This window comes from Glycine soja, chromosome 7, assembly GCF_004193775.1.
Source record: "Glycine soja cultivar W05 chromosome 7, ASM419377v2, whole genome shotgun sequence".
In the NCBI taxonomy this organism is placed as follows: domain Eukaryota; kingdom Viridiplantae; phylum Streptophyta; class Magnoliopsida; order Fabales; family Fabaceae; genus Glycine; species Glycine soja.
Genome location: NC_041008.1, coordinates 11,685,696 through 11,746,427, shown reverse-complemented (window position 1 = coordinate 11,746,427; position 60,732 = coordinate 11,685,696). Strand labels below are relative to the sequence as shown.

The 60,732-nt window shown below is 33.2% G+C and overlaps 3 protein-coding genes, 2 long non-coding RNA genes and 1 pseudogene across 8 annotated transcripts; 3 read left to right on the top strand and 3 right to left on the bottom strand.

Annotated features, from left to right (window-relative positions):
• Positions 1-5,802: 5,802 nt before the first annotated feature.
• On the bottom strand, positions 5,803-13,376 carry LOC114418756 (peptidyl-prolyl cis-trans isomerase FKBP20-2, chloroplastic-like). Of its 3 annotated transcripts, XM_028384251.1 has the most exons (8): positions 13,235-13,376; positions 13,047-13,122; positions 12,259-12,349; positions 11,951-12,168; positions 11,374-11,483; positions 10,221-10,329; positions 9,986-10,062; positions 5,868-6,386 (listed from the first exon to the last, which is right to left on the bottom strand). In XM_028384251.1, the coding sequence occupies exons 2-8, from the start codon at positions 13,066-13,068 to the stop codon at positions 6,267-6,269; spliced, it is 747 nt and encodes a 248-aa protein (XP_028240052.1). In that variant the 5' UTR covers positions 13,069-13,122; positions 13,235-13,376; the 3' UTR covers positions 5,868-6,266. The 3 variants fall into 3 exon arrangements, with proteins under 3 accessions (XP_028240054.1, XP_028240053.1, XP_028240052.1); XM_028384253.1 differs by lacking the exon at positions 13,235-13,376 and having other exon boundaries at positions 5,803-6,386; positions 12,259-12,378; positions 13,047-13,105; XM_028384252.1 differs by lacking the exon at positions 13,235-13,376 and having other exon boundaries at positions 5,803-6,386; positions 12,259-12,387; positions 13,047-13,067.
• On the top strand, positions 13,258-18,209 carry LOC114418757 (actin-related protein 2/3 complex subunit 5A-like). Its single transcript, XM_028384254.1, has 4 exons — positions 13,258-13,417; positions 13,573-13,645; positions 14,265-14,365; positions 17,880-18,209. The coding sequence occupies exons 1-4, from the start codon at positions 13,320-13,322 to the stop codon at positions 18,013-18,015; spliced, it is 408 nt and encodes a 135-aa protein (XP_028240055.1). The 5' UTR covers positions 13,258-13,319; the 3' UTR covers positions 18,016-18,209.
• A 2,222-nt stretch (positions 18,210-20,431) lies between these two features.
• Positions 20,432-24,240, bottom strand: LOC114418755 (homeobox-leucine zipper protein HAT3-like). Of its 2 annotated transcripts, XM_028384248.1 has the most exons (5): positions 23,771-24,240; positions 23,408-23,434; positions 22,943-23,283; positions 21,886-21,965; positions 20,432-21,318 (listed from the first exon to the last, which is right to left on the bottom strand). In XM_028384248.1, the coding sequence occupies exons 1-5, from the start codon at positions 23,940-23,942 to the stop codon at positions 20,982-20,984; spliced, it is 957 nt and encodes a 318-aa protein (XP_028240049.1). In that variant the 5' UTR covers positions 23,943-24,240; the 3' UTR covers positions 20,432-20,981. The 2 variants fall into 2 exon arrangements, with proteins under 2 accessions (XP_028240049.1, XP_028240050.1); XM_028384249.1 differs by lacking the exon at positions 23,408-23,434 and having other exon boundaries at positions 23,771-24,231.
• An 8,581-nt stretch (positions 24,241-32,821) lies between these two features.
• Positions 32,822-35,861, top strand: LOC114420313. Its single transcript, XR_003668380.1, has 5 exons — positions 32,822-33,036; positions 33,572-33,638; positions 33,729-33,795; positions 33,988-35,126; positions 35,339-35,861. It is a non-coding gene; the product is annotated as an uncharacterized LOC114420313 (long non-coding RNA).
• A 2,128-nt stretch (positions 35,862-37,989) lies between these two features.
• Positions 37,990-39,050, top strand: LOC114417753. Its single transcript, XR_003667905.1, has 3 exons — positions 37,990-38,107; positions 38,200-38,287; positions 38,849-39,050. It is a non-coding gene; the product is annotated as an uncharacterized LOC114417753 (long non-coding RNA).
• An 11,066-nt stretch (positions 39,051-50,116) lies between these two features.
• LOC114420362 lies at positions 50,117-54,818 on the bottom strand (annotated as a pseudogene).
• Between the last annotated feature and the right edge of the window lie 5,914 nt (positions 54,819-60,732).

Sequence of the window (60,732 nt, the reverse complement as noted above, 5' to 3'; positions counted from 1 at the left end):
ACATTTCATACACTAAGTGAAGATTAGAAGCATCGGTGTCACATATTCTAATCATGCTATATATAGGATCCATGAAAGAAAGGATGTAATCAACTTTATCCCACCATATATCATTCAAAATCAACACTTTTACATGTGCAGCTTTTCTGACATCATCTTCTCTATAACTATTCCATTGATCACTAATGACCATATTTTGCAAACAACGTTTCAAAAATTTTAATCTTTTTAACATGACTATCATAGAGGCAAAACGAGTTTCAGCAATTGAAAGCAATTTAAGAGAAGAAAACTCATTAAAAATGGCTAATCTTATTGAATGAGTCATGATGAAAACCTTGATAAAAGAAGCATCGCCAATTACTTCAGCAATCCACCCACATTCATTGAATACATTCTTCATTACCATCAACATTCTTTGCAGCACAAATGTTTTTCACTCCAAGATTCAAAGTATGAACCACACAAGGGGTCCAAAAAATATGATGAAATTCAGCTTCTATCAATAACCCAGCTGCCTTACAAACAAGAGCATTATCATTTATGACTTGGACTACATTTTGTGGCCCTACCTCCTTGATTACATCCTTTAATAAGTCAAACATGTAATGTTTGTCCTTGTACTCCTTGGACCCATCAATGGCCTTTAAAAACATAGGTCCTTCTTCAGATATAGCCATAAAGTTTATCAAAGGTCTTCTTTGAGCATCTGTCCAACCATCCGCAACCAATGTAACTCCTTTTAAACTCCACAAAGATTTGATAGGTTGAAGCAACCTTTCAATATGAGACCTCTCTTGCTGTAAAAGACTAGTTCTCAATGCATTATAACTAGGAGGAAGAAACCCACTTAGATTACAGTTAGCAGCAAATGAATAAGAACTAACAAAATATGGATTTCTAGCAAGATGGAATGGCAAGCCAGCATAATAAAGCATCCTTGTTATCTCTGCTCTAAGATGATTCTTATCCTCAATATTAAATGCACTCTCTATATTGCTTGATTTTCTTCTTTTTGGTGGTAATGTTGGTGGTGTTGGAGTCCTTTTGTCAGTAGGTAAAGGAACATTCTTAGACTTTAATCTGTTTTCAGCCTCTTCACAAACCCTCCTCAAATCAACCAAATATGCATCAGTAACTTTCGGACAAGTAGCAATTCCACTACCACAAATTATGAGCAAATGTGCTTTAACCCTAGAGTATGAACTTTTGACAACTTTTTCACAAAAATTACAACTCCACAGCCTATTACCACCCCCATCTCCTATCTTTTCCTTTATTGTAACAAATGACCACAGTGGAGCATGGTCATCTTGATATTTCGAAGATGCAAACATTTATGTTATATGAGACATCTTTCACAACACAGCAAACACACCCACAAACAAGAAACAACAATGATGGGAACCAATGATGACGAGAATCGACGGCAACAAGAGTGCTTACAAAACTACCAATGAAGAGAGCTGTTGAAGAAGAACCCATCGTCGAGAAGAAGGCGGCGTTGAAGATGGCTTGCAAAACCATCAACGAGGAAGAAGAACCATGTTGACGCGGAACGGAATCACTTTGCAGCTTTGTTTTCAGTTGTCACGTAGTGTGGAGAAGAAAAGAAAATTGGTTTGAGCTTTGTAAGCATGGAGAATAAGAGAAGCAAATGGGTTTTGTGAAATAATAAAGCTTCTGCGTTTAAAAATCATAAAAAAATGGGTTAAACGTTGTAGCCGTGTCTAAGCCGTATTGGAGTCGTATTGAAGCCGTGTCTAGCCTTAGGAAGCCGTATCTAAGCCGTATCCCAGCCGTATCTTGTATTTTAAAAAATAAAAATAAAAAAATTTGGATACTCCTAGGATACATATCTGGCCGTATCCGTGGAGTATCGATGTCGGATACAGGTGCGACACTGACACTTTTCCTTCTTTCACGTATCCGGGCTTCACAAGTTGGAACAAATAACTTTGTTGTTGCTATAATTTCTTGTATGAGCAATTGCTATTATCTTTATAATGACTTTAGGCTTAATTACTAATTACTAATTTGGTCACTAAATTATTTAAAATATTTAGAATGACTCAATTTGGTCCCTAACCTTGTGTTTGGATAAGGAATTTCAAAATTTCAAGGAATTTGAAATGCCTTGAATTTGAATTGTTTTGATTTTAGTTTTCTTTATTTTTTAAATTCTTTGTTTGGATAAATCAATTCAAATTTTTTTCATTTTAAATTCTTTATTTGGATAGGGCAATTCAATTTCCTCCATATGCAAAATTTTAAGTTTACATTTTAAATAGATGAAATTTTAATATTAAACTTTATAGAAAATAAACACAATCTAATTTTGAAATATTAATTAAAAAATATTTTCAATTTTTAATAATTTATAAATACAAAATATTGATAATCTTAAATAGGGTTGTTTTGTCTAACCACAACCAGTGATATTTTTAAATCGACATCAACCAAGGCTATTTTTTGGTCGACATCAAATAGGGTTTTTTTTGTCAAAGTATGTCGGGAATATTGTCAGCTGACGTCAGTCGGGGCTATTTTTTAGCTAACGTTGATTGAGCTTATTTTTAAGCTGATTTTGGCTAGATTTTTTTATCAACGTCGGCTAGGGTTTGTTTGGCTGACATCGGCTAGGGTCTTTTTGAATGACATTGACCAAGGCTATTTTTAGCCAAAGTCAGCCTAAAAAATCCTAGCAGGCATTGACAAAAAAATCTACCCAATATCTGCTAAAAAATAGCTTGGTTAATGCCGGCTAATAGAACTTACCCGATGTCGACTGAAAAATAGCTCTGACCAATGTCAGACAAAAAAACATACCCAACATCGACTATAAAATAGTCTTGGTTGATGTTGGCTAAAAAATAGCTCTGACGATGTTGACCGAAAAAACTTTGGTGGATGTCGACTATAAGAACCTAGTCAATGTCGACTAAAAATAGTCATGCTCGATGTCAATCAAAAATACCTAGTTGGTGTTAGCAGAAAAAACCCTAGCCAACATCAACCAAAAAACCTAGTTAATGTGGTTAAGAAATAGCTCTGGCTTATGTCAGCTAGAAAACCCTAGTCGATGTCACCAAAAAAATCCTAACCGACGTCGGCTAAGAAAATCTAGTTGACATCAGCCAAAACACCCTAGCTAACATCAGCTAAAAAATAACCCTAGCCGATATTGGCTAAAAAATAACTTTGGTTGATGTTGGCTGAAAAAACCTAACTGATGTCAGTTGAAAAATCCTAACAGGTGTCTATTCAAAAGTTAGTCACGACCAATGTCAATAGAAAAAATGTAGCCAACGTTGGCCAAAAAAATCATTGGTCAACATCAACTGAAAAAACCTGGATGACAACGACAAAAAAAATCTTTGGCTGACGTTAGCAAAAATTTCCCATGACTGACGTGAGTGAGAAAATAACCCTAACCAACATCATCTAAAAAAAATCTTAGCCGATATCGACAAAAAAATAGTTTTGGTTGACATCCTACAAAAAAATTCTGACCGAAAAAACCTCGGCCAACGTCAGTGAAAAATAATTTATGTCGATATCGGCCGTAAAAACTTTGGTCACCCGTAGTTGTGAGTGCTGAGCGAGAAAGAGTCGCGAGCAAGAACGTGAGTTAGAGTGAACATCTCCGGAAAAAGAATTTCAAATTCTATATTTTTTAAGAGAATTTGAAATCCCTCTGTTTTAGTCAATCAAAATGATTCATAAAAAATACCAAAAATTAAATCTCCTTTCAAATACTCTATCCAAACAAGTTATTTTATCATGAATCATTTTAAATTCCTTGAAAAAATAAATTCCCCTATTAAATTGTTCTATTCAAACACACTATAAATTTCTAAATGCTTCAATCAGATCATTTCTGTAAAATTGAAATTGACACCGGTAATGAAAACCGTGAATGTTCGTAAGTGAAAACCGTCCATATGTAACTGAAAGGACTTGATTAAAGCATTTTTTTAAATTAGAGGACCTGATTGCGTTTGAAAATTTAGGAATCATATTAAGTTATTTTTAATAATTTAGGGACCAAATTAATAATTAAGCCTTACTTTTAGGTCTCCGTGAGGGAGAAAGAAAAACTCATCATTTTCCTGATTTTGTTTTTGGCAAATTATAAGGTACTACTGCTTCTTGGTGCCATTGACTCTCCCTATAATTGTGGTTGCTGTGTACTTTCATTGGCACGGCATGAAGCTGTTCAAGCATGCTTAGCTTAACCTTGCCAGATTTTGAAGGCAGAAAGAAATACATATTTGCTGTTGGAGCAACAACTACCTATGACAATTGCTGCACTCCAATCTCTAATCACCTCAAAAGGATTCAAGGATTGGTGTTTGTGCAAATCATCTAGTAGTTCCATGCCTTATGATGTTAAATGTGATTGCATACTTGTCAAAGACTATTCATATTTTTTGGTACCTTTGAAGGTACCCGAGGCCTATGGAAAGTTATGTAACATCATTCAGCCCTTCTAGCAGCATAACTTGTTTTGGAGGGTCATTTTTGCCATATTAATCTTTCTTCATATCAATGATACCTATGTGATTAGGTTTATCGGTTTGCATATTTTTAATGTGGTTCACCTTGATGGGTCAATTTCCATCCTTTAGTACAAAGTTCATTCTCTTAATTTTTAAGTTAAGGTTTTTTATTTTTTAAAATTTTTGGAACTCTATACCTTGTTAAAAAATCTTAAAGCAGTTGAACTATAAAAAGCTTCTTTTGAATGACAGTAAAGAAAACTTTACAATTCAATCAAGAAAATGGCTCCAATATTTATAAGCAATGATATTATTACCATGAAAGCAACGCATTCTGTTAACTGAAGATATCCAAGTGTGAGTATGAAATTGAAGCAACAAGCAATGATGTCACTGAAGTTTATTCTCATTCAATATTAATATGATAAGCATCATTTGCCCATTAACTATTTTCTGTGGTGGCCTAGTGGACCAAGTTAATTTGACAAACTTTACGAAGCAATTTGGGTGTTGGTGGTACTGCCAATTGCTTTAACTAAAATTTAATTGACTAAATGTTGATCTATTTAAACTAGTTATTTAACTGACCAAATTAATTGATAACTTATTAGTACAAACAGTGCATGATAATTTAAAATAATAATCATTTTATTAAGCGACTTACTATTCTTATGTGGTATGATACAACAACTTATGCGTAAAAAAATTTAGTCGTTAATAATTTCTTGATTTATCATCAGTTAACTTTCACAAAACAGTTTATGTTGGGTCTAGTGGGACTAGATTTTGAATAAACATGAAAATCCATCAATATTTTATTTTATTTTATTTTGAAAGACAAAAAAGAATTATATAAAAGAGGTTGAGTACAAGAGATACTCAACAAGTAGACGGTTTGATACAAGGTACAGAAATCACCATAAGCAGCCATCAAAAAGGCAAAAACCAAGTCCCCATTCAGCACCTATTTAAATACAATCAGTAGCTATAAAAACACTACCTTATTATTACACAGTACTAAACAAATATCACGTCAATTATGAATGAAGTGCAGGTGTTTACAATAAAGAATTGAATATTTAAATATATCTAGTATAAATCATATAAAGGGTCCTTATTATATATTGTCAAGGTAAAGCTAATTTATATACTTTCTGGCTTTGTATCCGTAACCATAAACAAATTGAGTGCAGTGTTATTAATGGCGGATGATGGAACTTGGTGAAAGGTGAGAATTCCGTCATATAAACACAACATTGCGCCTTATGGTGGGCTTCCCTTCATAAATTGCCTATGGCAGTTGACAAAAAATCCACCATGCCATTCCGCCATGGCACGGTCATGACATCTATTTAATAACACTGATTAAGTGTATGGTACCCTTTTTTGTTGAGTATAAGGAATGTAGTGTTTCATGTGAATCATGTCCATGCTACAAAGCTGTCATTGATCAGTCATCCGATCTAATAAAGACAAAGAGGATCCTAATCTGAGAAATTCTTAACCAATTTCACAATGAATATCATACCCTTTCTTGATTTAACAAGGTTACAACTTACAAACCAGAGCAATAAAGAACACTGGCCAATATGCTCCAAAGAAAATAAAGAAAAAACTCTTAAACAATGACAAATGATGATTACCTCAAACTTAAAGCAAGAAGGTAAAGGTTGTGGAGTTACTATTTCTAAGTTCCTAGCTATAATAATGTGTGCTTGGGCCTTTAGTGATAATGCTTTAGAAAACTCAAATGGCAGCCTTGTCTCAATTGCATATGACATCCGAGTAAAAGGCTATGGTTCTTCTTTCACAGTTTTGTACGCTTAATAGCTCGACATCAAAAACTTCAAACTGTTTTGAACTGAAAAAGGTCGAAGGTCCTACCTGCAGAACACAAAACATCATGAATGTTACGCTGGAGAGATTATTTATTTCGAAATCGTGTTTCTGAGAGAAGTTCAGTGCAGTTGCAAGGACAGTAAATCAGATAGTATTAGTAAGAATGAAGAGCTGTTGTTAAAAAGTCAGGAATCAGGATTGAAACCTATATGTTACTCTAATTTGGACATACTATTGGAATGAAGTTTTCTCATGCTGAGAAATAGGGAAAAAGAAAGTAGAGTTTCTATCTGCCTAGTAATAGGTTCCAATAGATTAATTTTGTTTTTTTGTGAGTTCAAAAAGTTATTGAATCTCATAACAGTAGTTTTGATTAGTTATATTAGGATATAAGGAGAAGAAGAGTTAGTTAAGATAGTTGGACTATTAATGAGTTAGTTAGTTAGAGGGGTTTTATTAGATATAAATAGGGGAAGAAGGATAGGAGAGGAGGAGATCTTATCATTAGTAGATTGAGCATTAGCTTTTTGTGAAGGGAAAATCCTTGGACGAGAGTTTTATCTCCTATTTTTTGTTCTTTTCTTACTAGTCAATAAAATTCTCTTTTCTTTCTCATTTCAATTCTTGGTTTCTAACAATTGGTCCAACCTGCTGGATCTTCAAGGGAGAGCCAGTGTTAGGGATGGAGGAAGCGCAGGCTAAGGGGGAGCTGCCAGCATTCGTGGGGGAAGACCCAATTGGTTGGATTGCTAGTGTTGAAAAATTCTGAGGTACAAGAAATTCCTTTATTCCATAAGCTGCAATATGCATTCATGAGCATGGAGGGTGTTGCAATGCATTGGTTCTACATTTGGAGCTAAAAGAACCCAGATCAGATTAGGATTCATTTTCCACAGCTTTGGATCAAAAGACTTAGAGATCGTTATGGTAACCACTTCTTTAAAAGATTCAGTATCTTGATGCAAGAAGAGCAAACAGAGACAGAAATCTGCATTGAAGAAGGGGGGACTTCCACAATGTTCTTGAAAGAGAGGACCAACGATGTACCTAAGCCAAAGAAAATGTTACAGCAGTTGGTGAAGAAACAAGAAATTAAACCAGAACAGGATGGGTCTTGGAAGGAGAAGGCGTTCCAGAAGGAGGAACCCAAATCTTATGGGTTGCACCATCATTCTTGCAAAGTCAGCATTTCAGAGTTGAAGCATGGGCTACTAAAAAGTTCAGAAAAAGTTCTTGAGGTTAAAAGGGAGGAAAGCGTGGAGGCACCACCCTCTGAAATCAAGATCAAGAAAACCATTGAGGGAATTAAAGGGATAAAAAAAATGTTACAATTGTTGATCAAGAAAAAGGGCATAAATCTTGAGGCCAAGGGGGTAGAGGAAATCAGGGTGGAAGAGGATAAGAATCTGCAGCAGAAAATGCAGGAACAAAATAGTGGTTTTGCAATTGTCATCAAAGAATTTCATTCTTGGGTAGTAAACGTCATAGAAGTTGAAGGTGATAATGGTTTCTTTATGAAGCCCACAGCCATGGAAATTGTGATTATATGGAGATGGATTGCACCTACACCACCACCCGACCCCCTAGACGCAAACTCAAATACGATCCTTAATGGGTTGTCATCAGCAAGCCACAACCTCCCATGGAGAGGGATGGGTCTTCTATGTTGACAGAAGCTAAGTATTTTAGGCATGTCAGCCAAACCACGAGATACCAACCCACTTGCTAGTAAATCATTATCTGGGATGCTAAGGGAAACAGAGTCACTATGGGTGGGCACAACAGAGATGCACCACTCTTCCACTAATTTGTTCCTGGAGAAAGAAAAAGGAACAAAGGTAAAATTTACATTCTGCATGGTGGATCTGATTATGGATGTAATGGGCCAAGATGAGTGTGGAGATAGCACCACTGTTTGTGGCTTCTACAATGCAGTTTCAGTTGAGTTGGTGACAGTCGAGGAGAAACATAAATCAACATTGAGACCTTTGGACATCCATGGAAAACAGAACAGACATGAAACCAGTACCGAAACCAACGAACCCAGGTTTACCCGTGAAGTTTCATCGCAGAACAGGAATGGTGTTACAAACTGAGAGTTCAAACTGGGTGGCAGGATTTATACCGCTAAACTTGGATGATTGTGTAGCTGATTACATGTTAAAAGAGCAGAGGTGGAAAGAGATTGCAGCATCACACATGGAGGTCCAAATTATTCAGAATTTGCTTCCATCCCGACCTCCACCGGAGCCACAGAACTCAACCCCACATGCAGGGGAGTGGATGATTCCTAGTTAAGCTACAAGGGGTGCAGTAGTCTTCCAGCAATCGAAGAAAACTTGAGGAATTTTTAGTGTGCAATTCCAGTTTTCAAATTCCAACCTTAAGGACAAGGTTGATTTTCAGGAGGGGTGTATTGTTAGGATATACGGAGAAGGGAGAGTTAGTTAAGATAGTTGGACTGTTAATTAGTTAGAGGAATTTATTAGATATAAATAAGGGAAGGAGGATAGGAGAGGGGGAGATCTTATCATTTGTAGATTGAAGTATTAGCTCTTTGTGAAAGGAGAAATCCTTTGTGAAGGGGAAACCCTTTGAGGAGAATTTTCTCTACTATTTTTTGTTCTTTTCTTACTAGTCAATAAAATTCTTTCTTTTCTTTCTCATTTCAATTCTTGGTTCCTATCAAGTTATCAAAAAAAGAGTAAACTGGAACCAAGTAATAGACCTCACATGATAGATCCTTACTTCGAGGGAAGGGAACCTCCAGAATTATGAGAAGGAAGAGACATAAAATAGAGAGGAAAATAAGGCTCAATTCATTGCTTCCTTTTCAGTATTGGTGCAGTACATATATATAGCAGATATTGCTTTGCAACTAACCAATAGCTATGCATAACAAAAGCCTACACTTCTCTAATTCTGTTAAATTTCTATAACAAACTATTGCCATCTCTAATGGTAATTCCTTTAATACCCTTACAGTAACTAATCTACTTAGGCTAGGTTCCTAACATCACTCTTGGGCCCAAATTTCTACTGAGTTTGGTGGTGTAGAAGATCAAATTATACCCACTTAAATGAAAGGATCATGATTTATCATAACAAGCTCCTCTCAGGATTGGGGGCAAGAAGAGTGCAACAATCAAGCATTCTGATTCTAACATTGTGTCAGCCATTGTTGAAAGAGAAATCTAGAATTCATTTAACAAATGCTATACACATTTACCAATTGCTAATACAAGGAAATCAGCTACAAAATAAACGAAACAATAATTATTGAAAGAAATTAGATAATATAATAATTTTCAACATAACATTGTATACACTTTAGTTTTGCTGTTTTCTCGACCAGAGATTTAACGAAATTGTATATATCCAAAGTCTAAGAGATTATTTCTTCATTTTTATTAACACGTCCTTTGTCCTAACCAGATCCTACCAAGTGTCAAAGTTGAATTGCAAGCCTTCATTCTAGTAAATTGTTAATACATGATAATTTTGTGTGTAAAACACATAAAATTTCTTTGACCTTGGCTTGCATCAGGTACTAAGCAGTCAATAATAATATCAAATAATATGGAAAGACCCCAAAGAAAGTTAGAGAAGGGGGATAAAAGAAAATTAGAGATGTGGGAACTGACTGGTGGTCCAAGTTCAGGGGGAATAATGATTCTTCTCTTTCCACCCGGTCTCATGTCTTTAATTCCTTCCTCAAATCCTACATCAGAAAAATGTAGTTTTCTCAGTTCTTTCAGCACTTAGTTCCTCCCCTTTTGGGTTCTTTAAGGGAGAGACAGACAGAAATCAAGTAAAGGATGAATACTTTACTCATAAAGTTGCAAGGAAATTGATAGTACTCTATCTTATAATTTTAACCTGGAACTAATCCCTTGGTACCCATGCGGATTTTGGCAGGAGAACCCTGCAAATAAGTGCTGTCAATACGACGTCCAGATTCATTATAGCCAATATAGTGAAACGTAACCTGCAAGACATGATTACAAGCAAATTAGTGAGTATTATTTGTGTATTAAAGTCAAGCTTTAAATTGTAGTGCCTATTCCTAGTGCCTAAAATTTGCAGTTTTGCAGTGCTGAAAATGACATTTTTTTTATAGCTTCCCACTTTATCACCTCACTTGCGAGGCTAATGATAGCCTGACCCCAATATAGATGGACGATAAAATAATGTTAAAAATCATAAAATTTAACATTGACTGGGAGTTTATTTTGGCATACACAAAATTAAGAAAGCACAAGTAACAAAAATCACATATCATCTTGTTAATTTCACTAAGAAGATGCCAACAATGCATATTTACAAAATTTCCTGCAAAAATTCTTGAAGGAAGTAGAATGCCAATGGAGGATGGATCTATCAACAACAGTTGACACAAAAGTTAGCATAAAATGCTAGAGAATAACTTATCAGCATCAAGAAGTCATACTCTTAATCCATGGGTTTTTTATGCTGTTGCCATAGTGAAAATTTAGGTTGACTTGCTAAGCAATTTCCTTGAATTACAACTTTGACATCATTAGTTTATAAAAAAAACAAACTCAAATATCAATTTCCAAATTTCCCCATCTCAACAAACTCAAGATATTCCTCAAAACAAAATATTATGTAATTAATGATGCAGCGCAACTAACTGCCTCCATGCTTTCCTTAACATATAACAAATGTTTTAATACTAAAGCAAAATATACTTCTTTCCATTCTTTAATAATACTTAGGGTGAGTTTGTTTTTCTGTTTCAACCATATTTAATGGAGCTTTCCCACTTTTCAAGACAAAAAAGTAGGAGGAAGAGGTGTGGTGGATAGACGTTCCGTTGGGTTTAACCGAAAAAAAACACACACACTTAAAGGTATAGCTAGCTGCTAAACACTACATAGGGACAATTCTAGTTCTCACTCCGATGCTCATTGACTAATATCTTTCTAAAGTGTTTCAGCCAAACAATTGACTTAATATTCATTTACAAAGAAAGAAGCAATAGATTGGAAAGAAAATTTAAAGAAAAAACCTGCTGCCCATCCTTTGGAAAATCACCTTGACCAACTACAAAATCTCGGTATATGAGCCCTGAATCACTCTTTACATAGTTATCCGATGATACTACTTTAACTTGAAAACCTGAAACGTATAACAATAAATCAGACCATCATATCCGAAAACACATCCAAGAGGTTTACAATAAATGAATTTCTCACTAGGCTCCTAAATTTAACACACTGAACAGTAGACAAACACAATTGAGACACTGGCCAGAGCGACCACAAGATGAGATCAGCTACATGGATCACATGATGTCATTGGGCTCAGTTAAAAACCAAATTCTTAAAGATATTATTCACTGTCTGATCACTCTTAAAAACACTTGGTATATTAACAAGTTTTACACTGGCTACTAACACTAAGGGCCTAACACAACCCTCCTTAGCCGGGCTTGGGATCGGCTAGGAAACCATAGGTGGATTTACAGAATATACCGTAGAAGGTAATGCAATCATGTGCATAAAACAAATGTAACCTCAGACATTATGGAGTGGAAACTGGAAAACATATGGATAAATCAGCAGTAGATCTTTAAAGATTGTCACCTTCTCTAACAAAATTTGGAAAGTCCTCTGGGGCATTGTTTTCTTTCTGTATCCGCCGATTTTGTTGAAGCAACCGTTTTTCGTCATACGGATTCTTACTCTTTGTCTTGCCATAAGAAGACAAAGTTGGAAAAACACCAGCTGAGACCAAGACAGAAAGGAAGAGTGTCCTCCTCAATGCTTTCTCTGAATGCTGCAACATGCAGCTATCCTGCACTCTATCCTCGCAGACAAAAACAAGCCACCAAATCACAATCCATTCATGAAATTTTCCGTAAAAAGAATATCACTCCACAGGCCACTCTTACATGTAATCCTTTGATTTTTGGTCTTTGCATCCATGAGTTAATTGCTTCCTTTGACAAAATATAGTTCCTTGCACAGTACAAGGGAAGTTCACTGCCTCAAAAGTAAAACTCTTTTAGTACCTGCAAAAACTTCCATTCCCAAACTTTGTTGCCTGATCATGTAAACCTTAAGACCCTAATTGGATAAACTTTTCAATAAACACTTACAAAAGGGGAAGAAAATGAAAAAAAAAATTAAGCTTCTTCCATAAGTTTAAATTAGCCTATGTATAACCAATAAAAGCTCTCTCATTTAACTTCTCTAAAAGATAGGTTTAACTTATGCACAAGCCAATTTCAAGTTTTCAACTTATGCAATAATCTTAATTCACCTTTTATTTATCTTCTTTTCCTGTAAGTGCTTATCGAGAAACTCATCCAAATTCCAAACAAGGTCTAATGCAACAATGCCAGCTTCAGATTCTCCAAACACTTACCTTATTCATATTCAATCTCACTTCCACTCATACCAACACACAACTGGGAATTCAAACTTTCAATTCAGAATTAGAAGATTCTAACATCTAACTCAACATTCTAACATCATACTTTATAACATCAAACCCCATTACCCCAACAACATCCAACACTACTATATATCAACTTTAAAATTAAAAAGAAGCATAAAATAAAACCAAATACAGTTCACAGAAAAAATAAATTTAAAACATGGAGAGGTATGAAGGTGGCCTTCAAAGAGAGGGGATTAAGATTTTGATGCAGAGGGTGTGTCAGAAATTAAGACTTACAACGAAAAGACGCCAACAACATAGCTTCTAATAAGAGTAGAAGCACGCAACACAACACAACGTTATCTGCGAAAAACTGGAGAGTGTCCAGTTTAATAAACAAACATGAACCGTAGATCAAAATGAATGATAAAGATTTTTCCACGTGTGCCAACATCATTAAACAAGAGCACATTATTAGGACCCACCTTAACCTTTACGAAGTACTTGCACCGTGAAGGGACTCTCTCTCTCTCTTCACCTTCATTTCTTCACTTGTTGGTTGGTTCATCTATGGCAGGAGCAGAAGGGTTCGTTGAAGCAGATAATGCAGAGGCCATAATTACCAGAATTGAACACAAATCCCGCAAGATCGAAACTTTACTCAAACAGTACTTTCCCTTTTCTTCTTCTCTCTTTATTTCAAACACATCACTTGTTCCTTTTCTGACGAACGAATCAATTTACTTGTTTTCTTAAGAAAATAAAATTTTTAAAGTGATTATTATTATTTGCTCTTATGGTCTGTACTGTGATGCAATTTCAGGTATAAGCCCGTGGAAGCCCTTAAAACTGCCCTTGAAGGCACATATGCGATCATTGGGGATGAGCGTTGCAAGGTTTTTTCACTCACCCCCCTTTTATTTTGTCTATTTTTGTTTACTGTTTTATCTTCTTTTTTTTATTATTATAAGGAGAATTTGATACTTCTGTGTTATTTTGTGTTTGTATTTTATTCATTTGGGTTATTGTGGAACTGAAACAGAGTTTTATTTCTTCGAAATTCCCACAATAGATGTAATGTATTTCTTAGGTGACAGGAGGGGTCTGTGTAATGTATTTATTTCTGGAAAATAAACAGCTAAAATCTTAAAATTTCAGATGTCCAAACAAAGTAGAGGTGTTATGTGAATTTCAAAGAAACCATAGAGTGTCAGTATAATTGCTCTTATTGTTAATTTTATTATTATTCCTATCATGATCATCATCATCACCAATAAGCTATTTTTAGCGAGCATTAAAGACTAGATTTTTTTCTTTCCATTTTTGTTACTTTGGAGATCTGGTGCACTTCAATTGAAGCTTTCAAATTCTTTGAAATCATGACATATTTTTCATGTATGTTAGGTTTTATTTTTTCTATAGACTATTCTTTTTGTTACATGTACAACTGTGTAGTAATTGAAGTTTTGTAATTTGTTGTTAACTTGGTATTATCTGTTTTCTATTTTTGGACAGTCGGCTCACTGGCTTGTGGTGCACAGAGCTATAATGGCTATAAAAGATGTGGATGGGATGCTTTCTTCCTTGGATCCTGAGTACTATGATATCCTAATGAAGTGAGTGCCAAAGTTTCTTGGTTGAATTCATTTTTACATGTCAGTTGTAACTTGGATAGCTTCTCATTCTTTTAGAATACAAATTTGCTTGGATGATGGTACTAAATACTCTATCACTTGCTTCTTATAAAAAGAACCAGAGGTAATAAGATTCTGAGGTTTATAGTTTATGGTCGTTGTAGTTTGGTCTGTATCCTGCATGATATGTGCTGCACTTGAACAATTACAGATAGAAATTGGAACATGTAGCCATAATAAACATAAGCAATTTGTTTGAATATTTTCTCCAAAATGGAATGATAATGTGTTGGTAAACTCATAACATAGGTGTGAATAGAATTCTAAGAGATAGTTATATAATGTGGGGCAAGTAATGGTTATTAAATTAGGAAGGAAAAGGCAGGCAGCATTTCTTGATCTTCCCTGCTGTAACATTTCTAACTCAACCTTATTACTTTCTGGAATACATGTGTTTTTGTCATAGTATTTTCCTAGCCTTTTGATATTCATATAAGATATTCGGACTAGGGGAATTTCATGTGATTTTTGTGCTGAATATTATTAGGGATTTTATTGGGCTATGTTATATAATTTCAAGATAATTATGATAGAATTACAGACCTGTTAGGATGATGTATAGATTAGGATCGTCAGAGAAATTGTTTATTTCCAGTCAATTTTATATGGCTATAAAGCCTATAAGGGCCTTTCATGTATGAAACAAGATGCTCCTTATATTTTCATTACGAATATTATTCCAAGCAATGTCCTTGTTTCTTTTGGTGAATTTCTAGAATTTCTATTAGTATTTCCTTGGCCATTTGCTAGAATGATAACTAGCCCACCTCTTTTGGTGCTTTATTTATAGTCAATAAATCAATTCACAATAACTATTACGTGAATGCGATCTTAGCTGGGCCTTGTCTTGTATAATTTGGCCATATTAGAACACAGCATGCTGTGGCTATTCTCCGCAGGTATCTAATTGCCTTAAAGCATCCATTACAACCTCAGTCTTCTAAACCACATACCAAATCACTAGTCTGCATACTTCAAGAGTTAGAAGGGATCTTTCATGCCCACCCTAGGACACATATACCAAATGCCTCAAGAAGTGTTTTTTTGAGCTTGTAGTGTCCAGTGTCTCAGATCTGATATAATATTTTTTTTAACAAAAAGATAGATCAGTTAACTATCCTTTCCTTTCTATGCCCAGAACCTATCTAACAAGTAGAGAAAACTTCAAAATTAGATGACCATATCTAGCAATCTCCAACCAGATCTCTACAAAGTTGCCAAGCTGCCTCATAACACTAAAAGTGGTGATTGTTTGCTTGACAACATTTGGAGCACATGATATAATCATAAGGAAAAAGGGCCATATAAATCCTCTGAAGTTTAAAATTTTAAACAGAAACACAACATTTCTGAAAATGTGTCTTCTGGAAGAAAAAGAATAGTATGTCTGCAAACTACACAAGGGATGCCCCTCTCTGGTTCCACCAAAAGACCTTTCATTGAACCTCACTTCCAGAATCTCGTAGCAAAATAAGCTGAATCTTGAATATTCCTATCCTCAACAGAAATTCTGAGGGAAGGATATAGTATGTCCTAGGATTATGCTTAGAATGAATGAGCCTTATGATCTTATTCACTCTTGCGAGAGGTCTAAAATCCTTCACAAAACAGCAATTATCTTTTTTCGGGAACCCAAGCACTGAAAGGCTAAAAGTAGAATTTGTGTTAAAACCAATCTCACCAGTGATATTGAACTCATGAAAAAATTGCTAACAAATTACCATTTACTATATCCCAACAATTCAAATTATTGTAAATCCATCTAGTCTAAGAAGCCTTCTCACCATCAAGATCCCATATGGCCCTCGTTACCTTTAATTCAATGGGCCTCTGTAGCCTCATCCTCTGTCTGCAGCAATAGGACATCAATACTACCCTTCAATAAAAGGACAAGGTATAACCTCAAAATTGAGAGATTTTAAATGGTATTGATTAATCATACATCTCTTTCTCCTCCCACTAGCCCACCTTAATTGTATCCCCTCCCCAATCCATGCCAGTCTGTTTTATTTTGTTTGTACATCAGATAACCCATTCTCAGCAGCCAACCTATCCAACGAATTCCATTCACATGGCATGTCAGATTTCAGCTTAAAACAATTGGCATTAAATAAAGTTATCTAACAAATATATAAGTTGCACCCCGAGAATTGAGGTTGGCGATGTGGGACTTCCTAACTTTGCCAATCATGTCTTATTCTACACATCACAAAAGGCCTCCTTATAGGGTAAAATCATTCACTCATTCAGTCTGCTTTAGTTTAAATCACTTGCACATTCATTTTTCTACAGGCTTAAATCTCTTTGTTTATAGGTTTTGTTAATTTAAAGGAATTATTAGTTAATTTTAACTTTGAGATGTAATTCATCAACTGAAAAATTCAATGAGGAATATTGCCCCACAATATCAAAGTTGTTATTTAATTGAGTGTACATTAGGCATGATTTTTCTTTTACTCTCTTAGCAATCCTGGTCTAGGATGGCCAGCTTGATGAACCTGACATAATGGGTGTTATTTGAACTGTATCTTGGATACTTAATTACTTTCCATTTTTTTATTTTACCAAATTTCTAGGATGAATGGTTAAAAAATTAGCAAAATTTTTATTCTTTTATATATCCCTATGATAGAGGGCGAGCCCTGGTGCAGCGGTAAAGTTGTACCTTGGTGACTTGTTGGTCATGGGTTCGAATCCGGAAACAGCCTCTTTGCATATGCAAGGGTAAGGCTGCGTACAACATCCCTCCCCCATACCTTCGCATAGCGAAGAGCCTCTGGGCAATGGGGTACGAAGTTTTATATATCCCTATGATCTACATGTACGGACATTAGCCATGTCAAAGTGTCTACATATGTGTCGTGTCTAGTGTTCCATGTCCGAGTCAGTGCATCATAGCTTTATAGGATTCAAACTCTATCATATTGAACTCAATCAACCAGTGCAATTAACAAGGTCTATGTTGGGCCATACTGCCATTGCCTACTCTTAGTGTTAAAACAATAGTAGTTAAGTGATGAAAAACTCTATTTTGATTTGCATAGTTTCAAGTAACTCCAAATTTTTAATCCAGTATGATCACTCTTCCTAATATTACTAGAAAAGGTACACAACAAAGGGAGAAATATAATTTTGTTTAATTATATGATGCCCTGACATGTTTACGTTTTTCAATTTGAAATCTGAATAAAAACAGGCTCAAAAGCTGTGATTTGTTTGAACAAAATTTGGAATGTTATATAGAAGTAGATACTCTGTTTAGTGGTGGTTCTCTGGTTTAGTTGAAATAGCACTTTTCTCTGTACTTTGTAGATTTTAAGGAAAGTTAAATATAGACATCAAATGAGTCTTTTTATTTAACAACATTATAGTTACTATAGTAACTAATGGTATTCTTACACCATTTTCTGTCCTAAAAGGTTGTTATTTGCCATAGGTACTTGTATAGAGGATTAGCTACAGGAGATCGTCCCACGTGTGACCAATGTCTTCGGATTCATGAAAAGTTGACAGAGAAAGCAGGACTAGGTTGCATCCTACGTTTCCTCACTGATACTGTAAATACAGTTTGATTTCTGGACTACTTTTTATTTGGAATTCTTTGTTCTTTTCCTTTTGATGTTTTCAATTTTATTTTATGTTTGCAAGACTACTGCAATCAATGTGGTGAAATATAAGGGAAATGTAATAATTTTGAATTCATTTCTCCAGTTTTGCTATTTTGAAACTGTTTACAATTCAAAATAACATGGTTTTTATCTTTTCATGACTTGTTGAGAAATATGAATATTGAGCTTGAAGTTCATCCTCTTAGTTTCTTAATCCCCTGACCTATAGAGTTTTGTATTACTTTTGGAGGAAAAATTTTAATACATTTTGAGTGTAAAACATACTGTCAAATAGAATGAGAGTTTAAGAATGGCACAGAAAGGAAACTCATACCATAAGATGGAGTTTAAAATGAATTTTGGAGCCTGTGACCAACTTTTTCCTTCACATCCTTGATTATCTAATTTTGCACCTAGTTCCAAAAACAGACTATTTGACCATAGCTATTTCAGGTTGTGTAAAACATCAACATACATAAATTATACTGAGTTTAATTTTGATATACTGTAAAAAAAATTACATTATCATGTGTTTGAATTGGTACTGAGTTGAACTCACGGTGAATTTTGGAAACAGCAAATAGTTACTTTTGTGATGAACTGGCCATTATTCTGCATTTATCATGATTTTATATCACCAAACCAAATATACTATTCAACATGTGAATTATGAAAGCTCATCAGTTCATTGGACTTGACCCGTTACTCATAGTATTTGGGCCTTTCTTGAGAATTTGAAACTAAAAGAAACCTTGGAAACAAGTAGAAAATATCTTAGTCTAAGATCTCCTAATCTATTATTATAGTACTTAAATACCACGGTAGATATTTATAGGGGTGTTAACATTTTAGTCTCAAGACTCTTTTAACGTACATTTTTTAAAAAACAAAATTGAAATTTATGTGTCCCATTAATTTAAGAATGGAACTCCCTAAATTAAAAATAAGGCATATTTAGTGACGCTCATGAATCTTGCATTTTATCCAATAAAAATATATGGAGTAAGAGTCTTTACTTTTATCCAATACCATAGGAGCAATACAGAATCTTGTTAAATTTCTAGAAATGTTGAGGATGACATTCCTAATATTTTAAGAAAAAATATTTATTAACTATTGACAATTTTTTTATATTTCTGGAAATATTTAAAATTGATTCACATTATTTTTTTTCTAGAAATATATTATATCATTAAAACATCATTTTTATTAAAGAAATTATTATATTTTATATCAACAATCAATTATACCATTGATCATACTTGACATCAAAGTCGTGTCCATCATTCAAACTTACAACCATCAAACATACAATCATTATATTTGCTAAAAGGAAATTAAAAATGAAATCATCCTCTCGCCATTGTTTTCAATATTTGCTAAAAATGAATAGATTTTTATATTTTGTTATAAATTGTACATTGTTTCGGAGAATCCAATTTCGACAACATGCGAATTCACAACTTTGTAGGATTTTTATTTTTCACCACTCTTAACGTAAATATTGATTACAATATATTTGTTAAAAAAATATTAAACAGAAACTTATGATTTAAAATGTAAATGTTTATCAGTAAAATAAAATTCTTAAATAAATCTCAGCCAGAGAAATTTCTAACTCAACTTAAAACACCCGAATTTACCAAAAAAAAAAAACTATACATTAAAGTTTGTGAAATTGAAATCACAATATTTATTCACCCAAAGAAAAAAGAAATGTGAATGTTTCTGCTGGGAAACCTCTTCCCCTAGGGCTAAATATTTAGCAACACATTAAAGTGAAACCGAGGTGACCATAAAGGGTAAAAAAAGATGCAGGGTTGTTAGTGTATCAAATAACACACAGCACCACCTACATAGACAAATTCTCTATATACAAATTTGATAATAAAAACATAACCCAAAAAATAAAACCAAATTCCAAAAATGAAACACGCTCAAAAACAGTACTATTGGCCTATGTTCCAACATGCAAGATGCAGTGATGGGCATGATGTGGCCCATGACGATGCTACCTTTTAATTGTGCTTGTTACTACCTTCCTTTTGAAAACTTTACTTTCAAAGGCACACACGCACACACGTGATGATACACTCACTAGTGCGTAACCACATTTTACCTTTGGTGTTGTTCACTTCTTGCTAAATGGTTATTGGAAATCCACATCTTAAGGAGAATGAAGTGTGTGCACAAGCAAACAAAGTAGAGTCCCACAATCTGACTCACCCAACCCCATGTCCAACCGCATTAGACCAAAAAAGATGGGAATCAGTGCAAAAGATAGACAAAATCATTTCTAACTGAGACCACACTCATTATCCCTTCATGGGAATCCCCCTCTCCTCAATCTCGCACAAAATCCCACCTTTTTCACACCATGTGGCATCACAAGTCCAATGAAAAGAAGCAAATAAAATATAAAATAAAATACAGATTCCAATTCCCTTTTCCAACTTTCCAAGGTTAACAAATAACAAAACACTGTTCAGCAGATGAAAACACTAACTACTTTAACATGTCCAAACTTTACACATCCTAAAGTTGACTAAAAACATGTTCTATCTATGCTCAAAGTAAAATAAGCCTAGACAAAAAGAGTTAACCAAAAGCATGAGGATGATTCTAGTTGCATCCTTTTTTTTTAACTCTTCAAAATCTCTACCTTTTCTTTTACATTTCAAAAATTAATTTCTATAATTGCATTGTAGATTCCGAAAACTAATTTCTGCAATGTAAAAGAGAATGGAAGGTGCAATGAAAAAAAAAAGGATGCAAATAGAATTTCCCAAACCATGAGCTCTCAAAGTCCTAGTAAAGTTAACCAACACATAAGATTCCTATTTCTTTGATTCATTTCTGTCTAGCACAACTAAAATGTCCTAGCTTCCATCCTGAACTTTACCCTATTACCTACGGCCTGGAGGGTTTGATTATGGCCGGCCACGGTGCTGATTCAACATTGCTGCCCAAGGGTTGACGGGCATTGGCCGCTGGATGGTAGGGCCCACCGGGTTGAGATTAGCTGGAGGCAGGGCAGAGGGCATGGTGGCCGATGAGGAAGAGGATGCGGATGAGACAGCAACACGCTCACATGAAGGGCACATTGTGAGAGTGGTGGGAGGGTTCATTTGCATGTAAAGCTGTGGGGATAACTTCAATGCCCTGAGCTCTTGCACTTCCTTTTGAAGCCTCCTATTCTCTTCAGTTAGATTCTCACAGCACCTCTTCAAATATTCACAATCCACTTCAGTCTGCTTCAATTTGGTCCTGCATTAGTTGACCCAAAAGCATTGACATCACTATCTTCTTTCATTACAATGGAAGACAAAGTAACACATGACATTGACACATCAATTTTTTATTTCCATTGACACATTAGTTTATCAGTTTTATCATTGTAACGTTAGAAATTTAAGTACTTCCACTACCTAATGAAAAATGAATGAACCCCGTTTAAACATCAAAGGTTCCAAAATTTGACTTCAAAATCCATCATCACCAAATTACATGTTTGTGCGTGTTGTGGGTCCAAGCATACACTTTTATTTCAAAATTATCATCTACGACTTTATATCTTTTCATGTCTCACAAAAGTTGTGATATTGATCACTCTCAAATGGGTTAAATCCCATTATAAATGTAAGAGCTGTGCTTGTTAAAAAAGAATGAAATTGATGAGGAACAACAAATCCTTCTAAATAGAAAAAAACACAGTGGGGCATATATGTTACAGAAACTTAAATAGGGACAATAAACAATGCCACAACACAAAACATTACTTAATGCTCATAGACAATAAAATGTCAATTATGCCCCTTGGATGAGAATCCTTACCTTGCTCTTCTGTTTTGAAACCACACCTCCACCTGCCTAGGCATCAAATTCAACTGCTTTGCCAAAGCTTGCTTTTGCTTCTACAAATAATAACAATAATAATTTAAGACTAAATGCCAGCATTTAACTATACTTTCAAAATAAATACAAATATTAAAAATATATATAATTTAGAATAAACCTCATTAAAAATATATTGATATTTTTGCAAAGTGGGACATTAAAGTAAAATCTCATAAACTTAACAAGTACAAGTATGCAAAATAAGCTTTGTTCTTCATTCATTTGAAGAATTTATGCAAGATTTTAAGGAATGTCCGCAACCACAATTCCAGCCGCAATATAAGGCGTTTGGTTTTACGTCACAATGGCCACAATTTTGTCGGTAAGGCGTTTGGTTTTATGTCACCGCTACCACAATTTCAGCCACAAGGTGTCCGCTTTTATGTCACTGACCACAACTTCGGCCAAAACATAAGGTGTTTGGTTTTACATCACCGCAACCGCAATTTCAGCTGCAAGGTGTTTTGTTTTTTGTCATTGTGGCCACAATTTTGACCGGAATGTAAGGTGTTTGGTTTTATGTCTCTGGCAGCAATTTTGGCCGGGGAAGGTAAGATGTTTGGTTTCATGCCACTGTAAATGCAATTGCAGCCACAAAGTATTCGGCTTTATTTTCACTATGACAACAATTCCGGCCGGAAGGTAAGGTGTGGTTTTATGTCACTTGCAACCACACTTTCGACTGCATTTGGCAACAACTTTCTACCGTAATAAAGATCACAATGACAAAGACACAATTTAAAACCTTTAATATAAGAATAAATGACAAGCTCAAAATAAAATGCAATTCCAAAAAGAACAAAACTTGGAACACAGTTTCATAAAATGTTCCATAAGTGTTTTTGATATTGTTATCCAATTCTGATTAGCAAGATAAAACTTCAATTCTGATTAAAGAAGAACGCTACAAACACTTAAATGCATCCAGGTTTTGTCTTACCAAAAATGTACATTATGTTGCAATAGAAATTACCAAAATGCCACCTTGACTCACCGGGTTCAGAGTGTTGTGTTCCTTGAATGTTTCTTCCAGCACCAAGGCCTGTTCCTTAGACAACCTCAGCTTCTTCCTCGACGCATCGGCGTCGGCGTCTCCACCACACGCGCCGCCTTCATCGTCGTCGCTTCCGCCGCCGCCGCGAGAACTCGACGTTCTCTCGTTCTCCTCTCCGTTTCCCTCTCTCTCGCTCCGCTTCCCGCTGATGCTCGATATCGTGCTGTTCGGCGAGGACACCCCGTTCTCGTCATCGAACGCCGCCAGAGCCGCCGAAGGCGGGGGCGGTGGCAAATTCACGTCTATTCCGCGGAAGAACGACCGCATCTCGGAGCTCCGATCTGTCAAGTGGGACGCACGTGAGTCGGTGGCAAAACAAGTAATTAACAGTGAAATTAAAGGGTATTTCTGTACAAAGCAGTGCTATAATTCGTAAATTAAAAAACAACAAAAAAAAAAAAGCACCTGTGTTCCTCATTGCATGATTTTCGTCTGAAAATTTGGGAAATAAGTTTAGTTTCAACGCAAAATATCAGAAAAATTAAAAGGGTTTGTGTTCTTCAAAAACTGGAAATGGGTTTTTTTTGTTTCAATAAAAAAAATGTGTAAAAAAAAAAAGAAAAGAGAGAAAAGGAATGATTTTTATTCATAGGAAAAAAAGTAAATTAACATTTTGGAGGAATCTAAAAACCATGAAAAAGGAACATTCCATGAAAATTGAACAAGTTAATACAGTGAAAAATTGAAAAAAAAAATGATATCATGAAAATGGAACAAGATAAAGGCATGAAAAATTGAAAAGAAAAATAGATAAGATGAAAAACTTACCATGAAAATGGAACAAGCTATTGAAGGAAACCCTTTGGTTTGGAACCGATTGAGGAGGCTTGTGCACGTTGAAAGGGTGTTGTTGTTGTTGATTATTATTGTTATCATTATTTTCTCCCCATCCTAACTTCAAACTCAACCCCAAACCCAAGCCATCATCTTTCTCACCCATTGTTGAGTTGTGTGTGTGTTTTTTTCTCACCCAATTGTGATGATTAGAAAAAAGAGATAGAGGAGCAAAAATGGGGGAGATGGCTTTGGTGGCACAGGGCCAAAATAGCTTTTTTGCAGAACAGTAGTAAAAGAGAATAGAGAGAGGGAGATATATATATATATATATATAGATAGATAGAGGAAAGTGATGAAAGAGATAGATGGATAGAGAAACTGAGGAAAGAGTGAATAGGCATAGAGTTAATGATGACTTGTGTCAGAGTGCCAAATTGGTTCAATCATCATATGCAAATGGCTAGTACTAGTACTACTAGCAACAATAACATTGTCCTAGGCTACACTACAGTCTTCCATATGCATCAAAGTCCAAATGGGATGTGGTTGTTTTTTAACCATGGTTGAGTTTGTGCTTCAAACCACAATGTTTGTTTTACGGTTCTACTAATGTGTTGTTTGTTTTGTTGGGTTTCGGAATATCATTTATTGAGCAAGTTTAATGGTTAATGAGGAGAGAAGTAGTACTTACCTGATTTAGGATTTGTCTGTTTTTAAGTTGACCGACATTACTTTTATGAATTTAATTAAATGCAAGTAAGGATATTTTATATATTTATTTAATTGCGAGGGAGATTTTTGTAATTCACAATAATTTTATATTCGGACATGATTATTTTTAACGAAAAATAATAAAAAAAATAATCATATATAATTAATTAATTTTTAAAATAATTATTTTCCGAATTATATTATTTTTAAGTCAAAGTAAAAATAATTAATTTACATGATGATTAAAAAAATATTTTGTATCATTTGACTTTATTAATCCCATTTAAAAATATTTTTTAAAATTATATTTCATTAAAATTTAATATCTAGAATTAAAAAAATAAATAAAAATAAAAATTTTAATTAAATGAATGATATTTTAGATATTATATTATTAAATAGGTGTAATTAATTATTAAAATCTATTTGATCTACTATTCATATTTTTTTTCTTTTTATATCGTGTCCTAGATAAAGTACTTAAGATTATTTTTAATTAAATGATAACATAAAAAAATAGACAATGATGAATTTAACAAAATTAATGTCTAATTATTAAATATAACTAAAATGTTAATTATTCATTTTTATTAAAAGAATTCAATAGGCATGTGTTGATAATGTAAAAAAATTTACACTATTAATAAAAATAAGTATTAATATAAATTTTAAAGTAATTATTATAAAAGTTAAAAAAATTAATATATATATATATATATATGAGATAGTGTGTGATTAATAACAATATAAAAAACTTTTTTATTTAATATTTATTTTAATTTCATTTTATAATATTAATGAAAGTATTAAATATTTTTCTATTATATTCATCATCATTTATTGTAGAGTGAGAAAATGAAAAAAAAATATAAATAAAAAGAATCTAATTAATATGAGAGATAGGAAGTACTCCCTTCCCTTTTATAAGTGATGTACAAGTGATTATTAAGAAATTGTATAGCAAATTAATCAAACCTAAAATATTAATTACATTTCTAAAATTTTATTTCATCAAATAAAATGTGACAGATCTTATTAATAATATTTTTAAACTAAAATCAATATTAAAATAAGAATAACGGTTCTCAAAATAAATAAAAAGTGTTTTTCCTAGAAAAATCAATGAAGCGTTACTTTCAATTTTTTTTAGGAGTTACTTTCGATTTAATAGCAATGTATAACACTGAATTTTTTTTTCAAATAAAAAGTGATACACCATCAATGCAAAGAAACTAAAAAGAATCATAAAATTTAAATTTAAGGTCACTTTTATTATATTTTGCAATTGTTTCGCTTTAATATATTAAGTTTTAAAATTTTCATTCTAGTCTTTTATGTTTTCAAAATATATCACTTTGATCATTTTTTCAATTTTCCGTTGAAAATATTAGTGTTTTATTAACTTTTAAATTTTAAAATGGTTTAATATCACTTTTGTTCCATTATATTTCACAATTTTTTTTTTGATACATTATATTTTAAAAGTTTCATTCTGGTCTTTTATATTTTTAAAATGTGTCATTTTGGTCCTTCTTCAAGTTTTTGTTAAAAATTTAGTGTACGTGTGTGTTTTGAATGTTAGTGTAGTTAAGTTAACACACTGGTGGCTAAGTCTCCTTACTATCTTTCTTATTTAAAAAATTAAAAGTTACAAAATAAATGAAGAAAAAATGGATCTAAAACCATGAATAACAACAACATTCACTCTCATATTATTATTAGTATTATTCTCTTCATTCAATTCAATCATTTAATAACGATAATAATTTCATTCATCAATTACTATATATTATAATGGGTAAGGGTCCATTCTCTTTCCGTTGTTTCGTCTCTTGTCGTGGACCCAAAAAGATCATTGTTCCACCCCCGCTTCCATATCTACCGCAACCTTTCTATGTGGTCAAAATTGTTGCCTCACCTAATAACAACAACCGTCTCATCACCGCCGTCAACAACAATGCATTGACCAAGGCAAAAAAGAAGACTGATAACACCCGATTGTGGATAAGATTTGACCAGTAAGGCTAGTCAAAATCATCTTCCAATGAAATGCACCATTCAATCCCTCTTCGTGTTGTTCGTCTTCACACAACCTATTTATAGATGTGTAACACCCTAATCGAATCACACCAAAATTAGAGGAATCTAGAGGTTGTGCAAGTATAGGACTATATAGCTGATGATGACTTCAATGAACAAATTGATATTACCTATACCAACAAGATGCATCTATTTTTCGGTAGCTCATCACTTAAGAGCTTCATAGTTAAACATGTTTGGCTTTGAGTAATTATGGGATGGGTAACCTTTTGAGAAATTTCCTGAAAAACGTATGAGTGAAGACAAAACACACTAAAAAGTCTTGTGTTGGTTTGTGGGGTAAGTCATTGATCTTGGAAGCAGACAGAGCTTATTTTCAAAGTCTCAAAATGTTAGGAAAGTCAATATTCTATGATTCTTGTTATTATGAGAGTTAATTGTATCTCATGATTCTTGCTTTAAATATGGTAACAGTCAGTCATATTAGAATGACTTGATTGTAGGAATAAATTGTTGAGTTATAGGAGCAGAATCATCTAATTAGAGATATGTATCTATGTATATATTGCCTCTATGATTTTGAATGAAAACACAACCAAATTATTTTCATTTTCTCTTTCCATTTTTACATGGCATCAGAGCAATAATGATCTACTCACTCTCTTTCCCATTTTTTTACCTTTAAAACATTTTTTTGTTTCTAAACCATTATGGCTAATGATGGAAACAAATCTGATTCCAATAGCTCTTACTCTCTTCACCATTGCGATCATCCTGGAATGGTCCCATCAGCACATGTTCAGTCCCTTGTGAATGGATTGACTGAATTACAATTACATCAAATTTTGTCTATTATGCAGGGCAATGGAGCATCTCAATCAGTTGCTCCAAAGGCAAATAATGTCAATTTTTCTCCAGGTTTGTCCGCACCCAAGTTGATAATTGATAGTGGTGCAACAAATCATAACTTCTTTTCCATCTCTACTTGTCAACAGTAAAGAAAACACTTCTTTATCACTAGTTGTTATGCCAAATGGAGATCAAGCTCCAATTATTTCTATTGGAAATTTACCTTTGAGTCCTATTATTTGTTTGAAGAATGTACTTGGGGTACCATCTTGTAAGGTGGATTTGATGTCTGTGAGTCAAGTCACAAGAGAATTAAATTGTTCAGTAACCTTTTCCCCTCAATTATGTATTTTGCAGGATTTGATGACAAGGATGACGATTGGTTTGGGTGAACAACGAGATGGACTCTATTACTTGGTTTCAATGAATAAGACACACAAAGTAAATACCATCAAAGCTGCCTCCACTTCAAACACCTCAAGTATATTGTGGCATAGACGTCTAGGACACTTATCCTCTTCTCGATTAGACTTTATGGCCAAAAACCTCCTTCATTTCCCTTTCAAGCAAAATAATGATTGTATTGTTTGTGCTCTTGCAAAACAAACTATGCTCCCTTTTTCCACAAGTTCAATTTCCTCTAATAAACCTTTTGAATTAATACATTGTGATATTTGGGGGCCTTTCAAAGCTCCTTCCTTTTCTGGTGCAAAATATTTTTTGACTATTGTGGATGACTATTCTCGTTTTACTTGGGTTTTTCTAATGCATCATAAAAGTGAGACAAAGAAATTTCTAACCAATTTTTTCTCATATGTGAAAACCCAATTCAATACTATAATAGCAAATATTCGAGTTGACAATGGAGGAGAGTTTTTCTCTATGCGAGATTTTTTTTCCCAACAGGGCACTAATTATCAACATTCTTACATTTACACACCTCAACAAAATGGGGTGGTTGAGCGCAAACATAGACATATCCTTGAGTCAACCCGAGCTCTTCATTTTCAATCTCATCTCCCTTTACACTTTTGGGCAGAATGTATCTCCGTTGTTGTTCATATAATTAATAGGTTGCCCACACCTATACTTTATCACCAAACTCCTTTCGAAAAACTTTATAAAAACAATTCCCTCTTATTCCCACCTTATAGTTTTTGGATGTCTAGCTTATGCTACAAATGTTCATGTACCCCATAAGTTTGCTCCTCGTGCCACCAAATGTGTTTTTATTGGTTATCCAGTTGGTCAGAAAGCTTACAAATTATATGATATTGAAACCAATAAAGTCTTCACTAGTCGTGATGTTATTTTCCACGAGGATATTATTCCCTACGAATCCATTTCTCCTTCCCCAACTAAAATAGATTTTGTCCTACCCATTGTTGTCTTAGATTCCTCACCCATCCAGCCAACACATGCAGAATCTAAACCTGCCACTATTGCTTCTCCAACAACCCCTTTGCGTCATTCTCAAAGAGCTCATGTCCCCCCTGTAGCCTTGAGTGATTATGTTTGTAATCAAGTAAGTTCTCTCGAATCATTGTCATTCTCGTCATCTTTTCCAAGTAAAGGTACATGATATCCTCTCTGCAATTTTATCTCATATGATTGTTACTCACCACAACATAGATCCTTTATTGCCACTATTACTAATGATGCTGAACCTACATGTTATGAACAAGCTGCTTCCCAATCTCATTGGCAAATAGCAATGCAATCTGAGTTGGCTTCTTTAAAGGCCAATAATACTTGGTTTACCTCTCCCTCTTGGAAAGCAAGCTATTGGCTGTCGTTGGGTCTACAAAATCAAGCGCAAATCAAATGGTTCTCTTGAACGCTATAAAGCACGGTTAGTAGAAAAAGGCTACACACAACTTGAAGGGATTAATTACCATGACACTTTTTCACCTACTGCTAAAATGGTTACAATACGTTGTTTATTAGCTTTGGCAGCTGCTCAAAATTGGTCACTTCATCAACTTGAATGTCCACAATGCATTTCTTCACGGAGATCTTTCTGAAGAAATTTATATGTCTCTTCCTCATGGTTTTCAGTGACAGGGGAGAACCTTGTGTGTCACCTCAACAAATCCTTATATGGATTAAAACAAGCCTCTCGCCAATGGTTTGTCAAGTTCTCTACAGTTATTCAAGGTGCTAGATTTATTCAATCAAAAGCAGATTATTCGTTGTTTACATGTAAGAAAGGCAAATCATTTACTGCCTTATTGATATATGTTGATGACATTCTCATAACTGGTAATGATCCCAATGCCATAATTGTTCTTAAAAAGTTTTTGCATAATCAAATTCCGGATTAAAGATTTGGGTGACTTGAAGTATTTTTTGGGCATGGTGGTTTCTCGGTCAAAGAAAGGTATATTTATTTCGCAAAGAAAATATGCTTTGGAAATTCTAAAAGATGGAGGATGTTTGGGAGCTAAGTCTGTGAATTTTCTCATGGAGCAAAATGTAAAATTGTTAGATGAAGGAGAATTATTGAAAGATCCATCCCCATATAGGCAACTTGTAGGACGCCTAATTTATTTGACTATTACTCGTCCGGATATCACCTACTCAGTGCACATATTTAGTAGATTCATGCATGCTCCTCGCAAACCTCAGATGGAAGCTGCCATGCGTATATTGCGGTATCTAAAGAACAATCCAGGTCAAGTTTTATTTTTCTCTTCCCAAAATGATTTATCTTTACATGCTTTTTGTGATTCAGATTGGGGAGGTTGTCCAATATCCAGAAAATCAACTACAGGGTATTGTGTTTTTTGGGATCCTCTAATTTCTTGGCGAACAAAAAGACAAAAGATAGTTTCTTTATCATCAGCTGAAGCAGAATATAGAGCTATGACAGGCGTATGTTGTGAGTTGTCTTGGCTATGTTCATTGTTGAAGGATTTGGGGATATTGCACTCAAGGGCAGCACTGTTGTATTGTGACAACAAAGCAGCTCTTCACATTGCGTCTAATTCGGTATTTCATGAAAAAAAAACTAGACATATAGAGATAGATTATCATTTTATTTGTGATAAAATTCAAGATGGTTCGGTTGCAACTAAGTATGTTCCTTCAATAGAACAAGTTGTCGATGTGTTCACTAAATCACTAGGGAAGGAATCTTTTCTTACAATGAAGCGCAAGTTGGGAGTTCTTGATATCCACTTCCAACTTGAGGGGGAGTGTTAGAAAAGTCAATATTTTATGATTCTTGTTATTATGAGAGTTAATTGTATCACATGATTCTTGCTTTAAATATGGTAACAATCAATCATATTAGAATGACTTGATTGTAGGAATAGATTGCTGAGTTATAAGAGCAGAATCATCTAATTAGATATATGTATCTGTGTATATATTGCCTCTATGATTTTGAATGAAAACACAACCAAATTATTTTCATCTTCTCTTTTCATTTTTACACCAAAAGGGATACCTACGGAGGGTTTTGATTGATCAAGGATTCTAATTAATAGGAATGTTGAGTGGAGTATCACCGCGTGAAGTGTCATAGCATGAGAGCCGCCGAGAAGTCAAAAAATTAGGATGTTACAAGATGTCAAATGAAAAATCATCTACTTGTCCGACCCAACCGTGCGTGAGAGTGGATGTCTTGCTTGCAAACCTCATAAAGAGTCCCATTGTAACTTCCTTATTCATATATGGGTTAATTGGTGAATTAGGATCATATTTTTGTCTTTCGACAAAGATAATTCTTGCCCTAATCTCCCTTGCTGCTATTTCCAATAGCATAAAATGTATGAAAGGTTTTGGTTTAACACTGAGAAGTATAATAATTTTTGATAGTTTCAATGAGATTATGTGTTCACGTCATTCGATTTGTATGGTGCTACATTTTTTCCTTTTTAGATTTTGAAGAGATTAGAGAAGATGATAGTTTTTTTTTAGTTGTATATGTTTTTAAAAATTAAAATAAAGATAGTGAAGATTTTAACCGGTACTATGTAAAGTTAATTATTTTTAAAAACTTAATATCACTTTTGGTTCATTATGTTTCACAATTTGATCCATTAAGTTTTAAAAGTTTTATTTGAATTATTTATGTTTTTGAAATGTATCATTTTGATTCTTTTTTAAAATTTAAAAGTTATCAAAACATTAACGTTTTTAATGGAATATTGAATAGACAACCGAAATAATACATTTTAAAACATAATAGACGAAAACTAACATTAAACCTAAAATTTATTATTATTGACTAATTATTTATATAAATAATAGACTTAAATAGATTTTTCGTTCCTGTAATTTAGTGTTTCTTTTGTTTTCATCCCTTAAAAAAATTATTTTAATCCTTACAAAATGTATTTTTATTTTTATTTTTGATTCTTAAAGCACATTAAGTAATATTTTAAATGGTACAAAAAAAATTAATAATAAAAATTACTCTTTAAATTACTTTAAGATGAAAAAAAAACACATTTATAAGAAAAAAAATTACAAAAACAAAAAAGTTACCAAATCTCGGAAAAAAAATATTTAAACCTAAATAATAACATATGAGAATTATAAATTTTATTCATGATGCTTCATGTTGTTTGTGTTTCTGTTTGATTTGAGAAGGAACAACGGCTATTTTCTTGGTTGACTGTTTAATGTAAAAAAACAGAAGAGTGAGAGAGATGAGGCTAACCCTCGCGGAGATTTGAATCATGACCTCATCTTGGTGATGATGAGGGAGATATTCATGTGCCATCATTCAAGGTGGGTCCCACTGTTGCTCAATAGTGAAAGAAAAGAAGTAAGTGACATGGCCTTTCCATGCCATGCCAACGCCAACTCACCACTCGTGCATCTGTACATGAGATACTGTAGCTATATTGAAATTTGAAAACGGAAAATGTTAATAGTATATTTATTTTAGTAAAAAATTAATTATTATATAAAGTTTATAGAATGGAAAACAAACTTAAACTTTTCAATAAATATTATATTAAATTCATTGTATAAATTTTTTAATAAATATTTATAAGAGAAACAATAAATTTCCTAATGCGTAGATTAATTGGCATGAATTATTCTAGCAATTCTCAAATTTAAATATTGTGTATGCAGTTATGTTAACGAGTGGTGATTCTGTGCATTTTATGATCATATTAAATATTCTAATACTTTGGTTCATGGTGCAAAAAATGTTCGTTTATTGTTGAGATAGGATTTGTTGAAGAGCATGAAAGAGAGATAAGGCAACTAAGAAAATTACATATATATTATCCTTATACAAATAAGGTCCTAATTTGATTGATGTGACTGATCTCTTGCCACGTGTTGATATGTGGTGCGTCCATTTCCCGTTCAAAAATGTCACAATCTTCACATTTATTGTTTTTGTTATTTTTCGTTTATTGCAGACGTTTTTCAATGCTGACTCTACGTTTCCATTTCGCATTTTTTGGTTACATTGTCATTTCGCATTCCTGTTGCATCCGTGTTGCTTGGTTTTGTGTTTCTTTTCTCTCCCGTGAGAAAAAAACATGGAAGACAATGCCTTGGTGTTATTGTTCTATGATGGCCGTCACAACATGGAAGCTTCTCATGTCTCCTTTGCTGCTCATACTCTTGCTTATCTCACCATTGGCTTCCTCCCACCGTAGCTGCATACACGCATAAACGGACCCTTTGTAAGTTTTCATTTCCCTCCTCCATCTACTGCGTATTTTTTTACATCTAAAGATGTGATTTTTAACACCACATTTCTTCATTTGTCCACCCGTCTTCTGCTTTTTTTTCTTTTTGTTTTTTTGCCACATTTCTAAAGCTGCGATTTTTATGAGTACGGGTGCATTTTCTTTGTTGCTCTGACGTTGATGCGCTTCGTTTACCCTCCCCGTCTTCTGCGTTTTCTATTATTCTTATTTGTTGCGGTTTTTTATGCTTAAAGTTTTCTTGCATACTTTTGGTTTCGCAGAGAAGCTCGAAGAACACACTAAAGCTTCGATTTTTTGATTTTTATAAGTACGGGTGCGTTTATATTGATGCTCTTTCAAAGCTTTATGATGCTGCTTTGCTTTTGGTTTCACAGAGAAGCTCGAAGAACACACTAAAGCTTCGATTTTTTTTATTTTTATAAGTACGGGTGCGTTTATATTGATGCTCTTTCAAAGCTTTATGATGCTGCTTTGCTTAAACTTATCTTGCATGTTCTTTGTTTCGCAGAGAAGGTTGAAGAACACACTAAAGCTTTGATTTTTATCTCAAAAAGCGGCGATTTTTATCACAACAGGTGTGTTTTCTTTGTAGTTCTTTCAAAGCTTTATTTTTTTGGTTAATTTTTTGGGTGTTCCTGATCCTTCTCCTACTTTGTTTCGTATAGAAGGTCGAAGAACACACTAAAGCTTCGATTTTTATCTCAAAAATAGTGGCAATTTTTATGACAACAGGTGCGTTTTCTTTGTAGTTCTTTCAAAGCTTAATTTTTTTGGTTAATTTTTAGGGTGTTCCTGATCCTTCTCCTACCTTGATGGCGCTTTCTTTGTTTTCCCTCCCTGTGTTCTGCATTTTCTTCCATTTCGATTTGTTGGGGCTTTTTTAATTATTGCTTAAACTTTTATTGTGTGTTCTTTGTTTTGCAGAGAAGGTCCAAGAACACACTAAAGCTGCGAGTTTTAACTCAAAAAGCGGAAATTTTTATGACTACAGGTGCGCTTTCGATGTTGCTCTTTCAAAGCTTAAACTACAGGTGCATTTTCGATGTTGGTCTTTCAAAGCTTAAATATTGAGCTTAAATTTTTGGGTGTTCCTGAACCTTCTCCTACCTTGATGCACTTCGTTTTCCCTCCCCGTGTTCTTGGAAACCAAAATATTTCGATTTGTTGCGGTTTTTTTGAATTGTTGCTTATCTTTTCTTACGTGTTCTTTGTTTGGCAGAGAAGGCCCAACAACACACTAAAGCGGCGATTTAATTTAACTCAAAAAATGTCGATTTTCAGTACCATTTTTGGGCGTCATTCTTTTCCTTACTTTAGTGTGTTTACCATATGATGGAGCAGATGATGGCAAAATTTGTTTTCTCTTCATTTCTTTGGTTACTTTAAATGCCAACTTTATTTTTGTGGTTCCCTACCATATTGTCGGTGTTTTCTTTCTTTGTTGTTGTTGTTTTACTTTTGTTTAATTTAGGTCTTTATTTTTTGGTATATCCTAATTGAACTTGGCTTTTGTAGAAGACAACTAATAGTGCCCGACATTTGGAGTACAGGTTTGTCATGTATACAATTTCTCCTTTGCATGTTGATTGTTATGTCCCCTTATCCCCTTAATGGGCATGGTCCTAGGTTTTCAAGAAGCAATTTGTCTATGCCTAATCTCGAGACTTTAGGCTTCATTCTACAAGATGCACTTTTTCATACAAATGATATAGGGACTACAGTGGAAGCTTATAATCGTCTTCATAGAAAATCAGTGAGTCTTCCTTTGAAGATAGACAAGTCACTTGATCATTTTAAAGAGGCTGAGATTGTGGAAATAGTAGAAGGGAGTAGTAGAGATGTTAATCCCAGTCTTTTATCATATATGATTATGGAGAAAATTAAAGAAATTGATGAACAAGTTACCTGTGACTAGAAGGAGGAAATGCATGAGGCAGCATTGGGAGATGGAAGTTTTCCCCTGAAAAAAGAGGAAATGAATAATATGACTACCAATCTTAGCAAGGAGGTGATGGAAACTCTTGAAACTAGCTTCAAGGACAATAAAACTAGAAATGCAAAAGGTAACAAATTCATGTTAATGTACATGGGACTAAGTATTTCTTTGAGATGTCATGATATCATGAAAATAATTTTTTATTCAAAGTAAAAAAAAAAACAGGAAAAAAATCACTGGATGAAATATTGGAGTCAAGTTTCCCCCCTCTTAATATTTATGCTATGACAACAACAGAGGTAATTGACTAATTGCTTATTGTTTTGCCCATCATTTCAGGTACAAAATTGAATTCACTAGGTTCTACATTGGACGAATTGGAGATTGATTTATCATATAAAGGAAATGTATATCATTCTTTGCCATAATCTTCATTCGACAGAAGTGCTAGTGTGACAGCGGAAGACACAGACACATATATATCATTTCATGAAGTTTGGTTGGACTACATTGAGGGCTGCTTCATTAGTTATCCCAGTCTCATTCTCCCAGATGAATTCATCTTTCTGCTTTTGTAGCTTTTGAATTCAACCTAGGCTATGATCTCTACTAACACTAGTGGTGAATGAAACATGTTGTCAAAGGCAGCACCCGCAAAAGCAATTAAACTGCAGTATCGTAGCATATAGCTAGGTAGATGAATCTATGCACACACACATAAGAAATATTAAATAGGATTTAGTAATTTATTGTTAAGTATCTAACAGATTTGGAGCGCCTACTAACATAATCCATATTGTAGAAAGAGGTGTTATAGGTAGCTTTACTTAGTATGAATTTAATAAAATTATTCAATGCTTCATGATGCATACAGAATTTAATAAAATTACTTAGTATGAATTTAATAAAATTAGTACTCAACGGTCATTCTGTATTGGGAATTGGTATGGAATTTGAGTCCGATGATGATGCATACAGATTCTATAACAAGTATGCCAGATTGTTGGGTTTCAATGTTACAAAAGATTGGATAAATAAGAGTAAGGTGTATGGTAAAGTGGTGTGTAGCAAGTTTACTTGCTCCAAAGAGGGATATCACAGCAAAGACAAAAGGGATGCTAATGTAAAGAAACATAGCAAGGAAAAGAGATCTGGTTGCCTGCCACATATGATTGTCACTCGGCAATCACATGGTAAATACCAGGTCACCCATTTTGAAGCACAACATAATCATGACAATATAAACTCAAACTCTAACAGTGCTAAGATGTTAAACTTGCAAAATGAATTTAGTGTTGCTGAAGCTGTGGAAGCTGACTCAAACAATAGTTTGGGACCTACTAAATCAAAGTCAGCACCACATGTGTTGAATAAAAAAACAAGTGCCCATGAATCTCTTGATCTACTTTACATTAATTATGATAATTACCTTCATTATGCGAGGGAAAGAGATTTGAAGGAAGGAGAAGCAGGGCGTTTTAATTAGTTATGTGGATGAATGCAAAGGAAACTAAGAAAATAGATAGAGAATAAGAGATGATAGTCTTATACTATCAACACACAAATAAATTTGTTGACTGGAGTAGCGCACATAACAACTTTTAGATAGTGAAAACCAAAAGCCTAGAAGATTATTTGACTAAAAGAGGGTAGAAATGGAATTGATACTATGAAATGAAATAAATGGAGGAAGGAGTTGTGTCTATTTATTTGACTAAAACTCAAATGAGCATTAAGAAAGAATGCAAGATAGTAAATAAGAAACAAAAGGACTTAAATGCATTATTGTTACAAAACCAACTCTTCTGATGTGTTGTGCCACTAGATTTATTTTCCAGTACAGCAGGTTGGTGTCATTACTTAGATACAGAAAAATTTAGGAAATCACCCTATAGACTATCAACCTATAACTTAAAGTTGACTTAACAATGGCCTTGTGCATTTATGCTATTAAAATTGATTTCTTTACATGTTTCATGTTAGAAATTAAATATCTGCCCCCAACGATAACAGTTATCTAGCTGAGAACACTTAATGAGTAATCTCTGTGTGATACTATCATAAATCATCTCCATAAATATTCATCACTAGAAAGTCATTTTCTTTTATTTTACAAAAGTAATAGCCATTGTCTTTTAAAAAAAATTATTATTAGGTACTTAGTATTATATAAAACAATTATATCTCACAGAAATGTTAATTTATCAGAGTTTCTATAGCTATGTATACTATGGAAACAACTTGAGAAATCATTGGCTGTTATATTGGGCTGCATGTCATTTGCAATTCTATCAGCAGAGGCTACCATACTAACCAGTGGAGTTGATTTATCCCTTCTCTCTATCCTAGTACATGCTGGAGGGCAGCAAGAGGTGCTTGTACAAGTAATCTTTGAATACTTGTTCCAATATAGTTTTCTTTGGAATAAATTAATTTTTCTCTTTCTTATTTTTTTTTTCTGTTATGGCTATATTTTTTCCCCTAAATCTCAATCAAGATTGATTTGCTTAGTAATTAACACCATAAGTTAAGGATTGACCTTAAATTTAGTACATGACAATTAACACCATCAACAAACTTCATATTAGTGATGTTATTAGGTAACAGAAAAATTGATGTGGAAAAGAGTGGAATGGATTAATTAACTTCAATTGTTTTTGTCCAAGGTAAAAGTCATATCTGATGCCAATAAAATTTAAACTAAAGTAGGTTAGAGATTTGCTGCTTCCCCTGGAATTTTTAGTTCAAATTAATGATATTGATTGCAGAAGGAAAATTATTATTGTTTTATAAGCATGTTTACTAGTAATTTGCTTGAATAGAAGATAGGCAGGGTAACTTTTCATGTGAGAAAGAAGAAAGATTCCTAAAAAATCATAGTTTAGACATCTAACTGCAACTTATGTTGACTCTTACATGAAATTAATATTTTTCTTTGTTCATATTCTTAACAAATGCCTATTGAATTTTTTTCCAGTTGACTGCTGTCATCCCCTTAATGTATATGTGTATCTGTACATATTATTCCTTGTTTAAAATGGGAATGATGATGTTTTACTCACTGACACCAAAACAAACAAGCTCAGTAAGCCTGCTTATGATATGCTCGTAAGTAACTTTGACTATATTTTTGGTCATTTGTGTGAAGTATATAATTTTTCTAAATTATTTTCCTTTGCATCTCACTTTTTTTTGTGTAGGATGATTGCAAGATATGCAGCACCCATTTCATACAACTTTCTCAATCTCATTAATCTTGGTGGGGGTAGAAAAACAATTTTTGAACAAGTATTTTACTATTCACTTCGGGTGCTTAATTTGTTGTTCTAAAATTATCATGTTATTAATAACTAGTGTTCATATGTAGCATGTATGAATATTCTTATTACATGATTTAATGTGACTGATGCACTTTGAGTTTAGTACCCATTATCCTAAGGAAGTTTAAGGGCTGATATTAAGGATACAAAAGTAGAAAGACTTTATTGGGTAAAAAAAAATAGCTTTTGCATTTTAAATTAATAAATGTTTTCTATTCTAATAAAAACTTACAAACTTTTCTATTCTTAACATTAGCCCTTAAGGATGATACTAACAAAGCCATCATTATTATGTAAAAGGTTTCTTTAAAATGAGTTGGTCTCAAAATTGAGCAAGTGTTCTCCATACCTTAAAATTTACCAAGATCATAATACACTAATTGTGGGTGGATATGCTTGCTAACTTAAAAAATCCTTATGCTAGTTATAAAACATTTTATTTACTTTAAAAAAAAAACCTTATTTCTTAAGTATAGGTATTAATTGTCTAATCATTTATTCAGTTGTAATAACTCAAACTTTTGTGCAGAAAATGGGAAAGATCAATGACGCTGTTCCCTTTTTTGGAAAAGAATTCAACAAAATTTACCCCCTCATCATGGTTGTATACACTTCACTAATAGCAAGCAATATTTTTAACCGGGTCATCAAGTATTGTGGGAATTGGAAAATATTCAAGTTCAATGATGATGCAGAAGATATGGATGGATTTAACCCATCCGGAGTAATAATATTGCAGAGAGGTGAGTTCAAACCTTTTTAGTTACTATATTTGATTTCCCATTTTTTTGGCATAAAATAATTTACATTGTATTATGTAGTAGTAACGGGTTTAACACCTCTTTTAGAAAGGAAAGAAAGAAAATTATAGAAAAGTAAAATGGGAAAATCACAAAAATGATAAAATGAAGGTTAGATAACAAAACCTTAAGATTAACTAGAGAAGGCCTTCCATCATTCTGTGGAATATATCTTCTTAGAAAAAGGATATTCAGTAGTTAAAGAAAACCAAAATGAACAATTTTGTTCAAAATAAAGTAATTGATTAGTTCTTTCAAGCAAATTATGGCACTATTTTTTAGTTATAATCACTAAATGATATCAAAAGACAAACTAAATGATATAAAATGTAGAGTAGAACACATCCCTATAAAACCAGGCTTCCTCCTTCTACGTACAACTTTGGATAACCATATAGTCACCTGCTATTTAAGAATCATAGCATCCTAATATTTTGGGGAGTATTTCTCCTTTACATCAAAACTTATATCTTAAGGTTTGAGGTGTTAGGAATTTCATAATTCTTAATTAATTAATATGGGCTACATATTATATTATAATATTTATATTAGTTATTTACATTTAAATGGATTCAATATAAAGTGATCTATTTAAGTGAATCCATTAGACTACCCGAAAAATTGATATGAGCTTAATGAGCGGAAACCAATTTGGTCTATTAGGGGATAATGGGAACTCTAATAGGTTTAAAACATAAGGTATGGTTATGGTCCCCAATACACTAAATCAATAAACAGTTTTTCTTCTCCCCATCTGAAGAGAAAACGAAGGTTCCATAAGGAAGAATGTGATTTGGTTGAGGAAGGTCATTAAACTAATTGTTTGTGACCACTGTCATATTTCACTGCGTGTTGATCAAGCTCTCTATGGATCCATGTATTCCTTAAAACCTCTTGATAATCTGACACAATGTGTTTTGGTGCTCATTTGGTATTTTATAAGGTTTATTGAAAATTCCCAACAAGTGGTATCAAAGCCACCGTTATTGTTAGATTATTGGGATTTAAAGCTGCTGTTTGATATGTATTATGTCTGAATTTTTTTGGTCATATGAATCCTAATTTTATTTTGGGGAGAAACTATTTTGATCATTAAAATTGTAAAACCCCTAAATTTATGTGTTGTGGCCATAAAGTTTTTCTCCTCTTTAGAATTAATAAAAGGCCTTTGCATTTGATTTACGGGGTTGTACAATTTTTTTTGTTTGTGTCACATTTGTTGGCATATTATTTTATTTGGGATAAAGGTTCTACGTATCTGGTGTTGGTATTTAGTACGTGACACAATTTCATAAATATATATTTTGTTTTTGTTTATATGAATCAGTAATAAGACAATGGTCTTTTGTCTTATATAAATAATTTATTATTATTATTTTTTTTGGCCAACTACTTTTTTATGAAACGGTGATAAACTAATAATTTATGATATTCATATGGTTAGTATAAATTTGTGATGGTACCGTGGTATGTTTGTTTCGGGTGCGTAATTAGTTTACCATGATGTTATTTTTTAAACATTTACTACTATCACAATTAGGTGCAAATCTAACCATTACAGATCCTTTCCATTTAATTGTGTGTTAAGTAATTTTAATTAAATTGGTTGAACCATTATGTTGCCAAAGTAACCTCTATTGTGTAAATTGATTTAATTAAATTGCATGGATGCTAGTATGGAATTATTTATGCGAATTGTGCTCGACCTAAAGGAAGACACAATTTGGTCAAATAATAACATACCCACGATGATAAATATGTGACAATTATTAAGTTTTTTTTTTCATGAGAATAATAGTCGGTCCAAAGAAAGACTATTATTTGTCAGAACTAATTGTTAATATTTGATCATTGCGTTGAGAGTACCAATTACAAATTAATTTCTTTGTCCAAAGACTAGCATTAATGTTGTGCTAGGTATCTTGTGATGGATCTGTTATGGGAAATATTTGCATGTCTTGTTATATATACTTTATATGACTTGCTTGATTATTTGTGAACATGTTATTTTTGTTCTCTATTTAGTTAATATTACTAGTGCTGCAAATGTTACTACCCAAGTGAATTCTATCCCAATGCTGAATGGGACAAATTTTAAGGTATGGAAGGAAGCCGTAGAAATTGTTTTTGGTTGTATGGATTTGGACTTGGCACTGAGGATGGAACGACCCATTTCCACTCCGGAAACCTCTAATGAGGTAAAAATTGAGAAGTGGGATCGGTCCAACCGAATGTGCCTTATGATCATGAAGCGTTCTATGCCAGAGGTGTTTCGGGGCTCTATTTCTAAGGGTCAAAGTGCAAAGAAATTCCTTAAGGAAATTGAGCAATACTTTACCAAAAATGAAAAGACGGAGATGAGTAACCTTTTGGCTAAACTCATCTCCATGAAGTATAAAGGCAAAGGGAACATAAGGGAGTACATTATGGAGATGTCCAATCTCGAATCAAAACTCACGTCACTTAAGTTAGAGCTTGGTGAAGACATGCTCGTGCACTTGGTTTTGATCTCGCCTCCTGCACACTTTGGGCAATTCAAAGTGAGCTATAACACTCAGAAGGACAAATGGTCCCTCAATGAGCTTATATCTCACTGTGTGCAAGAGGAGGAGAGGCTGCAGAGAGATAGGACTGAAAGTACTCACTTAACTTCGACCTCTCAGAATAAGAAAAGGAAGAAGACTAAGGGTGCAGTGGAAGGGACTTCTCAGCAAAAGAAACAAAATAAGGATGAGGAATTTACCTATTACATCTGCAAGAAGGCGGGACACATGAAGAAAGAGTGTCCCAAGTATGTCACATGGTGTGTGAAGAAAGGTAAATTTCTTACTCTAGTTTGTTCAGAAGTTAATTTGGCTTTTGTACCTAAAGATACTTGGTGGGTAGATTCTGGTGCTAGTACTCACATAAGTATGACTATGCAGGGTTGCTTGTGGAGCCGACTGCCAAGTGATGATGAAAGATTCATCTTTGTGGGTGATGGCAAGAAGGTTGTAGTGGAAGTTATGGGAACTTTTAGATTACAGTTAAAAACTGGATTTTATTTGGATTTATTTGAGACTTGTTGTACTATCTTTTAGACGGAATTTGATTTCTATTTCTAGTTTGGATAAATTTGAAAGTTAGTCTCTACCAAAATTCAAATATGGTTGGTTCTGGTTCTTTAGTTGATAATTTTTACATGCTTGATGTTGTTAGTTCCTATAATGAAATACTGCAAATAAGTTCACATGGTACAAAACGAAAATTGAATGAGAATTCAGCCACCTTATGGCATAAGCATTTGGGCCATATCTCTAAACAAAGAATTCAGAGACTTGTGTTGGATGAAATTCTTGACCCTTTGGATTTATCAGACTTTGAGGTCTGTATTGAATGTATAAAGGGAAAACAAACAAACATAAGGAAATTAGGTGCCAAAAGAGCTAAAGACGTCTTGGAACTAGTGCATACAGACATTTGTGGTCCTTTTCCTACAACTTCTTGGAATGGACAACAATATTTCATTACGTTCATAGATGACTACTCTAGATACGGTTACCTATATTTGATACATGAGAAATCCCACTCCGTAGAAGTTTTTAAGACTTTCAAGACTGAGGTTGAACTTCAACTTGGAAAGAAAATTAAGATTGTCAAATCTGACCGTGGTGGTGAGTACTATGACAGATATGATGGATCAGGAGAACAACGTCCAGGACCTTTTGCGCTTTTCCTCAAAGAGTGTGGAATTGTTTCACAATACACTATGCCGAGCAAACCCAACATGAATGATGTAGCAGAACGAAGAAACTGAACTCTTAAGGATATAGTGAGAAGTATGATTAGTCATTCCTCTTTGCTAGAGTCACTTTGGGGAGAAGCCTTAAAGACCGCAGTTTACATCCTTAATAGGGTGCCAAGTAAAGTTGTTGACAAAACCCCTTATGAACTTTGGACTGGTAAAAGGCCAAGCATTAAATATTTACACATTTGGGGTTGTCTAGTTGAGGCACGGCCTTATAGGTCATATGAAAGAAAGCTGGACTCAAGAACAATTAGTTGTTATTTTGTTGGCTATGTTGAACGCTCTTGGGGCTATAAATTTTACAATCTCACCTTAAGATCCTTTTTTCGAGACGGGAAATACGAGATTTCTTGAGGAAGTTGAGTTAGGGAAGGAAGAGAACATAAGGAATATTGTCTTTGAGGAAGAACCTGTTATTTATAGTGATCAAGTCCTGGTACCTATTACTGTTTTGTTGATAATAAAAAAAGCATTAAATATAGTGAAACATGAGAACTTTTTTTTGTTTGATAATAAAAAGCATAAGACATAATTAATTGGCAGAAATATTATTTAATTGATTCAAATGCTTAATTAATATTAATTGGCAGAAACATTCTTTAATTGATTCAATTTAAGTGTTAAGATATATTTTCATAAAAAATTTGGTTCAATATAATTGACACTAATGGCAGAATTTTTGAAATTTTTGTCAAGATACTTTAATTGTAAAAAATCATTGAACATAATTTGCTTGAGAACCATAACGATATTACCACAATCTTATATATTTCAAAATTAATTTGAAACAAAATCAAACAAATTAAAGTCTGATACATAAATTATTACTAATACTATATCACGCTAAATTATATATAAAAATAAATATTTTTCCCATTTCTAAATTAATTTTTCATAGAAAAAAATTATAGAATATAAAAAAAATCATCTGTCCGATTTTTAAATTAATTTTTTGATAGAAGAATGAAACCATGGTCTACCATTTTTAATTATTAAATAATTTTTAAAATTACACTTTTATCCTTAAAAAGAGCATAAAAGTAAAAATACTTTTAAAATTACACTCTTATCCTTAAAAAGAGCATAAAAGTAAAATTTACTATTTTAACATAAAAAACATAAGCGGGAATACATTTTTTTAGAATGAAAAACTATGTAAATTACTCTTTTATCCTTAAAATGAACAAAAAATTCAATTACAAACTTATCCTCTGATCTACTTTTATATATATAAAGATATTATTTATACAAATATTTTTTCTTTCATTTTCTTTTACCCAGTAATCTTAAAATATTATAATTTTCTACGTATTTTCTTTTTGTTTCATTTTTTTAAAATAATTCTAAATTTCCCTACATTTCTATCTCATTAATCCTCCTACCTTATTTATATAGTAAGTATTCAATTTTTATTACATATTTAAAAACATTAAATATATTTATTTTTTATTTAATAGTAGTACTTTTTCAAGGAGATAAAAAATTATAAGAATATCTTTCGTGCTTAAATAAGTTGCTTAAAGTTAAACATTATTTCACAATTTTTTTCATTAGAGTGAATGACTTGAAAGTGCATTGTTAAAGTGATTTGTTTAGATAAATAATCATTACTTAACCAATTATCAATAAAAAATTATTTTTTTCTAACACAAAATTTAATCTAACTCAAGTTAGAATTAGAGTAATTTTTTATATAAAATTCTTAAATTTATATGACATTGTAAGACTAAATAAGTTTAAAATAAATTACAATACATTTTCTTTTTAAACAAAGCTGAAAAAAATAATCCTAAAAGCACTTGTGTTAAAGAAATACAATCAAAGATACTCTTGTCAAATAATAACGGCTAAAAATGATCCAATTTAAAATAATTATTCTAATACAGATGAAATAATATATTTTCATCAATTTGAACTGTTAAATAAACAAAATTTCCTTGTGTTAAAATTTGAATTGAAAGTATCTAATAGTGCCAGATGCTTATGCATCTTATGTATTAGGAAAACAAGTTTGTTGGTCGAAGGAAAAAATAATACAACTTCAAATGTAAGAGACACAACATAGGTTAGTTTATTTAAACTTAAAAAAATAATTTTTATAATTCTTTTAAGAAGTATATCAAATTTGTTTCTTGAAAAAAAAATCAAATTTTTTTGAGAAAAAATTATTTGAAAAAATATCAATAAAAGTATAAAATTATAACAAAAAAATATTTTTTTTTTAAAAAATAAACTTAAACAAACAATACATATTCGAGTCTCTTATAGTTGATAGCACTATCAAATATATAAACTAATAAAGAACATATATCAACAAAAGAAACATCAAATATCAAAAGTGAGTAGAGACTTGTAAGATTAGTGTATTTTGACCCACTAAAACATGTGGTTTGATTTTTATTTTTCAGCTAGGTATTTTTGTCGTTATTTTTGTCTATCAACCATAATAATTAAATGTTTAAGAATTAGCAAACTTTATAGTCCACATTAAATAAATAAAAACATTAGCTAGAGTTTTATTAAGTGTCAAATGAATACCATAATAGTACTTACAAGAGGAGTTAACTAAAATAACAATGAATTTCATTGTGCAGGTATGGTCTATTACATATTGAGATTTTATAGTTGAATGAAACATCAATGAGTTGAATTCTTGTATGTGTTGTAGGTATGGTCTCTGTCATGAACGAGCTTCATTGTGCAGTATGTACTCCTTTGTGGTGCAATAGGAGTAATGGGACAATCATCCTTAAAATACAAATATATTATCACAGAAAAATGGTATAGTTGACTTAGTTAACAAATCAGTTAACGACTATAATACTAAAAGGTCTCTTAAGTAGATGTTGTATACTTGCACAAAGTGAATTTCATTAACAAATCCAATTGCAATATGGCATTGTTCTGCCATAGATGGTGTTGAACTCCTAAGCGAAAAGAAATTCCAACTTTGAAGCATAGATAAGGAAACCAAGACAACATTATACCAACTATCAATGGCATAATCCATGCAGGAATGGCCATCCACTTCTCAACGGATGCTATCGGGCCAGGTTGAACATACAAAGAGTTTTAATAATTTAATCAATCTATCTTGTATGCCAAACAACTCAACATATTGAGAATTCCTTGTTTGAAGTTCCTAAATCAAGTCTTACCAAACTAGAGCCCATGATTCCTCACCCTATCCTAGTAAAGTTGCAATTACCTTGTAACCACAATTTCCATCAGGTCTCACATAAATAATTTTTACAATGTACTATTGCAACATATTGAGAAATTCATAGGGAATTTTTTGTCTATTTTTTTTTATTGACATCTTTGTGGACCACACTTGGAGTTTTTGAACTACCAACTACCGTGTTAATTTCATTGACTTTGCCCCCACATTGAAGGTGCACGTTTAGTAGATTTCACAGACTTTAATGCACCATTTCTTTTGACTTTCTCTAGAGGGGGACACATTGAAGTGGTATCTAGAAATGCAAGTTCACAGACCTTATTCTTCAATGTCATTTTTCTACCCACATCAAGCTATGAAAATCTCTTTAACATTACATCTGTGGCACCCTCTACCCTCACATATATACTAATAAGGAATAAAAAAAATCAAATATTAATTAAAATTATTTTTAAAACATTTTTTTAAACAAGTCTTTTGAAGGGGAAAAAGACTCACATTCATTTTCTTCTACATCATATTCAAACTTGTCCAAATAAATAATAAAGTATTCTCGACTCAAACAAGGTCGTCTAAGCTTCATACAATTAATATAGAACCTATATCCTAATGTCACATCCTATTAGAGCGTTGTGTTTCCGTGTCCTCTAGCATGAGGTTCTTCATAGTCATCCACCTATTCATCTGCTCCCCCGAACACAAGTTCAAGATCATCACAAGATCCAAACACAACAACACACAGGGAGTGAGTTATCACATTCCTAGCTAATAGGAAAACAAGACAATTAAATATACATATTATATAAATGAGATACCACTTGCTTAAACATAGCTCACGTAACTTCACCACTTTGTCATTCAAAATTCACTTTTCAATCATCAATCACATTACACAAGAATCCCACACTCCGATCAAGATATAATAACACATGAATTTCATAATAAACAATTAGCAAACATATGCAACAGTTATACTAAGACTCAATCCTATATGCAATGTGGTACCATGTCAGTGAAAAACCACCATGGGGCACTTAGGAATACATAACAAGACACACCACATAATGGGTTTGTCAGGTCACTCTCACTAAGTAAGATCATAGGGAGACCAGTCAGGGTCACGATGTTTTGCGATAATACTCCAACTATATGGGATCAGCATAGGCTTAAAGGAGCACTCAAACCTGGTGACCCCCAAGGCATACACTCCGAAGAGTCCGTCAGAGCCTTTCCCTCCTAATTCAGTCCAACCCCTAAAATAATTTTTGCATGCAAACACTGCTCATGAATTATACAATACCCACGACCTTACACTCGTGTTTTAAACACGTTCAACACAATTGCGCTATGATTTAACATTGGTTCCTAAATAGGAAACCTACATTTTCTCTTTAACACTGCGCATCAACGCTTTTCTCAAGATAACTCTAGTCGGGTTATTGTACAATTCATAGCTTACAACACAAGTAATTTCACATCAAGTGTTAACTACACACTTATCCACAACTAAAACTCATTCACAATTTCACATCTCATAGTGTCACAATCCACCATCACATGTTTACACGTATCTCACTAATTAACACGTGTTCAACTTTACACTTATACTCAATCTCAATAACAATATTATAATCTCAAAGCAACATGTTATTCCACAATTCATCACATATTCCATTTATATACACAACTCATGAATTACACAATACCACGACCTCACACTCATGTTTCAAACACGTTTAACACATTGCGCTACAATTTAACACTGGTTCCTAACTAGGAACCTACACTTTCTCTTTAACACTGCGCATAAACACTGATTGAGTTATTGTATAATTCATAGCTCACAATATAATTAATGTAACATCAAGTGTTAAACACATCCACTTATTCACAATCAAATATCATGCCTACACTTTAGCATCTCATAACATTCCTAATGATATTCGTAAGGTACAACATACACATGTTCATCAAATTTAACCATAATATTCTCAAACTCCAACACTTAATAATTTTTGGAATCATACTATAACACTCTACAATACTATTTACATAAATTATTAATATAAATAACTACTTCTCTATATATAAACTAGCATACATCATATTGAATCACAAATTTCAAAGTAAGCTTTCAATGCACAAATTCTAAATAATTATATGAACACTTTGGTCAATTTCAATTATGATATTAATTTTTAAAATTATATATAAAAAAACCTAAAAAGCAAGAAACAGAGAAAATACAAAATCAATATCTCACTCTAAATTTCTCCTTACTTTATTTCATCAATTCATGTTAATTAAAAAAATGTGATTTATAGAGTTCACGCTCAACACAATAGCATATCAATTTCACAACAATTGGTTTGTCAAACATATATAATTCACAATTATAACTATAAGGATAGAATAAAAAAAATGACAAAAACACCCAAAAACCCTTTCCAATTGATACTCTAAGGATCCATACACATGTTCTCACTAATCCCCAATTGTGAATAACTCATTCCTTACCTCTAAGCGGACTCACGTGTCTTTCAACAGCGATAGCGGCATCTCTAGCGGTTCCCTAAGATTCCTCCATTTTTTCCTCCGATTGCTCCGATAGAGTTCCCAAACGTCAGAGAGACAGAGAAGGGATCGAAGCCTCCATTTGTACTATCTTCATGTGATTCCTTTTTCTACCTCCACGAACATTATCTCAACAATGCCAACGGTGAAAGTGTGTGCAATTAAAATTTAGAACAACATATCCAAATTTTAAGACAATCCAACGGTTAACAAAACCGGGATCGTAGTTTTACCAAGACAACTCTGGGTTTCTGTGGGAAAGAAAAAGACTACAATGCGAAGAATATTTCTCTCAGATCAGACATGATATCAAATTTCCCAACGGTGAGAATGCTCTAAATTGGATTTCAAACGTGGTGTTTAAATTTTACAACGATCCAACGGTGAATGAGTCTGAGATCGTCATTGTTCTGAGACAAGTTTGGTAGCTTGCGGGAAAAAGAGGGGGTTTTGAAAGAAGAGAGAAAAAAAATGAAATTAAGAGGCAGAGGAGGCTGAGTAGTCAGTTTGAAAACTGACCTTGCATTTTTCTATTTATAGCTAGGGGTATTCAGACCTATTATTTACTCTATTTATTTATTTTTATTATTTTATAAAAAAAGAAACTCTATTTTATTCTCCATCAAATGAATAATAAAATACCCTTTTTATTTTCTCTCAAACCATTATTTTATTATAACTATTTTTCTTTATTTATTTAATTATAAAATATCATTATTCTCTAAAATTTTATTTACGAAAAAAATGGGATGTTACAGCATCGACCTCATTTGTGAGAGTTAAGTCTCCTAAGAATCGTTTGCATCGTTTGTACCACTAATGGATAACATCTTTCAATGCACATGAATAGACGACAAGGATATTGAGCCGCTGATATTGATATTCCTAGCAAGTTCACAGGCACAGGATAGACCATGAGTAGTTTTGAGTGTGCAACCACAAGATGAACTGTCAACACCAATGGTTGCAGAGCACTTATACTCATAAAAGATTAAACTTTGTGCTTGTGTTGAAACAAAGCCCCGTAATCTCTTGTAAAATGGTGTACTGAACCCATAGTTAATCACGTTGATAATTTTATGAAATGACATCTTAAGTTCAGTATGTTGCACCATAAATATGTTATTTATTGCATCTCAACAAGTACATAAATCCCTCATGCTATCATAAAGCAACCTCTTTAGTCTTGCATGTGCGCCTTTAACCCTGTAAAGCAATTTAGTGTCATGTCAACAAAAGATACATAACAAACAAAATGTGAAACAAGTAGGTAATTACAAAAATATATCTATTACTAGGGGTGAGCATGGATGGGATTTTGAGGAATCCAATTCATATCCACTTAAATGAATTGGATCTTAAATCTATATCCATATTTTTAAAAAAAGCAATTTGGATTCAAGATCCAATCCATTTAAGTGGATATGGATTTGGTCATATCCAATCTATATCCACTTAAATGGATTGAGAACAAAGTCTCATACCTGGAACCGGAAACTCACCTCGAATATCAAACCACTCTAATATGAACTGACTCATCAGGTGAATCTCCAATGTTGGAATGTTGCATTCGTAATCACTTAACATTGGACAACCCAACCTGGTTACTAACCTGAGCCTTGGGTTGGGAACAAGTTGGTGGATCCATATTAGCCAGGGACACTTTGTTATTCTCGGTGAAGGGCACGACGGTGAGTTCATGCACGTTGGCTTGCACCAAAAACCGTCGACCCTCCATTGCATTTTGTTTAATGTTGTAACCGTCTTGCAAGCAATGACCAAGCTCCTGAAGCGCGTCGATGTGACCAAGGAAAGCCACGTGTGGGCAAAGCATCACACCTGCTCGAAGGTCTTTGTCATTTTTCATGTCGCCGCTTCCATTGAATTGTATCACTGTGAGGGAGTACAGTGCCGACGCGTGAGAGTTCATTGTCACCTTCGCCATAAGCAACATGCTACTCCCTCTATTTTGTAAACAATAAAATCGAATCTGCACAAAAATGAATATCCCCAAGAGGCCAAGACTCAAAATTTTGTTCAAAATTAAAAATAAGGGATTTTTTTTTCAAAATAAAAATAAAAAAACTAACCATACCGAGAGTGTAACATGCTTCAATGTTTTCGGCGCGTCGGGACAATGTTTAAGGAAACGGTGAAGAAAGTCGCACCAATTTTTGGCTTTGTATGAGAATGTTTTGTGGGAAGCTTTTGATAACACAAAAGGGTGAATGCCTAAGGAGTTTAGTCTCTTACACTTGTTCAGTTTATAATGTTTCCTTGTTTTAGCCTTATGAGGGTGACAAGGTGTGAGACTGTGGGGTTTGGATTTGGATTTCGGATTTGATGGGGGAAACATGTTTGGATTCAGATGTCCGCTTAAGATCTACGTATCAGATAATGGATTTTGGATCTTTAAACTGAAATAAGACGTGGATGGGTTTTAAAAGTCTAATCCATTAAAGTGATTTAAAATAGATTGGATCAAATTAGGATATTGGACTTTTTTGCCCAGGCCTACCTATTATTTGTTGTGTTTCTAAGATGCATAACATGATTAGTTCATGCTTTTACAAATTCTCCTTATGATGCAGCAACCATGTATAGTAAACATACTCCTGAAATGTCAAATAACAAGCGCACATGTTTGTAAAGCTTTTCAACTGTTGCTCATTAGTAGAATTCACTAAGATTGCCCAAACATCCATCACAACATCTTAGTCTTCTACCTTAGTCATGAGCATCTTGCATTTTGCTATGACATTCTTAAAAATGTGAAATTCACATAACAAGTTGGTTGAAGAAGGAAAGACAACTTCCAATGCATTCATCATAGCAAGATCTTTGTCAGTGACAATCACTTGAGGCAACATATCATCCTTCACAGACAATCGTTTGATCTTATTTAAAGCTCATTCAAAATTGTCCGTCCTCTCAAATTGTAAATAAGCAAATGCAACATAAAAAAATCATTTTCATTGAAGTCATACTAACAATCTCCAACAATGGAAGAAGACATTTGTTTGTCTTATAAGTATCACAAATCAACATTGTTGAAAATGAATTTAATAGCTTGATGGAATCTGGATGAGACCACATCATATCTTTGACAACAACTTGAGTGTCCACTCTTCTAAACCAATATACAAATTGATTGCGTATTACCAACTTCAGTAGATGTTGTATCTCTATTCTTGGACCCTTTTGCTTGTGCCGATATCTTTGTCGTTCATTGTATACGGTCTTGATGGTGGTGATATTTTTCTAATCTTGATCTTTGACTATTAAAAAAATTTGACCTGACTTCAACATGTTTTTAGTCATTTGGCTAAGCATAGTTTTTTCTTCACTGTTTAAATGACTAACATATGCATGTTCCAACAATGTTTCACTAACTTTGTGGTTATGAACACCACAAATAACAAAATGTTTTCAACCTACCTCTGTGACAAACTTCTCCTTTAATTTAAATGGACATCGACATTTTCTGGTTTCAATACTCTTGTAGACTAAATTATCCTTGTATTGCTTGTATTTTCCTCCATTTATACAACCCACTGTAACATAAGTTTTCTTCTCATTTTCTAACCTATTAATGACAAGAACAAATTCAAGACTCTTCCCAAACTCTTGAACCTAGTGTCACAAATCATCTTGATGTGCACAAACCTAAAAAACAAAATATTTTTCTTCAATTGCGTAGCATACACATACATAAATATAAAATCAATCGTCAACTGATCAAGATACCTCATCAGTCATGCAATGATTAGAAAAGTTAAGGTAATCAGGTTAGGGGGGGTCAATGTCCAACCAATTGTCAGGATCTTCATGTTGATTTTCCAAATCATCATGATTGTGGAAGCAATGCCTTCCAAGATTATTTTGATGATGCCAAAGAATCAAGAGTCAAGCAAGTTCCAAAGAATCAAAAGTCAAGCAAGTTTCAAGAATCAAGATCAAGATTCAAGATTCAATAATAATCAAGATCAAGATTCAAGTAAATAATCAAGACTCAGTCAAGGAAAGTATTAAAAGAGTTCTTCAAAACATTGAATAGCACAAGAATTTTTCAAAAAGAAAAATCTTTTACTAAAGAGTTTTTGTGACACCCTCTACCCCACACATATATGTACTAATAATAAAAGAAATAATTAAAAAAAATTAAACTTAATTCAAGTTTTTAAAACATATTTAAATACAAGCCTTTCAAGAGGGTAGCAGGCTCACATTCACCTTTCTAACATCATCATAAAACTTTTCTAAATAAATAATAAATTCACTTCGACTCAAACCGGACCGTCTATAAAACCCTATACCCCAATGCCACATCCTATCAGAGCGTTGTGTCCCGACGTCCTTCAGCATATGGTTCCTTAAAGCAATTCACCTAGTCATCTGCTCCCCCGAACACAAAGTTTAAGATCATCACAGGATCCAAACACAAACAACACACGGGGAGTGAGTTATCACATTCCTAACTAATAGAGAAGCAATACAACTAGATATACATTTCATATAAACCAAATAAAACTTAATTACACGTAATTCATGTAATTCCACCACTTTGTCATTCAAAGTTCACTTTTCAATCATCAATCACATTACACAAGAATCACACGCTCTGATCAAGACATAATAACACATCAATTTCATAATAAACAATTAGCAAGCGCATGAGACAGTTATGCTAAGACTCAAGCCTATATGCAATGTGGTACCATGACAGTGAAAAAACACCCTGGGGCGCTTAGGAGTACACAACAAGACACACCACACAATGGGTTTGCCAGGTCACTCTCACTAAGTAAGATCATAGGGAGACCAGTCAGGGTCACGATGTTTTGCGAGAATGCTCCAACCATATGGGATCAGCATAGGTTTAAAGGAGCACTCAAACCCGATGACCCCCAAGGCCTACACTCCGAAGAGTCCGTCAGGGCCTCTCCCTCCTGATTCAGGTCCAACCCCTCAAATCATTTTAGCACACATACACTGCTCGTGAATTATACAATACCCATGACCTCACACTCGTGTGTTGAACATGTACAACATATTGCGCTACAATTTAACACTGGTTCCTAAATAGGAACCTACAATTTCTCTTTAACACTGGTTCCTAAATACGAAACCTACACTTTCTCTTTAACACTGCGCATTTACACTTTTCTCAAGATAACACTGGTCGGGTTATTGTACAATTCACAACTTACAACACAAATAATGTCACATCAAGAGTTAATCACACACTTATTTACAACCAAAACTCATTCACAATTTCACATCTCATAATGTCACAATCCACCATCACATGTTTTCACGTATCTCATAATTCAACACATGTTCTACTTTACACTTTTACTCAATCTCAATAACAATATTGTAATCTCAAGGCAACATATTATTCCATAATTCATCACATATTTCATTTATAAACACTGCTCATGAATTATACAATACCACGACCTCACACTCATGTTTCAAACATGTTTAACACGATTACACTGGTTCCTAACTAGGAACCTACACTTTCTCTTTAACACTGTGCATAAACACTGGTCGGGTTATTGTATAATTCATAGCTCACAATATAATTAATGTAACATCAAGTGTTAAACACATCCACTTATTCACAATCGAATATCATGTCCACACTTTAACATCTCATAACATCACATCAACCATCTCATAACATTTCTAATGATATTCGTAAGGTACAACACACAAATGTTCATCAAATTTAACCATAATATTCTCAAACTCCAACACTTAATAATTTTTGGAATCATACTATAACACTCTACAATATTATTTACATAAATTATTAATATAAATAACTACCTCTATATATATAAGCTAGCATACATCATATTGAATCACAAATATCAAAGTAAGCTTTCAATGCACAAATTCTAAATAATTATATGAACACTTTGGTCAATTTCAATTATGATATTAATTTTTTTAAATTATATATAAAAACCAAAAAAAAGGAAGAAAAAGAGAAAATAAAAAATCAATATATCTCTCTAAATTTTTCATCAATTCATATTAATTAGAAAAATGCTCGATTTATAGGGTTCACGCTCAACACAATAGCATATCAATTTCACAACAATTGGTCTGTCAAACATATATAATTCACTGTAATAATTATAAGGATAAAATGAAAATTGCAAAAACACTCCAAAACTCATTCCAATTGATATCTCTAAGGATCCCTACACATGTTCTCACTAATCCCCAATTGTGAATAACTCATCCCTTACCTTTGAGCGGACTCACATGTCTTCAGCCAGCGACAGTAGCATCTCTAGCAGTTCCCTAATATTCCTTTAGTTATTCCTCCGACTGCTCCGATAGAATTCCCAATGTCAGAGAGACGAAGAAGAGATTGAAACCTCCACATATACTGTCTTCATGCGATTCCTTTTTCTCCATCCAAAAATATTATCTCGGCAATCTCAACGGTGGAAGTGTGCGTAATTGAAATTTGAACAACATATCCAAATTTGATGAAAATCCAACGGTTATCGAAACCGGCATCATAGTTTTACCGAGACAGTTTTGAGTTTCTGCGCGAAATTAAAAGGCTACAATGCGAAGGGTTTCCCTATAATCTTAGACATGATTTTGAAATTCCCAACGGTGAGAATTATCGTGATTGGGTTTTGAACCTGGTGTTTAAATTTCACGATGATCCAACGGTGAATGAATCCGAGATCGTCGTTTTTCTGAGACAGGTTTAGTGAGCTGCGGGAAAAAGAAAGGGTTTTGAGAGGAGAAGGGGGAAAACGAAAATGAGAGGTAGAGGAGGCTGAGGAGTCAGTCTGAAAAACCTAGCATGTTGTTATTTATAGTTAGGGGCATTTACAACCTATTATTTACTCTATTTATTTATTTTTATTATTTTTACTAAAAAAAACTTTTTAAATTTATTTATGAAAAAATGGGATGTTACAATTTTACTCTCTGGTAATCGATTACCAGAAGACAGTAATCGATTACCAGTAGTCATCATTCTTTTCAAAACTGATTTACAAAGCTGTAAATGATTACCATAATCATGTAATCGATTACTAATGTTTTAAAACGTTAGATTTCAAATTTCAAGAGTCACAACTTGTGATAAAACTTTTTCAAATCATTTCAAACTTGTGTAATCGATTACACAATACTTGTAATCGATTACCAGTATTTCTAAACGTTTTGATTTCCAAATATAAACATAAAAAGTCACATCTGTTGATGTGTAATTAATTACACTATGAAGGTAATCGATTAACAGTGAATAATTTCGAAAAATAAATTTCCAAAAGTCACAATTCTTAAAGTGACTTGCTTCTAAAGAGTTTTTCAAAAGAGTCACAACTTTTAAAGTGACTAGTTTTCAAAAGAGTCACAATTTTTAAAAAGTGACTAGTTTTAAAGAAATTACCAAGAGTCACAAACTTTAACTTGAGTCATCAAATGATTATAAATATGTGACCATGACACGAATTTAAAATGACTGATTTCCTTTTATGCATAACAGATTTCCTTCATCTTTCTAAAAGTTTTTGTTCAATACTTTCTCTTTCAAGAAAATTTCATTGACTAAAAACGTGTGCTATTCTTCTTCATTCTTTCTCTCTTGTCAAAAGATTCAAATGACTAACCGCCAGAAAATTCTTTTGTTTTTTCCCTTCTCCCTCTTGCCAAAAGATTCAAAGGACTAACCGCCTGAGAATTCTTTTGATTCTCCCTTCCCCTTCTTGACAAAATATTTCAAAGGACTAACTGCCTGAGATATCTTCTGTTTCTTACAAAAGATTTCAAAGGACTAACCACTTGAGATATCTTTTGTTTCCCCTTACAAAGATTTAAGGGACTAACCGTCTAAGAATTCTTTGTCTTAACACATTGGAGCGTACATCCTTTGTGGTACAAGTAGAGCGTACATCTACTTGGGTTATGATACTGAGAACAAGAGAGGGTACATTTCTTGTGGATCAGTTCAAGTGGAGCGTACATCCACTTGGTTGTTCAAAGAGAACAAGGGAGGGTACATCCCTTGTGGATCTTTGCTTCTAAAGGATTTTATAAGGTTATTGGAAATCTCAAGAATCGGTGGTTGCTTGGGGACTGGATGTAGGCACGGGTTGTGGCCGAACCAGTATAAATCTTGTGTTTGTCTTCTTCTTCCCTACACTCTTTACTTTTCCGCTATGTTCTTTTATTTCTGCTTTACTTTTGTCTAAGTTATTGTTTTTATTCTTTACTTGCTCATAAAGATCTAGAGTCAACACCCTTACATATGAATATGAATTATTTAGGATGAACACTAATGAGAACATCCAAAACATGCAGAAAAGATTCACACACATAGTCAATTACCTTGCCTCCTTAGAAAAAACCTTTCTTAATGAAGATTTAATTAATAAAGTTTTGAGATGCTTAAGTAAGGAATGACAACCCAAGGTAACTTCTATTTCTAAAAGTAAAGATCTTTCTTCTATGTCTCTTGCTACTCTTTTTGGCAAACTGCAGGAACATGAAATGGAACTTCAACGTCTCAACCAAAATGAAGAGACCGACAAAAGGAAAAGAAGCATATCACTCAAAGCCTCCTCCTCAATGCAAGAAGAAGAATCTGATGATGAAGAGGACTTCTCACTCTTTGTGAAAAAGTTTCATAAATTCGTCAAAATTAGAAGAATGGAGAGACGCCATAACTTTGACAATGGGAAGAGATCTCAAGAAGGTTCCCCAACACTTAAATGCTATAAGTGTAATCGACCCGGTCACATAAAGGCACATTGCCCCACAAATGATTCATGGCCAGAAAAGAATGAGAAGAAAAGCCATGAAGAAAGAAGATCCAAGAAGACATATATTGCTTGGGATGACAATGACTCATCCGATGGTTCGAAGAAGGAGATCAACCTTCTATCCAAGGACTATGAGAGCGATGAGAATATCTCTCAAGAAGATTAAGCAAAAAGCAAAAGTCTGACTTCCATCTTTAAAGATCTAGGCACTTAAATCATGAAAAAGGTAACATCAAAACCATTCTCTTTTAAATTAAGTTGGTTGAAACTTTCCTTTCAATTAACTTGTTTATATGATGACTAACAAAATTTTATTTGTTTGTCTTGGTTAATTGCTATTTTGAGTATGTGCTTATATGTTTGATTGAGTTATTTTTCCTTTCTCAAAGCATGAAGTTTATTCTTAAAACAAATATTTGATGATGCCTATGATTCTTGCACAATTTTTTAATATGATATGTGAATTACTTGCTTAAGGCTCATTAATAATTAATTCAACCCCCCCTTCTTAATTATTCCAAGGCCACTTGATCCAACAATGATCTGTAGGCATTTCATCTTATTAATTGGGATGGTAAAAATAATTTTGACTATCATTAAGTATGTTTCCAAAACCACGAGGCATTGTAACTTCATTAGAAAAAAATGTATTCCAATTCATGTATTCTTTGCAAAGAACCATTCATGAAAAATCAGAAATATGGTGCAACAACATTCTAGGAAGAAAAAATACTTAACAAAATCATGATTTTATTGAGTATTTTGAAAATTAAAAAAAATACATAATCGTGATTCTATTATTTCTTGAAAAATAAAAGTGAGGAAAGAAAAAGAAAAGTGATAAAGAAGTGAGAGAGGAAGGGAGAAGAGCTGGGGGTGTAGAAAAATGAAGAAGGATATAATGGTCAAATTACTATAGTTGGTAGTACCAATAGCAAATTTGGTAGTGAGAATAACAATTTCCTTTCAGCTTTGTTTCCATGGGCTTGAAAAATTTGCCATATTTAACTTGTGAATCAACCTAGGTCGAATACTAATAAGAACAATTGAAATATTGTGTAGAAAATCTATTCTTGGTTTTTAAATTTTAGTAGTTTCAAAATGAATTCATAACAATGGTGTTTTCACTATTATGAATTTGTGAAACAAGATTTTTTGTTGTTGAAGTTTTTGGAATTTCAATAGCTTTGGTCCCCTTTCCCATTTTCACTTTTTTTTTGTTTGCAAACATAGCATTTTTAATTGTTAAATTTTATCCTATCATTTACATTTTGTTAAAGGATTTCAATTCATGCATCCCGTTTTTTCTTTTGTGCCTCCAAAAAACTCCAACAAACATAAAAAAAACCCTAACCTAGGCACCCCCTATTACATAATGGTCATTCTTGAAGAGTATTTTATTCTAGAATATGATTTTCATATTCTGGAATAGGTATTGCTGAATAGGTTTTTTTTGTATCCCTATGCACTTCCAAAATATCTATTCTAGAATATAAAAAATTGGAATGGCTATTTCGAAAATGTATAGGAATCCAACAATACCTATTTTCAGAATATGAAAATCATATTCTAGAATAGGATTGCAAATTTTTTGACACCCCTTCACTTTTTTCTTCACTTATTCACTCGTTCTTCTGTTCACTTATTCATTTATGTCTTTGTATTAGGGAGAAGAAACATCCTTATTCATTTAGATTTGCCTTGACTTCCTCGTTGCTGGCAAGATCTGTCTTTTTATCAGGCAGAAGATTAGAAGAAGTGTCCTTATTCATTTAGATTTGTCTTGGCTCCCTTGATGTTAACATTAGTGTTTGTGTCGAAGGAGGCCTTGACACTTGATGAAGTGTAACAACTCAAAGAAGGGTGCACTCGTGGAAGCATGCACCTTACAAGTAACATGCGTCAACACTTGCTCGCACACCTTGCAGAGCATCACATGAAGCGGAGGTCAAAGAGGGTGAGAGTTGAGGTCATGCTTTACAACAAGTTTAAGATGATTTCTCCATTGGCATTTCCATGGGTTCATAGTAGCAGTGCAAGGAAAGGAAAGGGTTGTACTGAATGCAAAGGAAAAGGAAAGGGGTGCTAGGGCTAAGGACATATTTGTCCATTCACTGTTCTTATAGGGTGTATGAAGCAAAAATGGGGAGCAGGAAGTAATTGCCTTTGTCAAAATCTTCAATAGGCCCATAGGTAAACAATTTACATTGGGTTGAATTGGTCCATAGTAATGTGGTTGATTCCCTAAACCCTATACTTTTGTTGTGGTGTAGTTATCACCCCATTTTGTGCTAACTACACTCTAGTATTAAAAATCATTAAAAACATTAAAATTACATTTTGATTCCTAACCCTGAGTTGTACTTCTTGATAACATAATAAGTTTATGGTATGCCAATGTGATGGTAATATTATGAACTAACTTTACTTAATAATAAAGACTTAAATTATTTATAGAAAAAAATATTGGGGCGAAAAACACTTAAAAAATGTTTAGGAACTAAAAATAAAATGTTGACAAAGTTTAGGAGCCAAAAAGATAATGAATTTAAATTATTGTTTTCCACATTCTTCTATAATCGAAATCTTGTTTCAATTTGAACATTTCAAGTTTAATTTTAATTAAATAGTACTAATGATCATTGAACCAAACATGTTGTCTTTGAAAAATCCTATTTGATTCGGGTAGGACTAGAACCCGAGACCTCAAAATTTCAATCCTAGGTTAGTTTAAACACAAAGAGAGCAAGAAAACTATAAAATAAAAAGATTTATATTGACTCGTCTCAACCCTCAAGACACGTCCAATTCTTAGTAAATCACCAAGTTTCACTATATTCTTCAAAGATACATGTATTCGTCATAACCATTTATGCTTCTTACAAGCGAAGCTTTACACCAAGCTTGAACAACTCAATATTTTTTTATCCTACCAACACATTGTTGGCTCTAAAACAAATCTAAAGATTTATTGTATGTTTGGCTCATTGACCCGCTCTTAATCGTCTTACAAATAAATTTACACTTTATATAATTACTTTTCTCTCTCAATATGTTTAAGGTGTTGTAAGAGCTTTTAAACTTTACAACAATATATTATAGAAAGAATTTGAATGACAAGGCATAGGTTCTTTAAAACTTGTGGTAGTTATAGGTCTTATTTTTCAAGTGTTTGTTATCTCTAAACGGATATATTTCTTCACTTGAGCTTGTTTATGAAGATTGCGATCGTTGAAATATTAAATGCTGATTAAGTTGAAATAA

What these genes read in the sequence shown, in the direction of transcription:
- LOC114418756 (XM_028384251.1), bottom strand. Translation starts at nt 13,068, where the DNA reads ATGTTGTTGGCGTCTTTTCGTT. An exon ending in GTTGTTGGCGTCTTTTCGTT is followed by an intron (nt 12,350 to 13,046) that starts GTAAGTCTTAAT and finishes CTTTTGAGGCAG; the next exon opens with TGAACTTCCCTTGTACTGTG. An exon ending in TACCAAGGGATTAGTTCCAG is followed by an intron (nt 10,063 to 10,220) that starts GTTAAAATTATA and finishes TTTCTGATGTAG; the next exon opens with GATTTGAGGAAGGAATTAAA.
- LOC114418757 (XM_028384254.1), top strand. Translation starts at nt 13,320, where the DNA reads ATGGCAGGAGCAGAAGGGTTCGTTGAAGCAGATAATGCAGAGGCCATA. An exon ending in ATCGAAACTTTACTCAAACA is followed by an intron (nt 13,418 to 13,572) that starts GTACTTTCCCTT and finishes ATGCAATTTCAG; the next exon opens with GTATAAGCCCGTGGAAGCCC. An exon ending in TACTATGATATCCTAATGAA is followed by an intron (nt 14,366 to 17,879) that starts GTGAGTGCCAAA and finishes TATTTGCCATAG; the next exon opens with GTACTTGTATAGAGGATTAG.
- LOC114418755 (XM_028384248.1), bottom strand. Translation starts at nt 23,942, where the DNA reads ATGGGTGAGAAAGATGATGGCTTGGGTTTGGGGTTGAGTTTGAAGTTA. An exon ending in TCATGCAATGAGGAACACAG is followed by an intron (nt 23,284 to 23,407) that starts GTGCTTTTTTTT and finishes CCCACTTGACAG; the next exon opens with ATCGGAGCTCCGAGATGCGG. An exon ending in AACACAACACTCTGAACCCG is followed by an intron (nt 21,966 to 22,942) that starts GTGAGTCAAGGT and finishes TATTATTTGTAG; the next exon opens with AAGCAAAAGCAAGCTTTGGC.